The 69222-nt window shown below is 52.2% G+C and overlaps 2 protein-coding genes across 6 annotated transcripts in view; one reads left to right on the top strand and one right to left on the bottom strand.

Moving 5' to 3' along the window:
- Window positions 1-12067: 12067 nt before the first annotated feature.
- PSD2 (pleckstrin and Sec7 domain containing 2) lies at window positions 12068-58256 on the top strand. Of its 3 annotated transcripts, XM_032250565.1 has the most exons (16): window positions 12068-12424; window positions 19942-20077; window positions 25638-26058; window positions 29029-29478; window positions 29881-30075; window positions 32869-32949; window positions 36408-36520; window positions 37239-37299; window positions 47604-47694; window positions 49613-49656; window positions 50660-50850; window positions 51018-51088; window positions 51458-51615; window positions 52462-52606; window positions 53855-53998; window positions 56058-58256. In XM_032250565.1, exons 3-16 carry the CDS (start codon window positions 25688-25690, stop codon window positions 56259-56261), a joined length of 2319 nt encoding a protein of 772 aa, XP_032106456.1. In that variant the 5' UTR covers window positions 12068-12424; window positions 19942-20077; window positions 25638-25687; the 3' UTR covers window positions 56262-58256. The 3 variants fall into 3 exon arrangements, with proteins under 3 accessions (XP_032106456.1, XP_032106458.1, XP_032106457.1); XM_032250567.1 differs by lacking the exon at window positions 19942-20077 and having other exon boundaries at window positions 37239-37297; window positions 47605-47694; XM_032250566.1 differs by lacking the exons at window positions 12068-12424; window positions 19942-20077 and adding an exon at window positions 15443-16798.
- A 2301-nt stretch (window positions 58257-60557) lies between these two features.
- Window positions 60558-69222, bottom strand: part of NRG2 (neuregulin 2) — a 187379-nt gene continuing 178714 nt past the window's right edge. For all 3 annotated transcript variants that reach the window (XM_032250564.1, XM_032250561.1, XM_032250562.1), the window contains 4 exons: window positions 66585-66708; window positions 66115-66242; window positions 65294-65521; window positions 60558-62466 (listed from right to left, as the gene is read on the bottom strand). In XM_032250564.1, coding sequence (XP_032106455.1) covers window positions 61707-62466; window positions 65294-65521; window positions 66115-66242; window positions 66585-66708 — 1240 coding nt within the window. In that variant the 3' untranslated portion in view covers window positions 60558-61706. The remainder of the gene's footprint in view (window positions 62467-65293; window positions 65522-66114; window positions 66243-66584; window positions 66709-69222) is intronic.

The raw sequence follows: 69222 nt of genomic DNA on the forward strand, positions 1-69222 counted from the left end.
TATTGTGGTAGAATATCATAAAATTTACCATTTTAACCATTTTAAAGTGTATACTTCAGTGGCATTAGGTACCCTCAAAATGTCGCATAATCATCATTAGTATCTATGATATTTCCAGAACTTTTTCATCCTCACAAACAAAAACTCTATTAGATGAGAACTCACTTCTGCCTCTCCCCCCAGCTTCTAGTCATGTCTATCCTACTTTCTATCTCTATGATCTGCCTTGTCTAGATATTTCACATAAATGGAATCACATATTGGCCCTTTTGTGCCTGAGTTATTTCACTTAGCTTAACATTTTCAAGATTAATCTGGCTGGGCACAGTGGCTCACACCTGTTATCCCAGCACATTGAGAGGTGGTGACAGGATTGCTTGGGCCAAGGAGTTCAAGGTCATATTGGTCAACATAGTGAGACCCTCGTCTCTACAAAAATTAAAAAAAAAAAAATTAGCTGGGCAGGGTGATGGGTACCTGTAGTCTCAGCCACTGGTGAGGCTGAGGCAGAAGGATCGCTTGAGACCAGGAGTTGAAGGCTGCAATGAGCTATGATTGTACATCTGGACTCCAGCCTGGGCGACAGAACACGACCCTGTCTCAAAACAGATTTGTCCATGTTGTAGCCGGCATCAGGACTTCCTTTCTTTTTAAGGTTGATGTTCCACTATATGGGTGTAGCACGTATTGTTAATCCATTCATCTGTCAGTGGACACCCGGGTTATTTCCATCTCTTGGCTGTGGTGAGTAGTGCTGCTCTGAAGTTTGTTAATTGTAGACAGGGACTTGCTGTGTCGCCCAGGCTGCTTGCTAATTGTTATTTCATAACCCTGCTGTTGTGTTCTCCCCAGTCTTTTTTCACTAAAATGGCTCTTATCAAGGTCCCCAGTGGCCTCCATGCTGCTAAAGCCAAGGGAGACTTTCCGTTCTCGTTTCATGTGATTTCATTGGTAGCAGCTGACTTGGTCAGTCTCCTTTCTCCTCGATATTGTCTCTTCATTTGGCGTATGGGATTTCTTGCTTTTCCTCCGCTGCTCTGGATGGATGCGCCTTCTCAGTCCCTCTTTTTGTTTCTCCCTTTTCCCCTTTCTCCTCCGCGAGCTCTTTTTTTATTTTTTGAGATGAAGTCTCCCTCTGTTGCCCAGGCTGGAGTGCAGTGGCACAATCTCGGCTCACTGCAACCTCCACCTCCTGGGTTCAAGAGATTCTCCTGCCTCAGCCTCCGGAGCAGCTGGGACTACAGGAGCATGCCACCACACCCAGCTATTTTTTAACTATTTTTAGTAGAGACAGGGTTTCACCATGTTGGCCAGGATGGTCTCGATCTCCTGACCTCATGATCCGCCTTCCTCCGCCTCCCGAAGTCCTGGGATTACAGGTTCGAGCCACCGCGTCCTGCAGTTGTTTTTTTTTTTTTTTTTTTTTTTTGAGATGGAGTCTTGCTCCTGCTGCCCAGGCTGGAGTGCAATGGTGTGATCTCGGCTCACTGCAACCTCCGCCTCCTGGGTTCAAGTCATTCTTCTGCCTCAGCCTCCCGAGTAGCTGGGATTACAGGCATGCACCACCACACCTGGCTAATTTTTTTGTATTTTAAGTAGAGATGGGGTTTCACCATGTTGGTCATGCTGGTCTTGAACTCCTGACCTCAGGTGATACGCCTGCCTTGGTCTCCCAAAGTGCTGAGATTACAGGTGTGAGCCACTGCGCCTGGTCTACCTCTTTCTTGTCTTTGCTCAGCTTCATCCTTTCAAAGTGCCCACTGATAACACTCTATTTAAAATTGGAACACCTCTTACCCTGTCCACCCTCCTCATCCCCCCCCGCTTTTTTTTTTTGACAGGCTCTGCTTTATTGCCCAGGCTGGAGTGCAGTGGTACGATCTCGGCTCACTGCAACCTCTGCCTCCCTGGTTTAAGTGATCCTCCCACCTCAACCTCCTCAGTAACTTGGACTATAGGTGTGTGCCACCATGCTTGGCTAATTTTTGTATTTTTAGTAGAGACAGGGTTTCACCATGTTAGCCAGGCTGGTCTCAAACTCCTGACCTCAAGCAATCTGCCTGTCTTGGTCTCCCAAAGTGTTGGGATTATAGGTGTGAGCCACCATGCCCAGCCCTCAACACCTTTCTGAAGGCCTGTTTCTCCTGCGGTGCTTGTCATTGTTTGCAATATTATATACTTCACTCATTCACCATGTTTATTGTTTCTTCTCTCCTCCCACCCTCATTGAAAGCATGATTCAGGAGGGCAAGGATGTTTGTGTTTTTTGTTTACTTATATGGCTCACCTAGAATAGTGCTTAGTACATGTAAGGTTTCAATATATATTTGTTGAATGAATGAAGGAAGGAAGAAAGTATGATAATGTGGGAAGGGGTCTCTAGTCAAAAAATGCGATAGATGCTCGGTGCAGTGGCTTATGCCTATAATCTTAGCACTCTGGAAGGCTGAGGTAGGAAAATCACTTGAGATCAGGAGTTTGAGACTAGCCTGGGCAACACAGGGAGATCCTGTCTCTACAAAAAATTAAAAAATTAGCCAGGAGTGGTCCCAACCAATCGAGAGGCTGAGGCAGGAGGATACCTTGAACCCAGGAGTTTAAGGTTACAGTGAGCTGTGATCGCATCACTGCGCTGTAGCCTGGATGACAGAGTGAGACCCCATCTCAAAATAAATATCCTGGGCACTGTGGCTCAAGCCTGCCATCCCAGCACATTGGGAGGCTGAGGTGGGAGGATCTCTTGAGCCTAGGAGTTTGAGATCAGCGTTAGCAACATGGCGAAACCCTGTCTCTACAAAAAATACAAAAATTAGCCAGGTGTGGTGGTGGGTGCCTGTAGTCCCAGCAACACAGGAGGCTAAGAGGTGGGAGGATCACCTGAGCCCAGGAGGTTGAGACTGCAGTGAACAAAGATCGCTGCCACTGGACTCCAGCCTGGGGGACAGAGCAAAACCCTACCTTGCTTTATTAAAAATAAATGAATAAATAACTAAATTTTTAAAATGACTTAGGGTCAAGACAAGGTGGCTTTCTGGTATGCCCAGGTGTCGTGGACATTAGGGCTGTTTGCCGTACAGCAGCTGTCCCCATTCTCCTGGAACGTTTCTGAATTTTCCTTTGGGACAAATCCCCTCCCACCATCAGCCAGTCCATGTGGATCGCCTGAGGCCAACTCCAGCCTTAACTTCAAAGGGGTGGTGACTCTTGGTGACTCAGTGATTGGTTCAGGGCTGGGAGCATTTCACATTTTACCATGTTGCCCAGGCTGGGCTGATGAGGCTGAGTCCTTTACTGCACTGTTGGGATGGGGATGGCTTTTTCCCTCAAAGCTGGACAGAAGCTCAGACCTGCCTTAGCTGTCTTGATGCCTTTTTGGAAGAGTGTGCCTGGAAATGAAGGCAATGCAGAGGAACACAGGGCTACAGATGTGGAGAAAGACCACATTCCACAGCGTCTTCTGTGTTGCCTGACCTCCTCCTGAAGTTGACTTTCCATTCAGAGAAGCCCGTTTTCACGGGTCAGTTTGAGTTGGGATTTGCCGCTTGCAACCACTTCCCTCCCCAAGCTCCTGAACCGGGAGTGAGGAGGGGCTGGCTGCGGTCTGGGGGTGTGTGGCTGCACTGATCATCCCAAGTGAGAGAGGCTGAGCACATGGAGGGCACTCGCTTAGCAATGCTGGATGGAGGGGGCGTGAACACAGATTGCCTTGGCCTTGTCCTAGAAGCGCTCTGAAGCTGTCAGCGGAGAAGGACACGGGCATGAACAGGGGCAAACAGAGAGCTCCTGCCGCGCCTGAGCTGCAGCCTAAGCTGAGATGCATTCTGCCCAAGCTTGGGGTGGTAGTAGGAACCGGGAGACCACCTCCCTAGAGCTCACTCCTGAGCTCCCTCCGCCCCCACAACAGAAAGCCCAGTTCCAGCACACACCAGGAGGGGGACCTGGGCTCTGCTACTTACTAGGGGTGCTCTGGAGTAAGTCACTGAACTTTCTGAGCTAGTGTCCTCATAGGTAAAATGGGAATCATGTCCACCTCATAGGATTGCTGTGAGGGTGAAATGAAGTCATGCGTGCCAAGAACTCAGTGCCAGTCTGGCACAGAACACACTTAGCGGCGGTCAGCTGCGCGGCTGCAGTTTCCATAAACACCAGCAGGTGGCGCCCCGACCCCAAAAGAGTCCCCGTCGCTGGCCTTCCCAGGGCCAGGAGTGGCTGGGCGCGTCGGCCTCTTGGATCTCTGCCAGTTAGATCCCGACCTTTCCCGCTGCGGGGGGGACCCGTACGTGCACTCCCCTCAATTCTCTGTAGTCTCTGGCTCAAGGAAGAGGGGGATGTGGGTCACCATGGGATAGTCGGGGAGCCTGTTTTCCATCCGTGTTGTGTAAGGGCCCGGGCTGCGGAGACAGCCTGGGCAAAGTTGAGGAACTACCCGGGTTGGAGCGGATCGGAGACTTCCAGAGCGGGCGGGATCTCGACGCGGAGGCTGGTTGTTGAGTGTCTGCGGCTGGACTCGGGGCGCCACTGGGCCTGGTGCTGCGGCAAGGGGATGACCCATATGACCTGTATTCGTTTCCTGTCGGAGTGGGGGCGAGTGGGGCCCTGGGACGCCGGGGCGCTGGAAATTCTGCGTCCGGCCAGCAGAAGGAGGCAGAGAGCCCCCCACCCTCCCATCCCCGGGCCTGGCCCTGCTCTCCCAGCCCGAGCTCTCCCTGCGGGAACCTTCCCAGCTTGGCCGCTCCTTCTTCCCTGGGCAGGACTCGACATGTCCCGTGTCCCTTCATTTTGGAAAAAGGCTTGCCCTCCTGTCTCCCGCCCAGCTTCTTGGAGGAGTCCGTGGGGTAAGGGGAGGGTCAGCTTCAACCCGAACTCAACCCTAACTCCGCTGCACCCCCTGCTCCCTGGGCCTCAGTGCGGGTGATGGGACCATCTGGCCACTCTAATTCTAGCAGCTGCGAATTCCTGGGACAGGGTGGGGAGACCTCCACTAGGGTAGAGATTTGGAGGGGGCACAAGGGGCTCCTCCCCCTAATCCCCATCAACCCTGGCCTGGACGGCCAGCTGGACCTCCGGAAGCGGGGGCTGCCCACCCCATACCACCCCGGCCAGTTCCCGGCACTCTCCTGGACACGCTCCCGGAGGCCCACAAAGGCCCTTAGATGCATTTCTGGGCCAGGCTCTGCCGGTGCCCCGGGCCGGCAGCCGGCTGGTTCTCGGCACTGCAAGTCCCTGGCACTCCTGTGGGGCTTTGTCCACGAGCTCTGGCCCCGTGCTGGCCGGGCCTTGTCCGCTGGGGGAGGGATCGCACAGGCAGATCGCAGAGCTCGGGCAGTCTCCCTTTCTCCAGCCTGTGGCCTTGCCCTCTTCCAGGTGACTGGCCCCTTACCTCAGCCTTGCTGGCCCCCATGGCCAGGGCTGTCCAGTGAGCAAGGAGTGTGAGTCCTCCCCAGCTCCCTCCCAGCTAACATTGGTGTGGTGGGTCATGTTGTCTCCGTTTGAAGACCAGACCTAGGGCTCCAGGCATTCTCCCCAGGCCTTGGTGGCTTTCTGCCCCAGCTCCTGACTGCATGATTTCCCTACTATGGGCCAGTCAGGGTCATGGGCAGGTGTGCGTTTGTCCCTGGCCACTCACTCATTCATTCATTCTTTGGTTCATCACTCTTTGGATACCAACTTCATGCAGGTCCTGGGCTCAGGGAGGAGTGGGGACTGAGAGAGGAGTGTGCAGGGTCCTTGCCCTCATGGAGTGTCCAGTTCAGACAGTCACTACACAGTGTGACATGTGCTGTGATGGAGACAGACCTGCCCGCCTAGGGGAACCTCCTCAGAGAGGCCCTCCCTGAACAGCTGGGTGAAGCAGCCCTACCTGCCAGCCAGCTGTGGTCACACACCAGGTTTTGCTTGTTGGTGTGTTTCAAAGCCCTTCTAATATTTACAGATGACTTCTTCCTTTATTAAGGAAGGATTGCTAGAGCCTGGGAGGTAAAGGCTGTAGTGAGCCGAGATTGTGCCCCTGCCTGGGTATTCCTGTCTCTAAAAGAAAAACAAAAACCAAAACAAAACAAAAACAAAGAAACCCACTCAACAAACTAGGAACAGTGGGTACTCATTATATGAGGGCTTCACTAAATGCCCACTGGGTGCCAGGCACTGTTCTGGCCCCTGGGAATCTACAAGAGGGAGAGGAAAATTCTTCCCCTCACGGAGCCTATGGCCTAGGATTGGCAGCAGGCCATTCCCAGAAAAGACAAGTAAGCATGTGGTATATAAATATGTGTTATGGAGGAAAAGAAGGCCGGGAAATGGGAAATGTGGATGAAGGAGAGGGTAGTATTTTAGTAGAGTGGTCAGAAAAGGTGACATTGTAACTGAGGGGTGGGTGGTGCAGGTACCTGGGTGAGGGGGAAGTGTTTCAGGCAGAGAGCAGAAAGGGCCCTGAGGTGGGAGTGTACCTAGTGTTTTGGAGGAACAGGGAGGGGGCCGGTGTGTCTGCAGGGGAATGAGGTCAGAGGAGTGGTGGGAGCCAGATCTTGTGGGATTTTGTGGCCGGCGTAAAGATTTGGTTTGAGTCTGGGCGAGATGGCTCATGCCTGTAATCCCAGCACTTTGTAAGGCCCTGGCAGGAGAATCGCTTGAGCCCAGGAATCTGAGACCAGCCTAGCCTTGTGGTCGTGACATTTACTGCAGAAAGGAAGAGGAGGTCAGTTTGGGTTGGGTTAAGATGGAACTGCTCTTGGCCAGGTGCAGTGGCTCACACCTGTAATGCCGGCACTTTGGGAGGCTGAGGTGGGTGGATCACCTGAGGTTGGGAGTTCGAGACCAACCTGACCAACATGGAAAAACCCCGTATCTACTAAAAATACAAAATTAGCCGGCTGTGGTGGTGCATGCCTGTAATCCCAGCTACTTGGGAGGCTGAGGCAGGAGAATTGCCTGAACTTGGGAGGCAGAGGTTGTGGTGGGCCGAGATCGTGCCATTGCATTCCGGCCTGGGCAACAAGGCCAAAACTCTGTCTAAAAAAAAAAAAATGGAACTGTTCTTTTAATATCCTGGTGGCAACTCCAGGTCAGGGTCTGACCTCGGGTGGAAAAGTCCAGATTGGAGAATCACACACTGAAAAGCTTCAGGGTTTAGCTGGGCTTTGAAGCTGGGATGGGGTCATCACAGGCAAGAGTGAGATGAAGAAGAGCGAGGACTGAGCCCTGGGAGCTCTGGCACTGGATGTCAGAGAGGGGCAGAGGAACCAGCAGAGGAGGATGAGAAGGCGAAACCGGAGAGGCAGGACAGAAAACATAGCAATGAGGAGTCCTGGAAGTCAAGGGAAGAACGTACGTCAAGGAGGAGGCGGTGATGAAACGCTGTCAGACGCTGTCAGGGAGCTAAGACCAGGCCTGTGAGTGGATTTTTGGATTTGGCATTGTGGCAGTCACTGAGGACAGGCCACGGTCTAGTGCTGTGTACAAACTTTAGAAAATGTTGGCTGTTCCAGGTGGACCTAGCTACACAGGCACACAGAAAGTGGATACCTCGGTGTGAAGAAAAAGGCATCCTGTGCAGTGGCTCACATCTGTAATCCCAACACTTTGGGAGGATGAGGCAGGAGGATTGCTGGAGCCCACGAAGTTGAGACCAGCCTGGGCAACATGGCAAAACTCTATCCTTACAAAAAATAAAAAAAATTAGCTGGGTGTGGCGGTGCATGCCTGCAGCCCCAGCTACTGGGGAGGTGGGAGGATCGCTTGAGGCTGGGAGTTTAAGGCTGCAGTGAGCCGATATCGTGCCACTGCATTCCGGTCTGGGTATTCCTGTTTCTAAAAGAAAAACAAAACAAAAACAAAAACAAACCCATTCGACAAACTAGAAATAGAAGGTAATGACCTCAACATGATAAAGGGCATTTATGAAAAACCCACAGCTAATAGTGTACTCAGGTTGCAGTGAGCCGTGTGATTGTGCCACTGCACTACGCTAACCTGAGACCCTCTCTGTCTCTCTCTCAGAAAAAGAAAGAAAGAAAAAGAAAGAAAGAAAGAAAGAAAGAAAGAAAGAAAGAAAGAAAAAAGAGAGAAAGAAAGAAAGAAAAAGGCCTCTCTTCCCCTGACAGATGCAGCCTTGCCTCAGGGCACACAGCATGGTGAGAGGAAAGAGCAGACTGGATTTCAGCTACCTCTCCATCCTTCGTGTACCCAGCATCCTTGTGCAGTGCCCAACCTGCACATCTGTACTCGGCAACCGTGTTGACTTTGATGAGTGGTGTCAATGGACTATATAGGGAGATAAGAGCTAGACTGGAGTTTCTTTGAGAAAGAGGAATTGGAGACAGCATGGACAAGTTTTTCAAGGAGCTTTGCCATAATAGGTAAAACGAAATGGGATGGTAGCAGCGGAGTGGAGAGGAATTGGCCAAATGAGGGTGGATGGAGGGAAAGGCATCCCAGGCAGAGAGCTTGCCTAAACAAAGGGAGATCACTAGAAGTGGTTGAGGGCGTATGAGTGTGGGAGGGGTCCTAGGACATCAAATTTGAGGTCGGAAGTGTCAGGAGAGGGGATATAGAATAGGTGAATTGGGGCCTTTATCTTGGGGGTGTGGGGATGCTGGGGGCAGGGGCAGGTTGCAGCAGAGCTGAGAACACAGTAGGTGCTCACAGAGCTTTCTGGGATTGGCCTGGGGAATCTCTACCCAGGCGCCCCTCCTGGGCCTCAGGCTCCCAGCTGGAAGATGGGAGAATTGGATGTTGGTGGGTCCATCTGTCCCTGCCCAGGGTGCTGACCATGCCCAATGCAGCTGTCCCTCCCCCCGCCCCGCATACTTTCTGTACTCTCCTAGGGACCAGTCAAGGGCCTTCCTATGCGACCCCCTCAGGTGAGGAGGCAGGGTGGGGGAGGAAAGGGAGGTCACTTGGAGGAACAGGGAGAAGCTGCCCACTTTTCTTTCCCTTGAGGAATGAAAACATAGTCTATTCTGGCTCTTCAGTAGGGGGATGCTGACCCTGCTGTCTTTTCCCTTCCCTCCCTCCCTTCCTTCTTTTCTTTTCCTTCCTTCTTTTCTCTCTTTCTTTTCTTTCTTTCTTCTCTCTTCCTTCCTTTCTTCCTTTTCCCTTTCTTTCTCTCTTTCTTTTCCTTCCTTCCTTTCTCTCTCTCTCTTCTCTCTCTCTCTCTCTCTCTCTCTCTCTCTCTCTCTCGCTCTCTCACCTAGGCTGGAATAGTGGCTGGAATAATCTTGGCTCACTGCAACCTCTGCCTCCCAGGTTCAAGTGATTCTCTTCCCTCAGACTCCCCTGCATCTGAGATTGCAGGAATGCATCACCATGCCTGGCTAATTTTTGTATTTTTAGTAGAGATGGGGTTTCACTATGTTGGCCAGGCTGGTCTCAAACTCTTGACCTCAAGTGACGCAGCCTGCTTTGGCCTCCCAAAGTGCTGGGATTATAAGCCTGAGCCAGCTTGCCCAGATGGACCTTCCTTCTTCTTTTTTTTTGAGACGGAGTCTCACTCTGTCACCAGGCTGAAGTGCAGTGGGGCAATCTCATCTCACTGCAACCTCTGCCTCCCGGTTCAAGCAATTCTCCTGCCTCAGCCTCCCAAGTAGCTGGGACTACAGGTGCGTGCTACCATGCCCAGCTAATTTCTGTATTTTTAGTAGAGACGGAGCTTCACCATATTGGCCAGGGTGGTCTTGATCTCCTGACCTCGTGATCCGCCCACCTTGGCATTTTAAAGTGCTGGGATTACAGTCGTGAGACACTGCACCTGGCTGACCCTGCTTCTTTGAAGAGGTGAAGGTAGCCACAAGGAACAGTAACAATACTCCCCTCTCCAGTGTCCGTGGCACCCAGAGCACTCACACAGAGCCCACCTGTGGCCTCCAGACAGCCCTCTGAGCCCCTGGGATCTAGTTCCATTTGATGGAGGGGAAAGGAAGGTTCAGGAAGGGTATGGCTGCCCATAGCCACACAGCTAGAAAGTGGAGGGGACTGGACTAGAACCTGGATCTTCTTCCCCCTGCCACAGGCTCTTGGAGTTACAAAGGACAGGGGGCAGATCTGGGGGCAGAGACTAGGTTCTGTGTGCCAGCTGGGAGCAGGTTAGCTAGAGAGACAGCTGTGTCTGCCTTTCCCCTTTCCCTGTTATTTCCTTCCATGTAACTTATTAAGCCATACTGAGTGTTAGGTGCTGAGGATATACTGTGAACCCTTCAAGGGGCTCAGAGTCCATCTGGTGGACAGCGATTAAATAATGCATTCCATGAGTAAGTCATCATTACAGTTGGAATAGCCATGGGCTGTTGAGGGCATCTGTGTGCCAGGTCTTGAGCACATCAGCTCTTTTGGTCCCCATCCTAGCCCCACAATAGGGGGACTGCTACCATCCTCATTGGGCAGATGAGGAAGTAGGCGCCCAGAAAGGTGGTCCAGCTATGACTTGAGGCCGTGGGTGCCAAGGGCGGGGAATGTAGAATCTAAGCCCTGCCACGTGCACTTCTCTCCACAGCCCATGCTGGTTGCCACCCTTCTCTGACTTCAGGTAGCAGAGGGCAGGAGGGTAGAGTGCAGGACAGCAGGGAAGCTAAGCTCCTGTGCCCTTTAAGATCCAGGGCACCTGCACAGAGAGTGGCTCCCTTGTTTGTGGACTCTGTGGATGCGGCCTGAGTGCCCTCTTAATTGGCCAGCTGTGCCCACAGGTTTAGGTCTCCTGGGGCCATGAGCAGGTGACTTATGCTCTCAGACCCTCAGCTTTCTCATCTGTAAAATGGGTTGTAGGATTGTTTTGAGAGTTAAATATGACATATGAAGAGCCCTTGGTAGATCCATGGTTGTTAGGGACGTCACCATGGTTGATGAAGTCCCAGCTCCAGCTGGGACTGGATGTTACCCAGCTTGAAGAGGGGGAGGCTCAGACTCCACACTTCCAATTGCTGCCACCTTAAGAGGTCAGCAGATTCTCTTCTTGCTCCCTAAGAAGAGTCCATGTCTGTGTGTTCATGGGTGGAAAGAAGGTCAGAGAAGCCTTCATGGAGGAAGAGGCATTTAAGGAGGAATCTGAGGGTCCAGTAGGAGGTCACTGAGCACAGCAGGATCCAGGCCCCACTGGGCAGAGTGTGGATGGTCTGCAGAGGTCTGGAAGTGGAAGCAGCTGGATGTGGTGACCGTCCCCAGGGGCTGGAGTCAGGGAGAGGGGTAGAAAGTGGCCTCCTGTGGCAGGGCCTGACTTGCCTTCACCCAGGCACTGGGCCTGCTCCCCATCCTCTCCTTAGATCCCTGTGGGTGGGGCCCCTTTACTGCCGCTCAGAGAGGCGGAATCTTACTCTGCAGGTGCTTCATAGCCAGGAAGTTTTTAATGTCCAGCCCAGGTACAGTTGGTCAACCCTCTTCTTCAGGTAGGGTCCTGGGGTGAGGGGGGGGCATCAGGGAGATGCCCTGAGGGAGACACTGTGGGACAGGTGCCTTGGGAGATGGTTTTCTCCATCCTGGGCCCCCTCTGTCTCTCCCTTGGTCTCCTTATATCTGCCTAGGGTGACTTCCCCTTGACTTGGCACTGGGATTGCGTTCTTGGTTGGACTCACCTCTCACCTCCGCCTCCCTCAGGGTCTCTTTTGTCTCTACTCTCTCTTGCCTCCTCCCCTCCCACTCTGTCCTGAGTGCCCCTTCTCACCCCATGGCTCAGGTCCTCAGGTCTCCGTCCCGTCGGTCTCTAGGTCTCAGGGGCTCAGTCTTCCTCTCTCAGATCCTTCACCTTGGCCCCCTGCATTCCCTGCTCCCCCCTTGGCGGGGTCTCCAGGGGACTGGCCGTGTGTTGGGGGACTGTTGGGGCAGGGGTCATTCCCTGAACAGACCGTGGGAGGAGGGCAAGGACCCGGCCCCTCCTTCACCTCGAGGGCCTGGCGGGTCCTGAGGGCTCAGGTTCTGGGCCGCAGGGACCTGCCTGGCGGTCAGAGATGGTTGCATCTGACCAGGGATTCGAGGACGGCCGGGGCCCGGCGGGGCTAGGAAGGGGCGGAATCTCGGGCGCTCCCCTCCCCCACTTTCTTAAAGGGCCCGCGAGGGGCGGGGCGAGACAGGATGGGCCGCGCCCTCCACGGCAGGCTCGGGGTCCCGGGGCGAGCGGTGCGCGTCTGGCGGGCTGGGCTGGGGGCCGCGCTCCCTTCCCGGCTCCGCTCCCGCCGCTCGCGCGCCCGCAGTGCCCCCGCCCTTCCCCGCCCTTCCCGCTCCTCCCTCCTCCTCCTCCTCCTGCTCCTGCTCGCTGCTCCGCTCCCTCCCTCCTGCCGTCCGTCCCCCTCGCTCAGCCTCTCCACACCGCGGCTCCGGCACCTGAAGGGACGCGGGCGGGCGCGGACAGCTCCGACCGGCGGCGGCGGGGCGGGACAGGCAGCCCGGCGGCCTCCGATGGCCCCACCGTGAGAGGCCGGACCCGCGGCGGGGACCAGCAGCGGTGAGTGGGGCCGCCGGGCTCTGGGACCCGCCTCTCCCCGCTGGCCGCCAGGCCGGGGCGGGAGCGGCTGGGGAGGGGGCCACGTGCGGAGTGGGGGGCGCCGCCCTCGCCCTTGGTGCCCTCCCGGGTCCGCTAACAAAGCTACATTTCCAGATCAATTCCGCGGCGTCTGGAGCATCCGAAGGATACGGTTGTCATGGAGATGGGGCCGAGCGAGGAAGCCCGGGCTGGCCGGGACTGGGCCGGGAAGAGGGGGCGCCGCGGGAGAGCCCGAGCCCAGCCTGAGGGAGGAGGGTGGGGGCTGCCGACCCGATTGTCTCCCGGCTTCGCCGCCCGCTCCCCTCTCCCCGCTTTTGTATAATCTGGGGGTACGCGTGTGCGTGGGGTGTGCTAGTGGCAGCCTGGTGGCCGGAGATCGGGGTGTTGGGTGCCGGGGCCTGCAGGCAGCCACCTTCACGAGGCTGCAGCTTTGAGGATTTATTTCTGTTTCCAGTTTCCCAACTTTGACAGCCCGGCTTGGTGGCCAGGCCTTCCCAGCTCCGCCGCTAGAGCAGGGGCTCACACGGGGGCGTGGCAGGCAAGGCCGAGGAGGCACATAATGGCCGAGGCAGCAGCGGGAGGGAGGGTTCCCAGGAGCCGGCTGCTGGGGCTGGGTGGAGAAGGAGTCCAGATTGGGGACCACCCTGCCCAGCGGGCCCCCTCCTCAGAGGAGGTATTCAGACTTCTGCTGTTCCTAGAGGATCCAGGGGCTCCCTGGAATGATCACTGGAGGCATTGTTTTTGCATAGGCCCAGGGGTCCACTGTCTCAAGCCCACCCCTTTGTCTTAGGCCCATCTTGGGGGGCCCAGGAAGAGAACCCGGAGCAGAAGCAGCAGTCACAATGGAAGAGGTCCTTAGACTCCTGGCAGCCTGGGGATAAGCCAGGCTGAGCTTGATGGGGACAGGGAGACGGCTCAGGGTTTGGCCAGGGCAGGTGAGTGGCCTGGGTTTGGACTTTCCTGGGTTTCCCAGTTCCTTTTTCTAGATCCTACAGACAAGAGCTGCTTAATGGGGGTGGCGGTTGGCACTGGGCTGGGACTGCCTCCAAACCCAACCCGTGGACCTGAGCAGATGCAGTTATTCTGTCATTCTTCCACCCTCTCCCCAGGAGGTTAGGAACCTGCCTCCCAGGGAAGCTCCAAGTTCTGTGAACTGGGATCTCCGAATCAGTAAAATGTGTCTGCTGTTCTCCCAGCAGCCCCTTTCCCCAATATATGGTGGGAGGCCATGGCTTTTGAGTGGGGCTACTGCAAAGTTTGGTCCTGGTGGAAACGTAGCAGTCCCTAGGATTTGGCCAGAGCCCCCAGAAGATTCCCACCCAATGGGGTGAGTAGGTGGGTGTGGCCCAGCTAAAGGAGAATGACTAGGTTGTCCTCGGACGGCCTCCCTCACTGGTGCCTCTTGCAAGGTTGAAGTCTCAATGCTTGGGTAAATTGCACCCTGCAGCCCAGGGATCCCCCAAGAGGTCTCCCTCCTGAAGCTTGTCCTGACCTGACAACTCTGGAGTGCGTGCTCCACAAGCGGGCCTGACCAGTAGTGCCTCCCAGGGTCTTCCCTGAAGGGAGGGAGCAAAGCTAGCTGAAAACAATGACTTCCTGCTCTAGACAGCACTGAGAGAGAGAGAGAGTGGCTTGGGGCATTACCTCACCCAGCTTCCATATATGGAGCATATTCGCCAAGTACCCTCATAGCATAACTATCTTTAGAGGGAGACACTACCATTATTCCCATTTTGTGATGGAGTTGTTTGTTCAAAGTCCCCTGGTTAGTAAGTGGCAGAGTGAGGATTTGCACTTGGCCAGAACTGTCTGATACTCAGACCTGTGTCCCCATCCTCATCCTCTTCTGCCTTGGAGATACAACTTAGGAGGGATGTGGGAGGTGGGACAGAGTGCCTCTCCATCTGGGCAAGGGGGTAACCTTGGGAAAAACAAGCACTAAGCTAGAGTTTCCTAGGGAGGTGGGATTAGGCATTCCTATTCCGGACGTTGGCTTGCAGGAGATCAACACTGCCTCTCGCGACAGACGATGCTCTAGACCTCCTTTGCCAGATGGTCTTTTCCAGGAAAATCTGTTTTGAGCGGCATCTTATGTCTGAGGCTCCGTATTTAGACTGGCTCTCTGAACAGGAGGATACACTTAGGCTGTCGCCCCTAGAGTGGTGTTTGGGGGTTGGGTGGGCTTGGGGCCAGACCTGGCTCCTTGCCACAGCTCAGTGGAGGGATAGGGGCCCATGTTCCTGCCCTGGTCTCCCTGGGGCCAGCTTGTTTTCCTTGTCCCTCTAAGCCAGTTTGCCCACAGGTGAGTCTGCTTCCTCGGGGTCTGGCCCCTTTTTTAGGTGGTAAGCCACTCCAGCACTCTGCCTGCCTGGCCTGCGGTGACTCAAGCATCCGGCCCAGGGCCAGCCCACAGCACGGCTTGCCCAGGTTTGTGGGCTGCCCCAGGGAAGGAATATGTCTTCTCCTCTGACTCCTGCCCCCAAATCCCAGCCCCTGAGCTCCCCTCTTTGGAATGTCTTCCTCCACTCCCTTTCTTCTCCCACCTTACTTTTTATCTTGTCAAAGCTGATAATATGGTGAACACCACCAACATACCCTTCACCTGGAGACCTAGATTTGCCAACTATTAATATTTTGCCCCACTTGTTTCTCTCTCTCTTTCTCTCAACCTTTTGAAAGTTAAGTTGCCAACATTATAACACTTCACTTTAAAATATTTCAGCATGAAATGTCCCTGAGACAGGGACATTTTTCTACAAAAAGACTCTATTGTCGTCATACCCAAGAAGTTTAGTAATCATCCAGTTTAACCTAGCATGTAGTCCGTATTTACCCCTCTAGTTGTCTCAGTAATGTCCTTTATAGCTGTTTTTTTTTTTTTTAATTTGATCATGGAACTTACATTGCATTTAGTTATTATGGCTCTTTAGTGTTTCAATCTGAATGAATCCCTGGCTTTTTTGAAATTTTTAAAATGACATTGTTAATTTTGAAGCCTTGTGGTGTGTTTCACATTCTGGATTGGTCTTCTTGCTTGCTCATGATTAGATTCAAGTTCAACATTTTTGGGCAAGAATATCCCATAGATGATGTCCTGTCCTTCTCCGTGCATGATATTGGGACGGGAGGCACCTGTTACTTGCTTGTTCTATAGTAGGCGGCACTAAGTTAGGTCACTTGGCTCAGGGGTCCCTGTATTTCAATTCTGTTCCCCCCCCTTCTCTACCTCCAAAAGCTTAATCTGTGCACCAGGTCAGCAAATCTGACTGAACCCCTATATCAGACCAGATGTTGGAGAATGAAGAAGCAGACAGAGACCTTCAGGGAGCTTGCAACCTCAGGGTTGGGGGTGGAGGAGCTGCTGCTCAGACCTGTGCTGTTGGTAGGGGAGAGGGGAGGCCCAGAGAAAGTAATAAGAGGCACAGCAAGGGGAGAGGGCACGGGGGGCCAGACAGGAAGGCAGGCTCAGGCCACAGCTAGCCTGGAATGTGGGCTAACCAGGCTGGCCTTTTCCCCAAGGGCATTTAAAAACCACTGAAGGGCTTTGAAGAGGGGATGTTGGGGCAGTTTTGAGTGCTGGAAAGGCACTCTGAGGAGTAAAAACTGGGGCTGGCTGGGCCAGTACATGGGAAAGAGATCAACCAGGAGGCTGTGGAAGCACCCAGCACAAGACACAGGGGACTGGATTGGGGCTGCTGTGTGTGGCGCACGGAGGGAGTGGAGTTACGTGGTTTGGTGACTCTGCTGGGTGGCTGTTGCCGGTGGGAGAAGGGAGAAGGGGATGGAGCTGGGAGAGATTTAGGAAGCAGAATGGGCAGGCCCTTGTGTCTGATTAGAGGTGGGGAGAGTGGGAAGGATGAGCTCATGCAGTGGCTTGGGAAGGGAGATGGAGGCTGTGGTTTTGAGTGTGTGAGGTCTGAGGTGCTTTCCAGGCCAGAGTAATGGTATTTGGGAAGTTCATTTGGTGGTGACCACCTGTGGCCCCCTCGCAGAAGCTCATTTTGAGATGGGGGCAGAAAGAAGAGCCACACCTAACCCACAGCAGGGAATGGACAGTGGGCTTCAGGCACCAGCATAGAGGGGACTGAGCAGGGCTAGGCTGGCTCAGACGGCAGCTGCCCCTGTGGAAGTTGGGATAATCCTGCCACTAACTTGCAGACCCCAATTCCCTTACCTCGTTTTGCTTCTTCATACTTGCTTGGCAAAACCCCAACGCTGGTTAAATCCAATGCCTGACCTATCCAATGCCTGCATGTGCCGCTGACTGGGGCTGAGCAAAACCACTGCCCTGACTATTCTCACTTTCAGTCCAGGCCCATGAACACTGAACTTCAAGTGGGTCCTTAGCGCAGTCCAGCAGGCACAGCACAGGTTCTGAGGTTGTCGCCTCTACCCCGTGCTAGATGACTCTTTCACACTTGCTCTTTGTGTGTGTGTGCAGAGATGGGGTCTCACTATGTTGCCAGAGCTGATCTTAAACTCCTGACCTCGAGTGATCTGCTCTCCTCAGCTTCCCAAAGTGGTGGGATTATGGGCATGAGCAATTGCACCCAGCCCCCACTTGCTCTTCTACCCTCACCCCCCAGTCCCTCCCATCCTTCCTTTCAGCGTATCATCTTTGAGAAAATATAAGCAGTTAGAGCGTCCTGAGGCTCCCAGAGCCACACTCACCTGTCTGCCAGCATCTGCACTCACTGCTCTGCTTTCTTCTGTCTCTGTGGGCGAAGTGTCCCTGCTCCTGGTTAAGGCCACCCCTCTACTTGTGCAGAGATCATGGCCCCTTGTGTCTGCTTTAGAACATCACTCCAGCAGGGCCCCTGCCTGTATCATCGGGTCCTCCTCTCTGCTAGAGCATCCTATCAGCAGATATCTTGCTGTTATTTCTTCTGTGTTAAAAATGGTTCTGGCTGGGCATGGTGGCTCATGCCTGTAATCCCATCACTTTGGGAGGCTGAGGCAGGTGGATCACCTGAGGGTCAGAAGTTCAAGACCAGCCTGGCCAACATAGTAAAACTCCATCTTTACTAAAAATACAAAAATTAGCCAGGTGCAGTGGTGGGCACCTGTAATTCCAGCTACTTGGGAGGTTGAGGCAAGACAATTGCTTGGAGGTTGCAGTGAACTGAGATTGCATCACTGTACTCCAGCCTGAATGACAGAGGGAGACTCCATCTCAAAAAAAAAAAAAAAAAAAAAAAAAAAGGTTCTCTTGCCTTCCCCAGCCATCTACTGCTGCATCTGTCTCCTCCCCTTTGCAGAGAAACTCCCCAGAAGGGTTGTCTAGACTCGCTGTCTCCACATCCTCTCCTCCCGCTCCCTCTTGACTCAACCACTCTTATGGGGCTTTCTCCCCCTCCACTCCACTGACCTCTCCTCTCAAGATCATCAGTAATGTTCCTGTTGCTGCAGCCAGTGGCCAATTCTCAGTTTCGTCAGCGGCAGCAGACACATCCCATCTCCCTCTTCCTTGAAATACCTTCCTTGGCTTCCAGGACACCCATTCTTCTGTTTTCCTCTTACCTTGTGGGTTGCTCCTTCTCATCCTTTGCTGGTTCCTCTTCTCTCTCTCCCATCTCTTGATATCAGGGTGCCCCAGCACTCACCCTGCACAGGATCTCTCCTCCGTCTCCACTCCTCCGTACAGATCTCATCCAGTCTTGTGGCTTTAAGTACCACCTATGTGCTGCCAGCCCCCAAATTTAAATTCCAAGTCTCAACCTCTCCTGCAAACTCCAGTAGCCTATGCAGCATCTCAGCTTTCCTGCCTGCTAGACACCCCACCTCGACTTGCCCCATCTTCCTCCCCACACCTGCTCCATCCAGTTTCCTTTCTTGAGAGGCAACTCCATCCTTCTAATTGCTCAGAGCACAAATGTTGGCATCACTCTTGGGTCCCCGCTCTCTCCTGCCCCATGTACATCCCGAGGATAGGTGAGGCTTTAGAGTTCCTGACCTCCCTTCAGCAGGCCATGGGCAAGAGAGAGGAGGTGACACTTAAATGGACCAGCACAGCCCCTTTCACACCTGCTTACTTCATCCCACATGCTTTCATCAAGGAGGCCACAACCTTCAGACCCTGAGCTGAAGTCCTAAAGAGAAGACAAGACTGGACAGGGAAGAGGAGGGAGGGGAAGGGAGGACTTGGCTGGGGAAGAGTAAAGAGAAGATATGTAACACAGAGATTGGGGAGGGGGTGGGGAGGAAGGCCACAGCAGGAGAGGCAGAGAGGGAGAGGAGTTGGGGGTGTGGATGGAGAATGTGAGGACCTAGAGGGTGTGGGGTATGTGAAAACCGGGCCGAGGGAAGGGAGGAGGAAACTTCATGGTTTATGTCTCTTGGCTGTGGAGGCAGCCTGGGGGGAGCTGCTCAGAGGCTGAGCTCCCTCAGTGCTGCCTCTGCCCAGGTGTTTCATGCGAGGCTGGGCTGGTTGGGAGGACTTGCACTTGGTCAGTCCACTGTAGCTCTCGGGATTCAGCTCTCAACCCTCAGGCTCATGCTAGCCTGTGGGCTCCGTGAGCCTGTGGGCTGAAGCAGCGTGAATCCAGTGCCCTCTGAAGTTTGAGGAAGATGGCACTGTGGTCAGTCTGGCTATGGAGTTTCCTGACCAGGACAGCTTAGTCCTTTGTGGTTCCTGCTAACTGAGGGTTCATCCCGTAGGGAAGGAAGTCAGTGGGCGTAGAGTCACCAGCTATAAACATGATTTGAAATTTGACAGCAGACATTGTGGATTTCATTAGTGTTAAGGGCTCTTCAACCAGCATGCAGATGCATGCAAATTATAAGCAAATGAAGGTGCCAATTGGCTGGGGGGTTGGAGGGAGAAGCAAGCTGGGAGATGTCCAGGAATGACCTTTGTGAATCGAGGCCCAAGGGCCCCTGAGAATCCCAGCAAAGCACATGCAGATAAGATGCAAATGTGCACCCAGCCCCACGAACTTCTGCCTGCCTGACTGTGAGAACATGAGCCCAAGGCAAGGGCTGGTTCCCTGGGGGCCACACTGAGAAAAGGAAAGCAGGTGGGGGCTGGTCATCACTCTAAACTGGCACTATCTGAAAGGGATGGGCATCTTTAAGGGAGTCCTAGGTTCCTGGCTCTTGCCATACACTCGTGTGCCCTGAGATGGAAAGGTAGGAGTGAGCCTGGCTTTGGGTGTGAGCATTGGGAGGGCAGGATGGTAGGGACCTCAGCTGCCTTGGGAAAGGGAGGGGGTGCCCTCTCTGGCCACGCTTCTGGCACCACTGGAGTCTTTCATTTGCCTCTACCCTCAGGCTGGGCTTCTGAAGCCCCTGCCTCAGAACTCGCTCTGACAGCTGCCAAGGATAAATATCCACTGGGTGCTGGCTGAGTGGCCTCTGCTGTGTGCTGCTATCCTGGGCATGGCATCCTTGGGGATAGCCAGCTGGGTTCCCTGCAGCCCCTAAAAGGTTCTGAGAGGCAGCAGCCCACCCTTGAGCACTGAACACGTCATCTCCTTTAGTCCTCACAGGTGCCTTGTGAGGACAAAAGCTGTTGGCACCCCCTTTTATGCACGAGGACACTGAGCTCAGAGAGTTGAGCAGTCTGCCTGAAATCACACAGCTTGGATTTGGAGCCTGGTCTTTCTGAGCATACAGGTAGGGGCACTGATCCGCTCTCCTGGACTGTCCCAGTCTGAGGCCCTTGTTGCAGCACAAGGCAGTCCAAATTGGGAAGACCAGGTGGGTTAGGAGGGTTTGGGGTCACTCTGGAGTGTGGAATCCTGAGGCTTCTTGGTGGGCATCCCTTCAAAATTATCCTAGGCATCTCCCTGGCAGTTGGGATGTGGAGGAGGCTGGCCTGGGATTAGGGAAGGGGCCTGGAGCTCTTGGAGATGGGGAGACCCTTAACTCTAGGCCCCTTGGTTGGCAGAGACTACAAGGGAACATGGTGAGGGGGGCCCAACTGAGGGCTCTTCCTAGCAGCACCCTACTGCCTATGCTGCCAGTGTCCTAGCAGGTTCTGTGGAGCCCTGGAGTGCCCAGGCTTGGGCCATCCTAGGCCCCATGATGGTGTGGGGGCCAGCTGGTCAGGGTCTGCTATAAACACTTCCTACATGCCACCTGTTTGCATTGATCATCTCTTTTAAGTGTCTGTGCGTGTCTTGTGTGTTTGTGTATGTTCACGTGTGTTTGTGTGTCTGAAGATCCTAGCTCATGTGCTAAAATCTGGGTGATCTAGGGAATTTTGGGTAGGGATTTTGGGGAAGAGTAGTGAGCCAATGTGGGTGTTCAGGGTGGGTTTCCACGGCGGCAGAGAATAGGTCCAAGAAAGAAAGATTTCTTTGCCAAGTACCCCTCATGGAACTCTCTCCAAGTATTCAGTATCAGGTGGCAGGTCCTTGGAGACTGTCCAGGTTAGGGTATGGAATCAAGGATGGATAGGGGGCTTTGAGCCTTTCCAAATACACTCTAAATGTTGCTCACATTTGTGAGAGTCCGGGGCGGGATTCTCCATCAGACACACCAAGAGGTCCAGGACTTGGAACTGGTTAGGGATCAATGGTGCACGTGGGAACATGAGACCAGAGAGGAGTTTTTTTGCCCAACTTCCCCTAGCCCACTGGAGGCAAAACGTGAGGGTCCTGGCACTCCTATATTTGCTCCCTGGGTCAGCTGTGGTCTCAGCCTTGCCACCATGCTAACATTGGGGAAGAATGTTCTCTGATCCCAGTCTCTTCTGCATACCCAGGACAGTTTTAACCCTGGATGCCCAGTGATGTACACCTAGTTGCCCTTAACCTTGCCCCTAGGCCTGCAGCTGCCTTGTTCCCACCTTACCAGGCAAACCAGGGGGATTACCTCATGAGTGGCTGCCTAGTTCCCTCTGTGTGTGTACGTATGTGCGTGTGTGTGTGCGTGCATGTGTGTGTGTATGTATGTGCGTGTGTGTGTGGGCAAATGTGTACATGTGTGCATGTGCCCACCCATGCCTGCGTTGTATGTCTGCTTTCAGGTGCAGCACCTATGCACTTGCCCCTGTGTCTTATAGAGCATGCTGGCCCCTGGAGCCCTCTCTGGTGGGCCCCTACCTTGGCTCTGTCCTTGAGTTTCCCACAGTTCCCGGCTTGAATCCCAGCATGAAAGGGGCCATAAGATTATTTCTATGACAATCTAGCATTCCATCAGAATCTCAGCCTTGCTGCTTTCCAGCTTTGTGACTCTGAGCAGTTCCCTCAACCTTTATTGGCTTTGCCACAAATAGGCATGATGATAATCCCTATTTTTATCTAACTAATATTTTCTAAGTGCCTACTGTGTGCCAAGTATAGTCCCCACCATCACTGAACTTACATCCTAGTACAGAGACGGGCAGGGAATCAGTAAACACATAGAAAAGAGAGCTTCAGTTCTGCTGAGTTTATGGTGCTCCATGGAGGAGTGTGATGGAGTGCCAGGGGTCAGACTGTGCCTTTCTCAGGAGGCAGTGTTGGAGTTGAGCCCTGAGTGGCAGAAGAGGCTCTTTTAAAGGTCTAGGGAAAGAGCATTCTAGGCCAAGGGTATAGCTAGTGCAAAGGCCCTGAGGTGGGAATGCACTTAGGGAGCAGAAAGAAGGCCATTGGGGCTGATGTGGGAGAGCATGAGGATTGGTAGAGGGCAGCAGAACCAGCTCCTGCAGGACCTTTTCAGACCATGCTGGGGAGACTGGATTCTAATCTAACGGAGATCATTAGAGGACTATGAGGAGGGAGGGAGGTTTGTGTTTTTGCAGCTCCCTCCAGCTGCCACAGGGAGAGTGGGGAGGGGAACAGAGTTACTCAGGAGAGCTGAGACCCAGGAAGTGCTTGTCGGCACTCAGCCCTGGCAGCTGTCAGGGCCAGGGTTCCACTATCATCACGGGACCCATCTCAGCTGGTGCTGAAAAGAGGCTGCCAAGCCCAAGGTCATTCCAAGGGCTGAGGCTAGTAGGAGCCCCTGCCTGGAGAGGGGCTTGGATCAGACCAACAGAGGCTGCAGGGGATCTTGGCCAATGCCAGCCTGTCATTTGAAGGCGTCTCCGTGGGATGGGTGCCCAGTGGCCCAGCTGCACCCGCTCCCCTGCTCTCTCCAGCAGGGCTGGAGGTGGGAAGGGCCACTGCTTTGGGCCAACTCTCTTGGTTGAGGGTTTGGGCCCTTGATCTCCTGGGAGGGTTTGATGGGGGGCCTGGGAAACTGGGGGCTTATTCCACATCTCCAGCCCATCTAGCTGCAGAAGGAGGCTACTCCTGGGTTCTAGAGACAGCCACTCTGTGGACCTCAGGCAAAACCTTTCTGGGTTCTGTGCCTCAGCCTTCCTCATTTGTCAAATATGGTGGTAGAAAGGATGGAGCACAGCTACCTTTCATCCTCAACCTTGTAGTGAGTTTGCCCTTCCTTGGACCTCAGCTCTCTCAGCGTTTGTGATGTTAAGCTTCTCATTGGCCCTGACGGTGAACTGAGGTGATGCCCCCCGCTCTGTAGATGGGTTCACAAAGGCCAGAGGGAGACATGATGAGTCCCAGGGCACATAGTGGTTCAGAGTGAGGGCGTGGGGCATCATTTTACACCTCTGCCCTAAAACCTCCCCTCTGTGCTGCCCTCCCTTGGGCTCAGCAAGACAGGGGGTTCTGGCTCAGCTATTTCTGGGCTCAGCTGGTCCGTGCCCAGGCAGGGATTCTGGGCCCCCCGCCCAGAGTAGAGCTCAATGCTGCCCCTTGTCTGCCCACCCCCAGAAACCAAGGACATGGCCCAGTGCCTGGTGTTGGCAGGACCTCCATCCCACTCCCAGCTAAAGGAGGACATGGCAGGGCAGGTAGGGCTGGAGCCAGCCTGAGGCAGCTGCTGGAAGCTGAGGGTGGGATGGAGGGGTCTCCCAAGAGGTCCTCAATCTGTCCACAGTTCTGGCTTTGGTGCTGTTGTAGGCTGAGCATCAAGCGAAGCTGGTGATACTCTTATATGTTGGGTTTCACAGAGGTTTAGTCAGAGCCCTGACTCAAAGTGGGGGTGCTCAGCCTCTAGGTATGTGTCGGGGAGCTTGAATCATCCTGGTGAAGTCGGGTTGAAAGACTGTGCCCCAGAGCAAATGCTCATCCAGGTCCCTGGGCTAGAAAGCAGATCAGAGGACTAGAACTCACAGCAGGCCAGTAGCTCCTCTTCTTTTTCCTTTCTAAACGATCCCCCTACCCCCCAACCAGAAGTCTCAGTTGAGGAGGTGACTTCTTGTTTTTCCTCCTCTGAGAATATAACCAGAGGGAACAGATTGAAATAGCAACTACAGCAGCAGGGATTTAGGGCAGACCAGAAAGAATTTCTCACTCAGGGCTGGACCTCTAGAGGTCCCTGATGTCCTAGGATCAGGGCCCAGATACTCTACAGCATGGCTCTTCAGATGTTTAAAAGTCTGTGGGCTTTTTTTTTAAGTAAAAATCCCTCTTATGCTGTCATCAAAACTCTAGGAGGTGAGGGCCAGCGTAAATCGGTGGGGGTCCCAGGTCTGTCAGTTCTGTTCTCTTCTATTTCACTCAGTATTTGAAAACTGAAGTTAAATAACCTTAACTGGACTCTGGTGGCCAAGCTCCCCTCAAGGGCCCAGAATTCCTGAGAATTGGATCCACTTTCCTCCCCAGACTCTTGTTCTCTAGGTGGGACTTTTCTCCTGGAGCCTATCCCAGTGTTCCCACACTTCCCTCATTATAAGAATCACAGAGGATGATAACCCTCCCTTGTAGCTTCTGGTTTGGGAGGTCTGCAGTAGAGCCTGGTAATCTGCATTGTACCAAGTTCCTCAGGTGGTGTTTATGACCAGGCAAGTGTAGGAAGCTTGGGCCTCACTTACATCCCTGTTGTTGGCCCTGCAGCTCATTCTGCTGCATCCCAGAAGGCTGGCCAGTCCCTCTCGTGCACCCTCTCCTGAACCCCCAGCACCCCTCTCCAGAGCAGAGTGGTGGCCAAGGCCCAGCAAGGGGAGGAAAGAAGTGGCCCAGCCAGAACTGGGAGAAGCCCCAATTCCCACTTCTTTCCAGGGCATTTGGAGGGGCTGGTCTGGGTCCCCACTAGCAGAGGCCACTTGGGGAGGGAGTTAGCTTAGCTTAGGTAGGGCCAGGGGCAGACAGGGGAGAAGGGGAGAGCCAGAACACAGCCCGTTGCACAGTACATCTGGAATTAGGTTGGGCAGGAAGCCTTTGGGAAATGTGGGCTGGTCCCAATCCATTTGAGACAGCGGAGGTGAAGATGGTGGGAAATGCATCTTCTCATTTTACAGTAGAGAAACAGACCCAGAGGGGAGTGGGGCTGGCCTGGGCAGGCCAGTGAGGAGGCCTGACCTGGACTCACATGAGGTCACACAGAGAGTTGGGCAGAGCAGGGCCTGACTCCGCAGAGTGCCCCTTGGCAGCCTCTTCATGAGTCCCTCCTCGCAGCTGGGCGAGCTCTGAAGGGGGCCCGGGGGTGGAGAGGAACCCAGGTCTCCTCATTCCTCCCAGACAGCTGGGGCTCTGGGCACTGGGTGTGGTGGAGGCAGCCTGGGCTCTCTGTGAGGCTCCCGGGCGGTGCTACCCGCCCAGCACCCTGGACAGCGCCCCACTCTGGTCCATTCCTAGCCGTCTCCAGGCTTCACTTTGCTTTCTGGGGTGGGCCCTGCTCTGATCAGGCTGCATCTGTTGGCTTCCTTGCCTCCTCTCTTAACTCCTCCTTGAAGATAGTCTTCCAGCCCAGTTCCCTCCATTAACCACAAAGGTAAGGTTCACTCATCTCTGGTTCCTGGAGCCAGGGCAAGAATGTGGGAAGTGGCTAGGGGACCGGTGGCTGTCAGCCTGTGGTTTGTCTCCATCACTGACTAATGGGAATGGAAGGGGGCCCTGCTGGAACCTTCTCCACTTCCTTCCCACCTGGATGTTCCTAAGAGGGCGTTGGTGAACTCTGGCAGGCACAGGAGAGACATAAGAGGTAACAGGAAGGGTAGAACCTGGGGCACAATGGGCGGGCCAGGGTCAAAGGTGAGGTGAGGTGGCTGCTTGGGCAGGGCAGTGAGGGGACCGTGGCCCGAATCTATATTCCAGCCCGAAGGCCCCCAAGGGGACTGTCTTGGCCATCTCCCACTCTCGGGCAGGCTGCTCTGCCACTGGTTCTGCTGGACTTTAGGCACCCCCTAGCCCCAGCCCCAGCCCTGTCTGACCAGCCTTTCCTCTCTCCTTGCTGCCAGGTCTAGAGGAGTCCCAGGAGCAGCCAGGACGGGCAGAGGCAGTGGCTGCCATGGAGGAGGACAAGCTTTTATCTGCAGTGCCTGAGGAAGGCGATGCTGCCTGTGACCCCAGCCTGGAGCCTGAGGAGGAGCCAGGGGTCCAGAATGGAATAGCCAGTGAGGGCCTGAACAGCAGCCTTTGCAGCCCAGGGGATGAGCGAAGGGGCACCCCAGCGGACACTGAGGATCCCACGAAGGACCCAGATGTGGCCTTCCATGGCCTCAGCCTTAGCCTCTCCCTCACCAATGGCCTAGCCCTGGAGCCAGACTTGAACATTCTGGAAGATTCAACAGAGTCCAGGCCCTGGAGGGCTGGCAGGCTCACAGAGGGGGATGATGCTTCCAGGAGCCTCTGTCCAGATGCTGAGGACCCTCAGCTGGGGTGAGTAGGTGTCTTGGTATGGGAACTCGCCACCTTTGGCTGCTCTGTTACTGTGTGGCTTGGGTCTAGCCACTTAGTCTCTCTGGTTCTTGTTTTTCTCTCAAATAAAATAGGGATTTCCTATCCCTCTTTTGCCCAGATTCTGGGTGTTTTGAAGGGACAGAGCCGGGAGAGAGAATTCAAAGTCCAGCAGACTGCGGGGCTGAAGGTTGTGCCCCCCCACACCTTCAGCCCCTTGAGCCATCGTGAGCTGCTTCTATGTGGGTTGGTGTTGGGGGGCTGCTGCCTCCCTTCATCCCAGGCTGGGCATTCAAATTCCAAATCCTTTTAAAATGCCCGATGTGAAAATTCGTCTGGTTCATCCCTCTGCTTCCTGGAAATGAGAATCTCCCAAATCCTGCAACTGACTCCAGGAAAGGAGGCTATGGGCTTTAATTCCTCTCAGCTACTCTCACCTGCAGTAATCATCCGGAAGTTCTATCAGGGATCTCACTTCAGTCCTGCAGTTACAGCCCAATTTCTGTTGTCCTCAGCAGGCGGTGGAGAGACCTAGAGTTTTGGGGGTGTGTTGGACAAGCAGGGTGGGGAAGGGACAGAGAAATGTCTAGAAGGCACCAGGGTGGGCTGAGAAAAGAAGGCATTTAGAAGTCTTAGCATGCATAGCCACAGGCTCTGGCCTGAACAGGCAGTATGTGGGAGGCGTGTGAGTGTGCATGGGGGGCATGCATGGGTGCCTGCCCTGAACATTGTGTGTGCACAGGCGTGTGTGAACATGTTGGTATGCATGGGGCTGGTGGCTGTGGGTGGAGGGTGTTGGTGCCCTTGGCCTGGTCATTTGTGGCTGCACATTTGGGGGCATGTTATGTGTTATGTAGGGATACATGTCTCTAGATCCCTGGGCAGGAGTATGAGTATGTGGGTTTGGGTGTCTGTGGCACTGGATGTGGCGTGGCCATCAGAGTGTTTCCATCCAGGCAGGGCCTAGGGCAGCCCCATGGCTGGCAGTGGGGCGGGGGCAGGGGACTGTGGCTTCTTGGAGCCCACTATATTGAGGTGGCATTTTTACTTGGGATGGAGAGGCTGGGGGCAGTTGGATGCTTGGAGATTGGGTTGATGGTCTTCAAGCTCCCATCAGGCCACCCCTCAGGCCTGCTCAGTTGCATGAAGGGGCTGGAGATGGGGGTTCCACCGGTGGCTCTGACACTGAGCTGAGAGCTCCTCACAGGCAGGGCTCTGTCTTGTTTGGATATCTCTAGTGCCCAGAACAGGCCTGGCAGAGGTGTTTTTACTGGGCTGACTTTGGTATTTGCCCTGGTGGCCAGGACAAGGAAATTTCTTCTCTCTTCTCTCCTTCTGGAGGTCTGTAGAGGAAACTTCCATCCCAGCCCCTGCCAGGCATTCTGCGCCTTTTAGATTTTTGCCCCCCTCCCCACTTTGTTCCTTGGCAAGAGAGAGCCTAATGAGGCTTCAGTCTCAGCTCCTGCTGGGGCTGGGTGGGAGTGCCTTCTCCAGGAAGCACACTGGGATGGAATCTTAGGCACCGGGGGGCCAAGGAGATGTTTGAGGGGAAGGGGCACTTCCCAGTCCTCCAAATACAGCTCAGTCTCCGCTAGGCAGCAGGGGCTGGGGGAAAGTAGGGCGTGGCCAGAGCCTCAGGGGAGAATGATGGAGAGGGAGGTGTGTGCTTCCTTGCATGTGATGGGCCTCAATTGATCTGAAATGGGCCGGGCTGGCCTGCTGTGTTCTTTCCTGGTGTGGCTTCCTCTTACTGGCTCTATCTTCCACCGATATCCTTGTCTGTCTAGCTCTGTCTTTATCTCTCTCCCCGGCCCTGTTGTCCTCTTCCTCTGTCTCTTTCTTGCCCCATGTCTTGGTCTTGCTCCTCAGTCTGTCTCTCCTTCCTTCCCTGTGTACCTGTTCATCTCGCTGGTGGATAAGAATCTTCCCAGCCTCCTCAGTTCATCTATGTGCAATGCTCTCTTCCAGGTGCTAGAGATGAAACATACAAAAACCTTTGCTCTCATGAAGCTTACGGTCTAGTGGGGAGACAGACAATAAATATTAAAATAATAAATAATTACATAGTAAGTTGGAAGGAGATAAGTGCTTTGGGGAAAAAATAGGAAAAAAGGGACTGTGGTGTTTGGAGACAGGGCACGGTTTAGGTCAGGAGGTCAGGTCAGGCCTCGCTGAGAAAGGGATGTAGAAGGAGGGTGTTAGCTGGGGAAGAACTTTGGGCAGAGGGAACAGCCAGTACAAAGGCCTCTTTTGGGGGACAGCACAGGGTCCTGCAAGGGCTTGGGAAGTGTGGGTGGGGCCATGGGGCTGACAAGCATATGTTCATTTACCCAGTTTATCATTCAGCCAGATGTTCCGAGCACCTACTGTGTGTGGGGTACTCCCTGGCTTCACAAAGCTTTTGTTCTGGGGCTGGGGAACAGATAGTAAACAGGGGAACAGACAGAATCTTACATGACAGGAAGGTCTGGGGAGTAAATTAAGAGATTCTGGAGCAGGAGGCCAGTGTGCTGTGGGCCTGCCTCCCCTGGTCTCTCTGAGAAGGTAGCACTGAGGCCAGACTTGACAGCTGGGATGTGTTTGGGAAGAGCAAAATTATGACCCTGTGTGACACTGGTTGTGACAGGAAGATATTCACAATGCTCTGGGAGCCTGGAGGAAGCAGCCCCCTAGGCTGGGCTGGGGGACAAGGTCTTACATTCATTCATTCAGACACATATCTGATGCCCACTATGGCCCTGGCCCCAGGCCTGCTTTTTTCCCTACGGAATTCCCAGTACCCAGCCCGGTGTCTGACACCTTGTGCTCAGTCAGTATTGGCTGAAGGGATAAGTGAACAGGATGGGGGATGTTGTGCCCCCAGGGGCCTCCCAGACACAGATCAGTGTAGTCACCAGTACTCGTATGGGGGACATCTTGGCAGGATGGTGACTGGCTTCTTGCATCCCACAGGTTGGATGGTTCCGGGGAGCCAGATGTGCGGGATGGCTTCAGTGCCACGTTTGAGAAGATTCTGGAGTCAGAGCTGCTGCGGGGCACCCAGTACAGCAGCCTTGACTCCCTAGACGGGCTGAGCCTCACGGATGAAAGTGACAGCTGCGTCAGCTTCGAGGCCCCCCTCACGCCCCTCATCCAGCAGCGGGCCCGTGACAGCCCCGAGCCAGGGGCTGGGCTGGGCATTGGGGACATGGGGTTTGAGGGGGACATGGGGGCAGCTGGTGGTGATGGGGAGCTGGGCAGCCCTCTGAGGCGCTCCATCTCCAGCAGCCGCTCAGAGAATGTCCTGAGCCGCCTGTCTCTCATGACCATGCCCAATGGATTCCATGAAGATGGCCCCCAGGGCCCAGTGGGGGACGAGGATGATGATGAGGAGGACACAGACAAGTTGCTGAACTCAGCCAGGTGAGGCAGGGCCCAGGCTGGGAGCTGGGAGAACCACTGAACAGCTGGGGAAACTGAGACCCAGAAGAGGCAAAGCAAGTTAGGGTGACTCAGTGTCCAGAGTCAGTACACCCTCTTCAAGGCCACCTGGCCTACCGTCTGTATCCAGACTTCCCACCCTGTGTCCTGAGGTTTCATTCTGCTCTTCCAGGCCTTCTCAGCCCCGGTAGAAGTTGGGGGGAGTCAGGGAACTGTGCTGTGAGTTCACGTGAGAGGCTCTTCCGAAAGTCTGATTCATTCCCTCCTGCTGCAGTGGACCTTCTTTCCCTTTTCTGGCCTCTGCATGGTTTGCAGAGGCCTGAGGAACCTCCCTGCCTCCCCAGGGCCTTTGACCCTACTCCTCCACCCACCTTCCATCTGCAGTGACCCCAGCCTGAAGGACGGCCTGTCAGACTCAGACTCTGAGCTCAGCAGCTCAGAGGGGTTGGAGCCTGGTAGCGCAGACCCGCTGGCCAACGGGTGCCAGGGGGTTAGTGAAGCTGCTCGCCGGCTGGCACGCCGCCTCTACCACCTCGAGGGCTTTCAGCGCTGCGATGTGGCCCGACAGCTGGGCAAGAAGTGAGTGTGGTCTCCCCCGCCCCCAACCCAGGCAAACCTCGTGTCTTTCTCAGCCTGAAGGAGGTGTAGGTGACCTCCTTCAGGGTACCTGGTGCTGGGGGGGTGCTCCCAACAGTTCCCCAAGGACACCTCCTCCTGCCACTGTCCTCATTCCTGGCCTCGGCCTAAATCTGTTTCCTTTCTGGGCTGCTTGGGTGAGGCTGATGCTCTCAGGGAGGGGTGGTGGCGGCCGGCCCCTCAGGGCTGGGGGTGCGGGATGTGGGATGTGGTTATGGGGTCACAGTGGATGTGAGGACAGAGAAGCCGGCAGGAGCTGGGACTAGCTAATGGGGCCAGAGAGGAGAACCTGGGCCTCAAGGGACACCTGTGGGACTCAGAGCTCAGGAAAGGGCTCTTGGCCCTCATTGAGCCTCACTGTTTATCGGAACCAGCTGAAGGAGCTGAAGACCCCAAAGCACACACTCCGGCCTTCAGACTGGTGCAAAGGGAACTGGCTAGATGAGGGTCCCAAAGGGAACCAGGGGACAGGCAGGACTGCAGGACTGAGGGAGTCCGCCGACACATCCTTGCGCACATCTGACCGCTGGTGTGTCCACCTGCCACCTGCCATGGCCCTTTCACCCGGAGTGCCTCCCAGTGTCCACATTGAGGCTCTCAGCTGTGCAGGAGCAGGTCTGGCCCCACAGTGCTGCTCACGGGGCTGGGAGACAGTCCAGACTCTTGTCCATGAATAGGAGCAGAGCTGACGTGCAGGCTTCAGGCCTCCCGGAGCCCTGATGGCGGCTCAGGTCCTGGATCCCCCTCTTTTCCCTCCTGCCTCCTCCACCCTCTGCAGCCTCCATGCTGCTCCTGCACAGGGTCCCTGACAACTGCTCCAGCCCAGAAATCACAACTCAGATGCCCTCATCTCTCCTGCTGGGCTGGACCTCCAGACCTATTGCCAACCTTTCAGGAGCCTTCTTTATGGCCTGCCTCTGCCCTCCTCCATCTTTTCAGCCACTCCCTGCAGCAGCTAATTGTGCTCAAGTCTCTCCCATCTGAAAAACAAAAATTGTTTCTCAACCCCACTTCCTCCTCCAGCCAAAATTCCTGGGTTTTCTGCCCAGGGTGGCCTCTCTATCCCTTTTCTTTCTCTACACTTAGCCCCTCCACACTGGTTTCCTCCCCCTCATCCCAACTTCAGAAACCTCTTGTGCCAAGGTCACTGGCAGCCTTGTGTCTTTGAATCTGGTGGCTGCTCTCCAGGCCTCATCTTAGCCCCTTCAGCAGCTTCCATGCAACCAGCCATTTCTTTCTTTTTAATTAAACTTTTTATTATGAAAATTTCAAACAGACACGAAAGCAGAAAAAAAAAAATGAAACCTTTTTGTACCCAAGACTGAGTTTCAAAGTTACTATTCATTCTCATTTCCTCTATGACCCATAGCTTTTTTTTTCATGTGCTGGAAGATTGTAACGCATATTTCAGACACTCTATCGTTTGATTTATAAATACTTTAGCATGTATCTCCAACTGATAAGGATCTTTTTTTACATAATCATGATTCTGTTATAATTTCTAACTAAAGGAACAAAAAGTTCTTAATCTCTCCAACATTGTCTGTGTTTAATTTTCTCTGATTGTCTCAAAAATGTTGGTTTATTGAAATCAAGATTCAAACAGGGTCCACACGTCGCACTTGGCTGATTGGTCTGTTAAGTCTCTTTTAATCAACAACAGTTCGGCAGTTGGGCAGTCCTCCTCCCTTCTTAGTGCCACGTATTTGTTGAAGAAACCAAGCCATTTGTCCTAAAGAATGTTCCACAGTTCGGATGTGGTATCCTCATGGTGTTATTTAACATGTTTCTCTATTTCCCATGGGTCCTGCAAATGGATGGGTGAGCTCTGGGCTTAATTAGAATCAGGTGGAAATTTGTTCTAGTTTTGACAAGAATTCCTCATGCCAGTCTTCTTGAAACCCTCTCCTTGTTGGCCTGCAGGACAACACACCCCACCTCTGGCTGCTGTCTCTCAGTCTCCTTCGCTGGCTTGCTCCTGGGTCCTCACCCTGATTCGAGGCTCTGGGCTGGCCAGCCTGTCTGTGCCCTCTCCTCTTGCATGGGTTCAGTCTTATCCTGAGCTGTTACTGACCAGCTGTGGATTGATGACTCTCATACGGATGCCTTGTCTAGAAGCCTGACATCTCCCTCAGGGGACCACCTTCTTGGCCATGCCTCATGCCCATTCCATCTCTGTATCTTGTGGGTTCCACCCCCTAAATCTCTCTTCTCCCCATCCCTTCTGTCTCTCTCTGGACAACTACTGTAGTCCACTGTGGGTCTCCACTCGGCAGTGGCGTGTTCCAAAATACAAACTGATCATCCCTGCTTTACCCCTTCTGAATCAAGTCCTGGTCCTTCCCCTGGCTTCAGGCCCTGGCCCCGGCCTCATCTCTTGGAGCCTTGTTCCTGCTCTTTAGGTTCTGGCCACATGGCGCTGCTTGTAGCTTCTTGGACTCATCGTGCAGTTTCCTCCCTGGGGACACTGCATCATCTTACCCCTATTTCTTTCGTCTGGTTAGCTCTTAATTCCCTGTGTTGACTGAGACAGTGCCTCCTCCAGGAAGCCTTCTTGACACTCTTAGACCAAGGTTGAACATTACAGCCCAACTGGCCAGTAGCTTAGGGGTTGAGCAGGTCGGGGGGGTGGGTCGGTCATGGTACCCTGGGCCTTACCCTTAAAGTAACACCTATGATTCTGTCATCCTTGGGCTGGACCCTGCTTCTAACAGACATCCCATACTCTCCTGGCAGCAACGAGTTTAGCAGGCTGGTGGCCGGGGAGTACCTCAGTTTCTTCGACTTCTCGGGCTTGACTCTGGACCGAGCACTCAGGTCAGTGGTGCTGGGATGGGAAGTGTCCACAAGGGGTACAGGCTGCACATCTGGATTCTCATGTCAGCTCTACCATAAACTTGCTGTGCAGCCTTGGGCTAGTCTTTTGACCCCCTGGTGAGGCTGTGGGGAAGAAGCCACAGGAGCAGCAGCAGTCCAGCAGTTGGGCGAGTGCCCCCTCTGTGGTAGCTGTTAGATGTGAAGAGGGTGGAAGTATAGCCTCAACTCTAGGAGAGGAAGGGAGGCGCAGGACTTGCCTATATTGAGCACCTCCTGCCTGCAGGATGCTCCAGGTCTTTACTCACCTTGCTCACGCATCCTCAGTACCCCTGTAAGGTAGACATTATCATTCCTATTTTTTCAAATGAAGAAACTGTGGGCCAGAGGGGTAGAGACTTCCTCACTGTCATTGAGGGAGGAGATGGTAAAATGGGATTTGATCTCAACTCTGTTGGTATTTGGACCCAGGGAGTAGACCTCAGGAGGGCCAATTGCAGGTTCCACGGAGCAGGAGGGTAGAATGGATGGGTGCAGTCCTGTAGTATCTGGGAGGCTCTGGTGGCAGGGGCTGGCTGGGCAGATACTGGCCAGGCCCTAGGAGAGATGGATTCATCTCGGAGCTCAGGGGTGGGGTGATTCATGCATGTTAGACCTTTTTACTGTGTTCCACGTGTCTCCTACACTTTAAAAAAATGTAATTTCTGGTTGGGCATGGTGGCTTATACCTGTAATCCCAGCACTTTGGGAGGCCGAGGCCAGAAGATTACCTGAGGCCAGGAGTTTCAGAACAGCCTGGACAACACAAGGAGGCCCAGTCTCTACAGAAAGTAGAAAAATTAGCCAGGCATGGTGGTGCATTCCTGTAGTTCCAGCTACTCAGGAAGCTGAGGTGGGAGGATCACCTGAGCCCGGGGAGGTTGAGGCTGCAGTGAGCCATGACTGTGTCACTCACTCCAGCCTGGGTGACAGAGTGAAACCCTATCTCAAACAAACAAACAAACAAACAAAAACACACACACACAAAGTAATTTCCATTCTTTTTCCTCTGCTTCTGTTGGGATATTTTCTGTTGACCTGTTTTTACTTCATTTACTCTTTTTCTGTGTCTAATATGTCATTAACCCATTTATGCCTGAGGTTGCAATTTTCTGAATTGCAAGATCAGACCTTGTTGATAACCTTGAGCGGTAAGTAGGATATAAATAACTCCCACATGCTTAGCATTCCAATAATGGAACACTAGGCATAAATGGGTTTCGAACCCATTTAGTGAGTTTTAAATTTATTATATTTTTCATTTCTAGAATTTCCATTTTATTAAAACGTTTAAAAAATAGATTCTAATTCCCTAGGGGAATTATCCATCCTTTCCATTATTTTCTCCATCTTTCCCTATCTTTTTTTGAACATACTACTTGTAAAGCCCTTGCTGCTGAGTCCAGTATCTATCATCTGAATCATCTGTATCTGTTTCTAGTATCTCTTTTTTCTCTTGTTTTTCTATCATATATCCTGTCTCTTTGCATGCTTAGTAACTTTAAAAAAAAATCAGATGCTGTATACTTTGTATAGAATTGTAGTGGTTCTAGATTATTCTGTGTTCCTCCAGAGAGGGTTTACCTTGTCCTTTGCTAGGCAGTTAGAAAGGGTGTGGGGGATGCAGTCCTAATCTACTCAAGGTTGCACTGAAGTTTGGTATAGCTCAGGGTTTGCTCTGATCATAGGGTAGAGGCCCTCAGAGTTTTCTACTGGGAGCCTGGGGTGTTGAGTACGGCAAACCCCCTTGCGGGCTCTAAAGCCTAATTTTGTCTTCTCAGTGCAGCAACACTGCCCCCCACTTCAACAACAACAAAAATCCCTCTACTTCTCAGAGGGCCTGCTTAGCCTTTTAGCTTCCTGCCTTTTGTATCTTTTATATCTCTGAAATTCAGCAAATATCTCAAAGGGAAAAGTGGCCATGTGTTTACAGCCCTTGAAGTCTCCAGCTTTTGATTCCACCCAATGCACTGCCTCTTGCCTGTGCCCATAATCAGCAATGCCCCCAGGGAAAAAGCAGCCGCAGAGGGGTCAGACTACCTCTGCAATTCTCTCCCCTCCAGAATCTTGGCCCTTTTGGTCTTTGTTGCCTCAGCAATTTTCCCATAGCTTATGAAAACTCATGGTGTTTATTGTTCTCAGTGGAAGTGTTGGTGTGCTGCAAGCTACTGTATCCTGAGCTGAGTTGTAAAGATTGCACCAGAATGAGGAAGATTGGTCAGGGAAGGGGCTCATTGGTTCAGCTCATAATCGGAGATATGGGTGCTGGACTGAGTGCCTTGTATGCCAGCCCAATACTGACACTCAACTGTGCAGGCACTGGGGAGCCACAGACGTACTGGCTGTAAAGCAACATTCTGGGAGCCAGCACCGATGCCAGTATGCTGGTGGCCTTTGATCTAGAGGCGTGCAGGCTTCTAAAGAGGGTCAGGTGGGAGAGAACAAGCATGAGGTTGGGCAGATGGGAAGGGCTGGTGAGAGAGGCTGCACAGAGGGTAGAGTAGAAGGGCTGGTGGTGCCAAGATGTGGGATAGGATGGGCAGTGGTGAGGCTGCCCCTAGGGACAGCCCGAAAGTTTGGTGGTGGCGGTACTGCTCTGAGGCACTGAATAGTGAAATGTCTGTTCTGTCCAGGGTGTGAACGCAGCAGGCAAGTGCCAGGTTGGAGGTACAGGAGGGTAGTCTGGGCAGTGAACATGGCCATGACATGAGGAGCCTGGGTGCTATTCTGAGGGTTCCAAGGAGCCAGTGATGGGTTTTAAGCAGCAGTGAGTCCTGCCTGCGTGTCTATTTAGAAAGACAACTTGGTGTCTGCAGGGTGGAGGTACTGGGTGCAGGGGTGGTCCCGTTGTCCTGGGCACATGATGAGGGTGGTGGCAGTGATGGAGAATTAAGGTTGAGGTTGAAGAAGAAACTGTCAGGACTTGGTGGCAACCCAGACTTGGGGTGGGGAAGGCAGGAGTGGGGGGATAGGATTGGGCGTGGGTCTCAGCCGTGGCACATGAAACAGAGGGAATGACCGAGGAGGAGTGTTCTGAAGGGCAGATGTGGACAGGGCCCAGCTGTAGGGGAGGGAGCAAGGAGTGGGCATCTGCCCTGAAGAAGGGCTGGTGCTGAGGTGCTCTTCTGTCTTTGTTCTTCACCATCTGTCCTCTGCCTACTTCCAGAAGGTAGGTCCCTGGAGGGCGATGAGGACTGAAACTTTAAAGCTTACCAGGTCCCCTGGCCTTAGCACTCCAGAGGCCATCCTGGGGGCCAGGGCTTCCGAGTGTGGAGAACATCCAGACCCAGAGATTGGGGCACTGGAGCCCTGGCCCCCTGGGGCAGGTGTGTGGGGTGTGTGTGTGTGTGTGTGTGTAGGGGGGTGGTCTAACCCTGGGTGAGGATTCAGACTGCCCTCAGCAGCTTTGAATTGCCTTCCAGAACATTCTTGAAGGCCTTCCCGCTGATGGGGGAGACACAAGAGCGTGAGCGGGTCCTCACACACTTCTCCCGCCGGTACTGCCAGTGCAACCCTGATGACAGCACCTCGGAAGGTATGGCCCCCTGCCCACTCTGCCCGACCCTCCCCACCCACTCAGCCAGGCCCTGGCCCCCTCCCACCCCGGTCCACCTGGCACTTCAGTCCCACTGCCAGCCCAGATGGTTTGTCCTCTGCATGCAGTAGGTGCTCAATGAATGCTAATTGAATAAACTATGGCACAGGGTATGCCTGCTGAGCAAGGCAGTCTTGCCTGTTCTCCTCCCCACTGCCTGGAAGTCCTCCAGCCTCGGGATTCAGTCCTGTGGCTCTTCCTTCTCCTGCAGTCCCTGTCGTGGTGCTGACTGTTGGTGTGGTGGCTGTCCCGGTGTGGTGGAGGTCTAGGTCGGAGTCCTCTTAGGGACAGGGCTTGCCCAACAGATGGGCCCAAGTCCCAGACTAGGCCCATTATTGGGAGAGACACAGCCCATGCAGGGGCAAGGCTGGGGGCTTAGAGCCATTCCTCAGTCTGAGGTTCAAGGTAAGTTTGGCTGCAGGAGGCAGGAGTCCAGGGCAGAGTGGGTCCAGGGTGGTCAGGCTCCTGGGGCAGGCATGTGACTTGGGCCCTGCAGTGGGGGCGGACCAGGGGCATCATGCAGTCCCTGGCCTCTGAGGTGAGTTTGGCAGGTGGCTGGCCTCCCTCTGCGTCCAAGGCTTCCTGGCGGGTTCTGTCAGCAGACGGGGTGGGAAGAGGTTGGGTCCTCACACTGAGAGTGCCACTGTCTGTGACTCAGATGGGATCCACACGCTCACCTGTGCCCTGATGCTGCTCAACACGGACCTGCACGGCCACGTGAGTTGGGGAGATGGGGAAGGGGTTGCATGTCCTCTCAGGGACCCATCTTGTATTGATTCCAGCCCCTTCCTGAGACCTCTCAGTGGCCAGGCTTCTTTTCCAAGCCCAGGGGATTTGGGCAGCTTGACTTCTAGATTTGACCTCACCCTAGTTTCATCCCCCAGCGATCCACCTGAGTCCTCACCCCCATGTAGGGCAGCGAGGGCAGCTGGGTCACGGGAGTTTAAGATGAGCCACAGATGTGTGCTCCTTGTCCAAGCTAAGAGATCATGTGCCCTTTTCGCCCCTGTCCCGCAAGCCTGAATGCAGCCCATGGCATTGAAATACCATGCCCAGGGCAGCCCCTCCCAACCCCCCAGCCCCCACCAGGCCAAGCATTGAAGTGACTGGTGTGGGATGCCCAGGCTGTGAGGCTGTGTCTGGTCCAGGCCCGAGGCTGTTTCAGTGCTTCTGTGGCTCAATAACTCCTTCTTCCTTCCTCTGTCTGCTCCGGGACCCCCTCTGGGCTCTCTTGCCCTTGCAGGTGGTAAGTGTAGCTAGTGGTGTGCATGCCCTGTGTGCCAAGGCCCCCCTCATCATGTCGCCTTTCTGTGTCCCCCATCACCATCTGGCTCCACCCAATCACTGCCCCATCATTGCTCACCTAGGGTGGTTGGAGCCCCCTGCTAGGTAGGGAATAGCTCAGTGACTCGGGGACAACAGGCCAGCATGTTAACCAGGAAGTCCAGGGGATATGGTGGTGAAAGAAGGAGCTGGGATAGACCCGACTTCAGATTCCACTCTTGCCTCCACGTGGTAGCTGTGTGACCCTGGGCAAGCACTGGCCCTCTCTGAGCCTCAGGATCTGTATCCGTGTGGTGGGAATAATGATCTCCCCGCAGTGTCATGGGCAGGACTGAAAGGTAATATACACGGCACCAAGGGGCAAGGTCTGGCGCCTAGTAAGGATTTTATTATGAAGAATATTGTTACAGAAAAAGGACAATAGTATTTCTCATTACTGTGAAAATTGAAATGAGGGTAAGCTGGAAGACCCAGCCTGCAGACCCCTGGATGGTGAGATTGTGAAGGCCCAGTCTGCTGGTAGCCTGGGCTCATGAGTGCATGGGGGCACCTGACTTGGGGAGGGCCAGAGCCTCAGTGCCTGTGTCAGGAGGAGCAAATGTGTGACAGCTTTGGCCAAGTCCACTTGGGCAGGCAACCTAAGTGTGGAACAAGAGAGAAGATGCGTTCCTTATGAATGTCATCCAGCGCCAAAGCCCACGAGCCTGTTGATGTTCCCCCAGACTGCGTCCTCTGTTTATTGACAGCGAGCACGTGTTGCTACCCTGCTTTAAAAGGAGCACTCAGCATGCTCCTCACTCCCTGTCCCCACCCCTGGCTGGGCCTGTGAGCAATCTCAGGACTGACTCTGCTGAACCAAGCCCTGGCTGCCCCTCCCTATGGCTAAGAGCTGCTAAGGAGGGCGGCAACCACTGTCCAGTGAACCCTGGGCCAAGAGCACCCCAGAGCTTGATGGGCCTTAGCTGGCGTGGTCCCACATTGATGCCACAGCTGGGGAGAAATGTCAGCACTTCATAGATCAGAAGTGGGCTGGGAGGACTGTTCATGTTTGCAGCCAACAGACACTGAGGATTTCATCTCTTTCTTTACGCGGTACTGCTCAGAGATTGGGAGCGCAGGTTCTGAGGCTGTGTTCTCTGCTGCTCCACACAAAGGCTGTGTGGCCTGAGACAAGTTACTTCATTGCACCTCAGTTTCCCCATGATAAAGTCCCAGTGTATAAAGAAGGGAAGTAAGGCTCACGCCCAAGGTCTGGCGGTTGCAGTTACTGGGAACTCTTGAGAGCACCTGATGCTTTGCACTTTTCCCCTTGCCTCCTTCTCTGCCCCTGTCATTCATCAAGCAGGGACTGAGGCCTGATGGGTTGTGGGGATCTCAGGAACAGGGGCCCTGCTGGTGCCCACAGAAAGAGCTCTGGTCGGACCGGGACGCAGTAAGGGGCTGTCGGGCTGTAGGCATGCTCCTGAGATAAGCACAGTCTGGTTGAGGAACTGGGGAGGCTTTGTGTAGGAGGGGCGCTGGGACCCTCGGGTTGGGGGCTCAACAACAATCCTGTCTTCTGAGTGCCTTCTGTGTTCCATGAACAAGACAGGAAAGGGAGCCCGTCTGTTGCAGGAGGTGGACAGCACAGAAGTGAGCAAGCGATTACAAGCAGTGCTGGTTCCGTGAAGGGCATACACAGGAAGGCGTGGTGGGGTCTGGACTGGGGGGTCAGGGAAGGCCTGCAAGGTTTGGGCAGAGATCTGGATCAGCAGGAGCCAACCATGGAAAGATCTGGGATCACGAATTCCAGGCAATGGGGCCAGCAGCAGCAGGCTGGTTTCTACCTTGTGGCTGTTGGGAATAGCGCGGCTGTGAACATTTGTGTACAAGTTTTCATTTGAACACCTGTTTTCAGTTCTTTGGCATTTCTACCTCGGAGTGGACTTTCTGGGACATATATCTGGTTGTTCTGTGTTTAATTTTTTGAGGAACTGCAGAACTGTTTCCATAGTGGTGTTAGGTTATGGTGCAGGTGGGAGATGATGGTGGCGTGGGTAGACTGAGTGGTGAATGTGGAGAGCAGGGACTGATGAGGGACACCTTTCAGGACTGAGTCTCACAGGACTTGCTGATGGGGTTGATCAGTGAAAGAGAGGAGCAAGGGTGCCTTTGGCATCTGGCTAGCTGGGGGCGCCATTTCCTGAGATGGGGAAGAAACTTCTGTGTAGGGGTGGCAAGTGCGGAGAGGCAGACTTGAGTCCTGCTTTTGACCCGTGTTTGAGGTTTGAGATGCCTCTGGACATCAGTGTGGGGAGCCAAAGAGGCGGCGAGGTGGATGCGTCTGGGCCCAGTTTGAAGATGGAGATGGGGTGGGGTGGAATTCAAAGCTATGGGGCTGGTTGATTGCCATGTCCCTGCAGAGAGAATAAGCTGATGGCTAAGTCCAGGGGCTCAGTGCTACATAGAGGCCAGACAGAGGAGTGGGAGAGACTGCACCGCATCTGGGAGGTCGGAGGACACCCAGGAGTATGTGGCATTTCTGAAGTCCAGACAAGACAGCATTTCGAGGAGAAGGGAGTGAGTGGCCAGCTGTATAAAAGCCTGCCATGAGGTCAAGTAAGGTGACGGCATGAGAGTGCCCTTTGGGGTTGGAGCGGTCATCGGTGGGCTAGTCAAGGTTACTGGAGACCTTTTGAAGAGCACCTTAGGTGAAGTGGAGAGGACAGCCGCCAGGTTGAAGTGGGTGAGGTGAGTTCAGGACGTGAGGGTGTGGTGGCCATAGACACCTCTTGCGGTGTTTGGCTTTGTGTGGGGGCCTGACAGGAGCCGGCGGTGAGTCTGACGTTAAAACAGCCCAACCTTGTGCGTGTGCCACCAGGATCAACTCAGCAGAGAAGACGCTATCACTGCAGGAGAGAGAAGTCACCAGGGAGTACCATGGGACAGCTGGAAAAGCCTAGGTTAACCGAATCAATCTCTGTGGCAGGAGGAATGAGGTGACCCAGGGCCTAGTCCTGAGCTGGAAGGTGGGGTCATTCTTCCCTACCCACACCTCATTGCTAATACATAATAGGAAAGAGGTTTTGGAGAGAAAGAGCCACAGTGTCTATTACAGGGACTTTGAGGCTTAAGGGAAAGGAAAAGGTGTGCCATGGTCATTTTGGAGGTTGAAGAGCAAACACAGGAACTGTGGCAGTGTCAGGAGATCTCCATGCGCATGTGACTGTGGTCATAGACATAAAATGGGACCAGTTAGCACAGCTGTGTGTCCTGCAAGTATATTTGGTTGAACTTGGATACAGATACAGTATAGGAAATCAGTTGGGTTTCAACAGTACTGGGCTTTTTCTAGGCAAATATGACAGAAGCAGAAAGGGGCAAGAGATAGGTTTGCAGAGAAGTGGTTATTGATGGGGCCTGGAAGCTAAACTGGATAAAAAAGAAAGTGAGGTCTTTGGATCTTGTATTAGTCCATTTTCACACTACTATAAAGAACTTCCCTGAGATTGGGAAATTTGCAAGGGAAAGAGGCTTAATTGACTCTCAGTTCCACATAGCTAGGGAGGCCTCAGGAAACTTACAATCATGGCTGAAGGGGAAGCAGGTATCTTCTTCACGAGATGGCAGGAGAGAGAAGAATGTAGGAGGAACTTCCAAACACTTATAAAACCATCAGATCTCCTGAGAACTCACTCACTATCACGAGAACAGCATGGGGGAAACCACCCCCATGATCCAGTCACCCGCCTCCCTTGACACGTGAGGATTATAATTCGAGATGGGATTTGGGTGGGGACACAGGGCCACACTGTATCAGATCTCAACAGGGGATTAAAGGGTTGTTGGAGTGAGGGTTCTAGAGAATGGGGGAGGAGGTGGAAGAGCAGGAGATGGGGGTCAGGAGTTTGTATTTGAAATGGAGATTTTGGAGACGGTGCAGATGCTGGGGATGATGGGTGATGATGGGTGGTGACAGGTCAGCAAATGAGCCTGGGAGGCACCGAGTAGTGGGATGTCAGGGAATGGTGATTTGCAATCTCCTGTCATGAGGAGATGGCAGAGTGGGTTAGAATTGGAGACGGAGGCCAGGGGAGAAATTCCAGAGGTATTTTGGATGCACAGCCTATGGCACTGGTGAGTGGACTGAAGGCTGGGGTAAGGGAGAACCTCCAGGGTTCAGGCAAACAAACAGGGAGGGGTGGGTGGGAGAAGTCATTCCAGGAGAGCTCAAGTTGAAACAAAGATTAGTTGTTTTTCAGGAACAGCTTAATTTCTCTCCAACCTTGGGTTGCCTGAAGAATGGCAACAGCAGGAGTTGCTGGCAAGGCACGTTGGGGATGGCTATGGGGGCTGGAGGGACAGGCCAGGGGTTTGGATGTTATCCTGAGGTCTGCAGGGGTCTGCACATTCTCAGTTGGTGACAGAGCCTCACACAAGAAGCTTAAGGGGATATCAAGTATAATTAAGGGTTAGCCTAGATTTGCAAATAGTGGCAAGGGTTTTTCTGTCCATAGGAGCTTTGATCAGTCCCTCCCTCCTCCTGAAGGATGATGTCTGCTTTCTTTCTGCTTGACCTGCCTCATCCTGCTCCTGGAATGAGCCTTAGACAGGCTAGCATTGTTCTGACCTCAGGGCTGCACATGGAAGTCAGACTTGTGGGAAAAGGCCTGGCTCCTGTGGGGCCAAAGGCAGTGGCACAGTTTTACTACCTGGACAATGGCCTGGGCATCACCCTGTACCCATCCAGCCTCTCTTCTGGGCAAGGAGATAAGTTTGGGGAGATGGTGGCCCTGGCCTGAGAGTGCCAGGGTCAGGCCTTGGGATGGGGCTGTGGTTGGACCCACTGTGACTTTCCTCTGCTGGGAGACAGAAGAAGAAGTCCAAGGGCTTAGGAAAGACTGGAAGGCCCTGTTGATCCGAATGGGGTGGGAGGGAGAGGGGGAAGTGGGAACTCAGAGGCCCCAAATCATGGACCTCCCCTGGGCTTTGGGATGATCTGGGTACATGTCTTTTTGACTAGTTGTTGTTATGAGTATTGTATTTTAAAGAAGATAACTTACCCAGTATAATTTTATTTCTTTGCATGCATCTTGCTTTTTGGTCCTAAGAAAGATAAATTTTAGTGAATGTTTCATGTGGACTTGAAAAGAATCTATTCTGTGGTTGTTGGTTATAATGTTCTGTATGTGCCAATAAGGTGTCTATATGTGTTGTAAAAATCATGTATATCCTTACTGATTTATTTTCTTGTTATGAAACTTAACCATTTTAACTATTTTAAAGATTACAATTTAGTGGCACTACGAACTTTCACAGTGGTGTGCAGTTGTTGCCATTGTCTAGTTTCTGAACATCTTCATCACCCCAAAAGGAAACCTCATACCCCTCATAGGTCATACCCCATTTCCTCCTCCACCTGGCCCCTGGCTAATGCTAATTTGCTTTCTGTCTCTGTGAATTCGTCTATTGTAGATATTTCATGAGTGGTATCGCACAATATGTGGCCTGTTGTGACTGGCTTCTTTCATTTAGCATGTTTTCAATGTTCATTTACTTCATAGCATGTCTTAGTAGTTCATTTTTCATGAGTGACTAATATTCCATTGTATGGATATCCCACATTTTGTTTATCTGTTCATCTGTTGATGGATATTTGGGTTGTTTCCATCTTCTAGTGATCGTGAATAGTGCTGCTATGAACATTCATGTACAAGTTTTTGTCTGAATATTTGTTTTCATTTTTTGGGGGTATATACCTAGGACTTACTGGGTCGTAGGATAATTTTACATGTAACTTTTTGAGGAAGTGCCCAACCGTTGACTGAACGAGTTTACATTTTCCACCACCAATGTGCAGGGTTCTGATTTCTTTCCATCCTCACCAACCCTTTTCTGTTTTTTGAAAAAAAAAAGATAGCCATCCTAGTGGATGCGAAGCATTATCTCACTGTGGTTTGGACTTGTGTTACCCTAATGATTAGTGATGTTGAGCATTTTTTCATGTGCTTTTTGGCCATTTAAAATATATTTTCTCTGGAGAAATGTCTATTCAAGTCCTTTGTTCATTTTAAAATTAGGTTGTTTTTTTTGTTGTATTCTTCGAGTTCTTTATATATATATCCTAGATACTAGGCCCTTAGTAGATATTTGATTTACAAATATTTTTTCTCACTCTGTGGGTTGTTTTTCAACTCTTGATAGTGGTTTCTTTTTTTTTTTTTTTTTTTTTTAAGACATGGTCTCTCTGTTGCCCAAGCTGGAGTGCAGTGGCGTGATCCTGGCTCACTGCAGCCTCAACCTCCTGGGCTCATGTAATCCTTTCACCTCAGCTTCCTGAGTAGCTGGGACCACAGGCATGTGGCACAATGCCCAGCTAATTTTCTTTCTTTTATCTTTCTTTCTTCTTTCTTTCTTTCTTTTTTTTGTAGAGACAAGGTCTCCTATGTTGCCCAGGCTAGTCTCGAACTTCTGGGCTCAAGTGATCCTCCCATCTTGGCTTCCCAAAGTGCTGGGATTACAGGTGTGAGGCACCACACTTGGCTTTTTAAAAATTTTATTTTAATTATTGATTCAATCTCTTTACTTGTTGTAGGTCTATTCAGATTTTCTATTTCTTCTTGAGCCAGTTTTAGTAGCTCGTGTATTTCTAAGAATTTGCCCATTTCATCTAGGTTATCTAATTTTTTGGCATAGTATTCTTGCCAATTTTTTGCCTGCTTGTTACTAAGAGAGCAGTGTTAAAATCTCCAACCAAGACTGTGAATATGTCGTCTTTTGGTTCTGTCAATTTTTGTCTTGTGTATTTTGAAGCTATGCTACTAGATGTATACAGATTTAGGTCAATCTTCTGGCAGATTGACCCTTTTATCACTATGAACATATCCTTTATCTCTAGTAATGCTTCTTGCCCTCAAATCTATTTTGTCAGATGTTAGTGTAGCTATACTGGAGTTCTTTTGTTAGTGTTTATGTGGTATATCCTTTTCTGACTCTTTGTTTCAAAGATTTCTGTTCTTTTATATTTAAGGTAGGTCTCTTGTATCATAAAAATAAAGTCTGATAATAATGTTAATTTGAACATTTAGTGAATCATGATATATTTGCGTTTAAGTATACCACGGACTGTTTTCTCTTTGACTCTTCAGTTCTGTTTCTTTTCTCTCTCTCTCTTTCTCTTTTTTTTTTGCCTACTTTTGGATTAAGTAGTTTTTGGAATTCCATTTCCCCGCTCTGTTAGCTTGTTAGTTGTCCATTCTTTCGGAATTCTTTTTATGGTTTGCAGTTTGCACCCTCAACTTATAAAGTACTCGGTTCACTTCCCAGGCAGTGAAATACCTTGAAACATTTTAGTTCCATTTACTGCTGTCCTAACTTATATACTCCTGTTACCATGCTTTTAACTATTATAGCTCTCTATATTTTATTCCCTGGAAAACTTTACTGTTGCTCTACATAGTTGATTTCCATTTAGAGTTACCAATTCTTTTTGTTATTTCATTCATTTCTGCTTCTCCATATTTCCATCTGGGATAATTTTTATTCTTTTAGTTTTTTTTGCTTAATTTCAACTTTTTTTGTTGAAGTGTGACAGGTGTCTCCCAAGTCCTTGGGTGTTTTTCCTTGTCCTTGGTGGGTGCTGAACTCCAGTCTCGGTTCTCCAGTCCTAAGAGGCCACCCAGCTGCTCAGCCCCTGGCTGCTTCTGGGAAGCAGCAAATGCTTCAGGGAGAAATGCTGCTCTTTCTGGGGTCACCTCTCCACACTCGCCTACAGAGTCTTCACCCTGGAAGCCTCCACTGCTTTTGTAATGCCTCCAATGCCTTCACACAGATGTGCTATGAATATTTTGACCAAGAATTGTTTCTTCTGGGAAGGTTCCCCCACAACAAGATAGTCTGACATTGCTTAGATTAGAAATCTTGCCTGGTTACTTTTTGATTTTGCACTCCTGACTAATGGCTGAGGAAGGTTCAGTTTGTGTGGAACTCAAAGAGAGTCTTTTTTTTTTTTTTTTTTTTTTTTTTTTTAGACGGAGTCTTGCTTTGTTACCAGGCTGGAGTGCAGTGGTGCAATCTCTGTTCACTGCAATCTCCACCTCCTGGATTCAAGCAATTCCCCTGCCTCAGCCTCCCGAGTAGCTGGACTACAAGTGTTCACTACCATGTCCAGATAATTTTTTGTATTTTATTAGAGATGGGGTTTTGCCACGATGGTCTCGATCTCCTGACTTCATGATCCACCCGCCTTGGTCTCCCAAAATGCTGGGATTACAGGTGTGAGCCACCGCGCCTGGCCTCAAAAATAGTCTTATGAGCATTGCCCTCATAATCCTCTATTGTAAATGTGCACACATGGCTATGTACTTATATATAGACACACGTATATATGTAAAACTATACAAGGAAACATACCAAACACACTTGTATCAAGGCAAACACAGGATCTTTTCTCCTGAACCGTTTTGGAAAGGCATAGAAAGTTCTTACTTGTCAGCTAGTTACAAAGTCTTACATCACTGTTTTCTGAATGATTTCTGTGGTGTGTGAATGTCCCACATGACACTAATAGAGTGTCTTTGCTAAAATAGTGCCAAGGTTAGTAAACTTGGGAAATGATGTGGAATCCTCTCTTTGGAGACACCGGCACACATCAGCATGGTAAAGAGTCTGAAACATGTAAATAAACTTGTTCTATTATGAAATCTTTTTTTGAGTGAATACCTATTTGTGTAGGTGAACCTTGGAAAACACTGCTTTATAGCAAACCCCAATCCACAAAATCCTACAGTGATAAGTATCCAGTATTCAAGAGTTTTTATTTTCACAAAGATGAAGTGCTGTTCAGTGTTTTCTCAAACGTGGGACTCCACGGAGAGTCTGGAATTATGAATATTAGGCGTTGGGTTTGCAGGGCTTGAGCCCCTCAACTACTCATTGGTTAAAACAAGAAGGTAGAACTTGGGGATTTAGTCATTTCCAGCTCTTTGCCTGTTTCTGCCTCTGAGCATGAAACCATCTGCTTGGGTTCTCTTTGTCTCAGTTCAGCTCAGCTCAGCATGGGGCACCCGTGTGTGTCCATGGCAATTGATTTTTGAGTCCCGTAAGAACAACCCTTCCCTCACTTCACCTACGTCTTGGAAGCCTTGCTGCCCCTCTGTGCAGGTGAGAGGGTGAGACAGTTGTGGCGGAATACGCAGAGCTTCTGCTCAGAAGCCAAGAGGCCTGGGTTCAAGTCCTGGTGCTGAGTGACCTTGGGAGAGTTAACCATGGAGTAGCGGTGAGAGCATGGCCTTTGGTGTCGGACACACTTGGCCCTTTCACTTCCTTGCTGTGTGATCATGGGCATGTCACTTCACCTTCCTGTACCTCAGTTTTCTTACCTGTCAAATGGGGATAATAAAAATGGGCACTTCACCTTCTCCTTGGGGTGAGAAAGAAATAAGATAATGCATGTCAAGCACAAGACCTGGAACACAGTAGAGACTTGGCAAATGTCAACTCTTACAACACTTCATTCAGCCCGATTCCTTCATCTGGGCTGCAGGAGAAGCCCAACCTCTCATGAGAGGTTGAGAATCAAGCACAGTTCTGACTGTGATAAGAGTTCTGTAAACTCTTGGAGACAAAAGAAAATTCACGCAATTTAATTTTCATTATTGCCCTTGATGCTGCCTCATCCCTCTGGCTGGGCAGGGCAGGGTGTATGGGGAACACACCAGCCTCCTTCCCTACTCTTAGGCAGGACCATTTCTCCATTACAGAACATTGGTAAGAAGATGTCTTGTCAGCAATTCATTGCCAACTTGGACCAGCTGAATGATGGCCAAGACTTTGCCAAAGACCTGCTGAAGGTATTGTCTGCCGAGAGCCCCCATCCCGCTAGCTATGCCCTGCATGGATAGAGAGGAGAGAGGTCTCTGCCCCAAGAAATGCTGGCATTCAAAGCTCTTAACAGAGGGTGCAGGGCCATGATGACAAAGTTAGAAACCTCTGAGCTCAACATTTGGCTGTTCTGTGTTCCCTGAGTTAGGCGGGGGGAAGGCTTTGTGAGATTTGTTTTTAGTAGTCCATTATCACCATTACTGTCATAGTAATAATCAGTACTGCTACCAACTGTCACAGCTGCCACCCACCACAACCACCACCACCACCTTCACCACAAACATCGTCATGATCACTTCAAGGAAAAGCCCACTCATTCCTTCATCATCACCAGGAATTAAGACAATCTAGTTTTCTTTTGAGGCTGAAGCCAAGGGTGGAACTCTGGCCTTTATATTCTGGTCATTTCTCCACTTTGGAGGAAAAGGGGAAGGTTTTGGGGGGCTGGTGATGGGCTTATTTTTATTATTTGTATATTTTTGAGACAAGGTCTCATTCTGCCACCCATGCTGGAGTGCAGTGGTGCGATCATGGCTCACTGCAGCCTTGAACTTTTGGCCTCAAGGGATCCTCCTGCCTCAGCCTCCCAAGTAGCTGGGACTATAGGTGCCTGCCACCACTGTGCCTGGTGGTTTTTATTTTTATTTTTTGTAGAGCTGGGGGGTCTCATTATGTTGCCCACGCTGGTCTCAAACTCCTGGGCTCAATCAGTCCTTGCACCACAGCCTCCCAAAGTGCTGAAATTACAGGTGTAAGCCACCTCACCCAGCCAGCTTCATTTTTAGATAGTGGGTTTGAAGAATCTGATGATACTACAGGGGCAGTTGAATAATAAGTTTTGAGGTCTCCATCCAAACTCCAGTGTTGCATAGAACACTGTCTTCATCACTCTTCCCACTATGTATTCCTCACCATTGAGAAGCATTTGTGAGGCACGTATTTGTGAGAGCAAACAATTGCAGTCTCACCATCCACTTATCCATTTCTCCCCATCTGCTCATTCACCCATCTGCCCACTTCTGCACCCATCCACTCCTCCTCCCATGCATCCACCCAGCCACTCAGTCATTCACCTACCCATATACCCACCCATTCCCCCACACCCATATATATCCCCAAACCCTCCCTTCCCACCTCTCCATAGCAAACACTCACCCATTTGCCCGTCACCCACACAGATACCTTATGCTCTTCAAACACTTCCTCATCTACTTACCTCAACAAACATCACCACATCTACTCACCCATCCCCCTATCCAACTATTCCCTACCCATTCTTTACCCACTAACCCACCCACATTCATCCTCAAACCTATCCACTCAATCATTTACTCAATCATCCACCCAACACCCTGCCATTCATTTGCTCACCCATATCCTCATGCATACACCCCTAAATCTTCCTTATATACCCTCTATCCACCCACTGATCTTTTATTAATTCACCCATTCACCTGCCTATTTCTCCACCCATCCTTCCATCTTCCACTGGTCCACGTCCCCATCCATCCATTCCATTCACCCATCCTCCCATTCATCCATTCATCCTCCCATCCATCAGTCTACCCCATTGAGCACTTGCTGTATGTTGAGCTCTGGATTTTGCACTGGAGATTCAGTAGTGAACAAATGGACAGCCTCTGACCTTGTGAAGCTTACAGTCTCCTGTGAGATTGACATTAAGTGATCACATAATTAAATACTACCCATCTGTACATCCACCCACCTGCTCACTTATCCATCTAACAAACAAGTATGAATCAAATGCCCACTTTACTCCATTGGCTGAAACGATGCTCCCTCACTGTACCCATGTTATTGTTGATAGATGGGTGTTTCTTTTGACTCTTCACCTGAATTCCTCTCTCTCTTTTTTCTGTCTCCCAGACCCTTTACAACTCCATCAAAAATGAAAAGCTGGAATGGGCCATGTGAGTAGTGCCTATGGGCACAGGTATGGGGAGCCTGCATTCCTGGGAGGGGGAGAGTGGGGGTGCAGGTTTGTCTTTCTGACCACTCTCCATGGTGCTGATCCCTCCCAATCCAGTGCCTGACACATGTGTCTAGCTGGCCCACACCTGGTGTTGAATTCCCCTTTGGTCCATTTTCTGTATTGAGAAAAAGAGTGCAATGTTTACATTACTATGGAATAGATTGAACTGTGATAGTGTTTTCTATATGGGGATAGTGTTCCAATTCCCATTGATGACAGCTCCTTTCCCTTTGGGAAGTAGGCAGGCAGGAGGCACGAGGGCCCTATAACAATATGACTGTGTAGATGGTGACTGCTATTGACAATGGGAAGGGGAGAGTGCCCTCTAACTTCTTCCCTTGCAAAAGCAGTGAGACCTGTAGGTCTCATCAGGAAAGAGGGGTGGTGACCTTGTTGTTTGGGGAGACTGTGAAAGGCTCTGCTGTGCTCCCCAGGGCAGCCGAGGTCCATGTAGAGGTCCCAGGAAGGGATTGGCGGGAACTCCCATACCACAGGGAAGAGCTGGCACTCTTCTGCTGGGGCTCCTGTGGGGGCCCAGACTTCAGGTCCTTACCTGCTGGCCTCCCTCTGCCAGCGTGTCGGTAGGGTTTGTGCAGCATCTTCAGTCTGGCCATGGTTAGTGCTCTCTGTGATGGAGAGAGGTGAAGGAAGACTGGGAAGGAGACCTGGAGACAGTAAAGTCTCCATGTTTGTGACCAAGGATGCCAATTGGGACTTGGACAAAAATCAAAGATCAGAGGTCAGAGTCAGAAGTGGAGATGAGAGTAGGGGTCAGAGATCTGGATCTACAGTCTGGAATTGGAATCTCCTCATCTCTACCTCCTGGGGCTGCTCTTCCTCAATGACCCTGGCTCCCGGATGGGTGGCTGGTGGGAAAAGGCCATGACGATGCAGGCCTGAGGCCTCCCTGGAGGTGGTGCTCAGGCCTAGTACTTCCCTAGTGATGAGGATGAGCTGAGGAAATCCCTGTCTGAGCTGGTGGATGACAAGTTCGGGACAGGCACGAAGAAGGTGACGCGAATCCTGGACGGTGGCAACCCCTTCCTGGATGTCCCACAGGCTCTCAGTGCCACCACCTACAAGCACGGTGTGCTGACCCGGAAGACTCATGCTGACATGGATGGCAAGAGGAGTGGGTGTCAGGCTTGGAGAGGGGCATGGGAGGGTTGCTGGCACGGAGGGGGGCGCCCCCAGGTCACTCCTTGGGGGTGCACATACAGGTGGACACATAGTGGGAGGTGGGATTGGAGAGACTGCAGAAGGTGGCTGCAGCCACACTACCAGTGCCCTTCTCCCCAGCGCCCCGTGGGAGGCGTGGCTGGAAGAAATTTTACGCAGTGCTCAAAGGGACCATACTGTACCTGCAGAAGGTGAGACTGCCCCAGAAAATGTACTCAGAAAGGGCCAGCTCAGTCCCATCCCGCCCTGGCCTTGTGGCACCCTGAGGGCCCCAGGCAGGACCTGGGGCTCAGGCACATGCCTGGTCCTTCCCCAGACTTGGGCCCACTCAGGGCTTTGGAGGTTTTTATATGAGGACTTGGTGCCCAGTGGCTCAGTGTGAGGCCTGTCCAGGCCTCTGAGACTGGGGTAAGGGGAAGAGTACCTGAATTCTCGTTGGGGTGGGTGAGACAGCAGGAATGGAAAATGAAGGGAGTTATAGGGACAGAGAGGGGAGTGAGGGCAGCGGGGAGTGAAGGTGTGGGTTAGTGACCCTAGCGCACCCATCCCTCCCCATCCAGGATGAGTACAGGCCTGACAAAGCTCTATCAGAGGGTGACCTGAAGAACGCCATTCGTGTGCATCATGCTCTGGCCACCAGGGCCTCTGACTACAGCAAGAAGTCCAACGTGCTCAAGCTTAAGACAGCCGACTGGAGGGTATTCCTCTTCCAGGCACCGTGAGTAGGAGCTGGAGCTCCTCGCTCCCGCCCAGGGCCCAAGGCCTGCCGCGGTGACCCGGCACACAACCCCTCTCCTTCTCGTGAGTCAGCCACAGAGTACGTGTAGCCACATGACACAGACCGACAGCTGGGTTACCCAAAAGCAGCAGTTCTCAAAGTGTGGTTACCCTCGGCACCACTTGCAGTCCCTCTGGCTCCACCTTAGACCTGCTGAGCCCAGAAACTCTGGGATGGCTCCAGCAGCTGTGTTTAACAAGCCCTGCAGGGGCAGCTGAGTGCGCTGGAGTCTGCAATGCGGGGCAGGTGGCATCTTTATGAATCATCCTTCACTTTAAATGTGGGAAAGATGCACCCTCCAGGTGACCTGTAGGGCTATCCTTCTACCACCTCCCATCCTCCTGTGACTTGAGACTGGGGTGTATGTGTCACATGAGCTTGCAAGGAGGCAGGCTGGTGGACAAGGCTTCAGGATCACAGCACCCATGCTGGGCAGGCAGCGGGGCAGGGCAGGAGGGCTGTGGGGATGTGCCCAGTTGCCAATGCCTCTGATGTTTCCCAGTTCATGGTCACTCCCGCCCATTCACTCCAGGGCCACTAACTGTGGACCTATTATTTTCACATGAAAATCTGGTGTGCCTGGGAGCTGGGACAGAAAGGGAGCTCCCCGCATAGCTTTGGCCACGCCCATCCAGCCCCTATGCATCCTCCCTCTCTCCTTTACCCGCTCATCTAGAGGTACTGGTGCCTTCTCAGTGCCAAGCCCAGTGCTGGGTATGGGGTGCTGGGTGAAGGACAGGGAGTCCTGTGTGAGAGGCCGGGACCCTCTCCCCTTCCTGTCCCCAGGAGCAAGGAGGAAATGCAGTCCTGGATCCTCAGGATCAACTTGGTGGCAGCCATCTTCTCTGCCCCGGCTTTTCCAGCCGCTGTCAACTCCATGAAGAAGTTCTGTCGGCCCCTGCTGCCCTCCTGCACTACCCGCCTCTGCCAGGTACATGCTCCTGGGTCAAGATGCCAGCTCCTCAGGCTACCATCTGTTCAGGAGCCCACCCCAGTTTCGTCTCTAGGCCGGGTGATCCTGGGCTGAAGGACACCAGAGAAGGGCAGCTCTTCCCTCTATCCCACGCACCCCACCCCCATGTCCAGACGGGAGACTGAGGCATGGCACACAGGGGCCACGGCTGTGGCAGGTGGCGTGGAGCTGCCTCTGCCAGTGCATCCCTGTGGATGTGACCGAGAGTTGGTGGCCTTGTGTGCATCTGGGCACAAATGGAAGAGGCTGTGTGTCACAGGGAGCTCGCACAGTGACACCTGGCTGACTCTTCATCCAGTGCTCCTCTGCTGCCCTCACCTATCCTTAAATATTTTATTTGTAATCCTAGAAAACCCAACTCACCCATGCTGCAGGCTCTCAGGGCTTCTTTGGAGAGGACAGGAGAAATGGTGGCCCAGAGCCTGAGAGGTAGAGGGCAGTGGAAGCCCCATACTTCCTCTTTGCCAGCAACTGGCCCCTTTCCCACTAGACCTTGCCCCGGGTCTCCCCACTGAGCTCCTGGGCTCCTGCTTCTGCCCAGAGCCCCTGTGCATGCACATGTAACACACGTACACCACATATGCACACACACCACACACATTCACGTGTGCAAACACACTGGCAGTGACTCACACACACGCATGCACATGTGCACAGCACCAGGGGGCCTGGCTGTCCTGCAGTGGGGGGATGTGCATGTGTTTGCTCATCAGTGACAGTGTCTCAGCCTGTCTTTGGGTGTGATCTTGGGTCTGTGACCACTGCGTGTGACTGGGCATGAATGTAAGAAAATGCGTGTATCACATGGAGGAGGGGAGAGCAGGGCCAGGCTGGCCTTGGTCTAGGGTGTTTGTGGGTGCACGTGGGAGTGCATATGAGCTGGGTTGTATGTGGGGGTCGATGTGTGTCTGTATTGGGGATTGTCTATGTGCACATATAAGTGTCAGCGTCTCTCCTCTCCTGAGCCGGCGGGGAGGTGGGGGTGGGGGAAGGGGCATTGAGGAAAGCGCTTGCAGGGGGAGGAGGGAGGGAGGTGGGAGGAGGCGCATGCCCTTGGGTCCAGAGCCTGGCTCTATCCCCATGTTTTGGTGACCCTGGTTAGGCCTTCATTTCCCTTTGGTGGAGCAGCTCCTGGTGGAACAGGATTTGATCCACCCTGTGACAGCCTGAGAGTAAGGCCTCACAATCCAGGACTTGTCTTCGCAGGAGGAGCAACTGCGATCTCATGAGAATAAACTGAGGCAGCTAACTGTGGAGCTGGCCGAACACAGGTGTCACCCAGTTGAGAGGGGCATCAAGTCCAAGGAGGCCGAGGAGTACCGGTTGAAGGAGCACTATCTCACCTTTGAGGTGAGCGTCTGGGGGTTGGATTGCAAAGCCCAGTGCCCTGCTCTTTCTCCTTCCTGCGTGACCTGATGTGGGACTGGGGAGGTGAAGCTTCATGATAAAGGGGCTTGCTCATGTGGCAGCTGGCAGGGAACAGGGTCCCCTGACCTTTAGTCCCAAGCCCTTCCAGGGTGCCAGCCTTCCCTGACAAGGGTGAGGGGCTGAAGCTGAGACAAAGGCTCTCAGACGCTGCCAAGTCTTCCTCTTAAATGCTTACGCTGGTTTCTAACCCCTTTAATGGTTTGTGAATGTACTTATTTCTCTATGTCCTCATCAACACTGGGCATTGCAAAATGTTTTGATCTTCACTAATCTGATAGGTTTAACAATTAGTATTTCATTACTACTTTTATTTTGAGATAGAATCTCACTCTATCGCCCAGGCTGGAGTGTAGTGGCGAGATCTTGGCTCACTGCAACCTCCACCTCCTGGGTTTAAGCGATTCTCGTACCTCAGCCTCCCGAACAGCTGGGATTACAGGCGAGTGCCACCACACCCGGCTAATTTTTTTGTATTTTTAGTAGAGATGGGGTTTCACCATGTTGGCCAGGCCGGTTGTGAACTCCTGACTTCAGGTGATCCACCTGCCTCAGGCTCCCAAAGTGCTGGGATTACAGGTGCGAGCCACTGCCCTCAGCCTCATTACTAGTTTAATTGCAGTAAGACTTGTAATATAAAATTTACCATCTTCCCCATTTTTAAGTGTATAGTTCAGTAGTGTTAAGTCTATTCACATTGTTGTATAACCAATCCCTAGAATTATTTCCTCTTCCCAAGCTGAAACTCCGTTCTCATTAAATAATAACTCCCCATTCTCCCCTCCTTCCAGCCCCTGGCAATCACCGTTCTACTCTCTGCCTCTATGATTTTGACAACTGCAAGTGGAATCATACAGAATTTGTCTTTTGTGATTGAATTATTTCACTTAGCATAATGTCCTCAAGGTTCATTCATATTGTAGCATGTATCAGAATTTCCTTTCTTTTTAACTCATTTATGGTGGAGGTTGCAACATTTTTTTTTTTTTTTTGGTGAAAAATCAGACCTTGGAGGTGACCTTGAGCAGTAGATGTAAATAACTCCCATAAGCTTGCCATTCCAATAATGAAACACTAGGCGTGAATAGGTTAAGGCTGAATAATATTCCATTGTATGTATACACCACATTTTGTTTATCCATTTGTCCATCAGTGAACACTTGGCTTGCTTCCATCTTTTGGCTGTTGTGAAAAATGCTGCTATGAAAATGGGTATACAAATATCCCTTCAAGACCCTTCTTTCAATTCATTTGGATTTATAGTTAGAAATGGTCCTGCTGGATCATGCGGTAATTTTATTTTTAACTTTTTGATAAACTACCAGCTTTCCATAACAGCTGCTCCATTTACATTCCCACCAGCAGGTCACAAGAGTTCTGTCTATTTCTCCATATCCTCATCAACATGTATTTTCTGCTCTTTTGATAGTAGTAAGCGTGGCTTTGACTTGCATTTCCCTAGTGACTAATGATGTTGAGCATCTTTTCATGTCCTTGTTGGCCATTTGTATGTTTTCTTTGGAGAAATGTGAATTCAAGTCCTTGCCCATTTAAAAATTTTGGGTTGTCTTCTGTTGTTCCATTCTGAGAGCTCTTTATATATTCTGGATACTAGACCCTTATCAGATATATGACTTGCAGATATTTTTCTGTAGATTGCCTTTTCATTCTGTTGATTGTATCCTTTGATGTACAGACGTTTTAAATTTTGATTTTAAATTTAGTCCCATTTGTGTATTTTTACTTTTGTTGCCTGGGTTTTTGGTGTCATATCCAAGAAATGATTGCCAATTATTTGGATTTTTAAAATTATGAAGTTTATGTGCATGTCCCTTGCTTATTTTTTAATTGCACTGTTCATCTTCTTTATAACGATTTTTGAAAGCTCTCTGCATATTAAGGAAATTAGTCTTTTATCATATAAGGTGCACATACTTTTTTCCTGTTTTGTTGTCTTTTGACCTTGTGTTTGGCCTTTCCCCAGAAAAGCCGTTATGAGACCTATATCCACCTCCTGTCTGTGAAGATCAAAGTGGGCTCAGATGATCTGGAGCGGATTGAGGCCCGGCTGGCCACTCTGGAAGGGGATGACCCTTCTCTCCGGAAGACACACTCAAGCCCTGCCCTCAGCCAGGGCCACGTGACTGGCAGCAAAACCACAAAGGATGCCACTGGGCCTGATACTTAGCTGACGTGGATGTGCAGGCCCCAGAGGTGGGCAGAGTCTCCATTGGGGCCGGTGAGCACAATTCCAGCCAGGAGCCACACGGACCAAGCTCCAGGCAGTTGATGGGCAGCCAGAGGGTGAAGAGAGCCTGTAGGCCCAGGAGATGGAGATGCCATTTGTGGCATTGACCTCCTTGCATCTGGGGGCATCTCTGGGCATCAGACCCTCTCCCCAGCCCTTGTTTCCCTCTCCACCATGGAGCCTCATTTTGTAGGCCAATTGTGTGCATGCTCTAGACATCACCTTGCTGGAGAAGCTGGAAGGGCTGTTGTCTTCCCAAGTCTTCCTCTTCTCATCAAGCTCCTCTCCTCATCTTTCTTGTCTGTGAGGGCAGGTCTTAACTCCAGGTCTCAGCTGGAACCCCACCTTTTCTCCTCCTCCTTCCTCTGAGTTGACCAGCAGCAGGTCTGCAGACCACCAGCACCATCCCCTCCTTCCTCCCAGCAGCCTCCAGAACCACACCCAGGTCTCCTGCCTCACATCACAATAATCTGGGACCCAGGCTTGTGCCCCTTCAGTGTCAAGCTGACTCTACTCACATGTGCGTCCACCTCTTTTCATCCATTGAGATCACTACTGCCTCCTTTTTATACAGACACAAATGTATATCTATAAGAATAATACATGCATAAGGAACCCCGAAAGGTGGTTTTGGAACAGAAATCAGTTAGAGGATGCAATCAGATGAAGGAAAAGCCTATTTTGGAGCTTCCCCTGTTAGGAAGGATGGCTGCACTTGGCCCCCTCGCATTTATGACGCTCTGGGAGGGAAGGGGTGGCAGTGCTGGAGTGCTGGCCTCCCTCTCCCTGTTTTCCCTCTTCCAGCTGACCTGTGACTTACACTGCCATTACAGTTGATGCTTTTGGAAAAAATAGAGCCTGTATGCACTGCCCCATTTGTCCCATGGATATCCTGGGGTGTGAGTGGGATGGGACCACGGCCCTGTTTATATTTGGGTCTTTATGTTGGTGTTGCCAGGTCTCTGAGCTGCAAAGGTGGCCTCTTGGACAGATCTACAGCTATAGGAATAAAAGACACTCTGCCTCGAAAATGGCCACTTGTCAACAAGCCCAAAGATGCTTGTCAGAGGAAGGTTATGGAAGCCATTAATTCTTGGTATTGGGAAAAGGTGGAATGACAAGTTACTGATTGTTTTTCTGTTGTTATTTCTTTCATTTTTCTAGTGAATCAGAAAGGCTTAGCTAAGGATGTATCTGGGAAGAGTGGAGAAATTTGCCACTTGATGATCACGGATTAGCTAGCACCTTTAAGCCCTGCATTCCTCCAACTGACAAGTTGGTGGGGGTGATGGCACGTGCAGTACGGCCATGAAGAGCTAATCCTCTCTATTTAAATAGATGACTGTAGTTTGGCTAGCAATTTGACATCAGTGGTAACGTACCTAGTTAATAAAATAAGCCAGGCTTGCAACTAAGTATCTAACTTTACAGGCCCACTCACATTTGAGGCAAGGGGCTGTTGAGTATGTGGAGAGATGTAGTGATTTAAATTCAGATTGTTTAAGTTGGATCAGCTGAAGTGTGTTTTAGAACCAAACCATCTGGCCCCTTCGTTTCGCTCAGAGGAAGTAAATGTTCACTTAAATGAAATTGAAAACGCAATGTGGCACCACAAAAGCTCTAGGTACTTTCTCCATGCTGCCTCAAAAGTCCTTTGATTTTTGGGGTCAGTCTCACCCTTCACTTCCTGAGGGTGGGTGAGTGGAGAGCAGAACAGGGAGCTCCGGCAGCTGTGGACAGATGTGCTTCCTGAGCACGGGTTGTGCCTCCCATCGTAAAAAAAATGTTTAGTTCACTTCCTTAATTGTATAATTATTTATTTGTAAATTATATACATGTACTACTGTACTAAAATATTATGTACATTATAAAACATACACAAAAATAGAAATTTAAAAAAGACAAGATGAAAATAAATCTAAATCAAAGTTCTAATATTTTTTCCTGCATTCAACTGGATCCTCATGTTTCCCCACAACTGCTGTCTCCAACATGCCCATTTTTTAGGACTGTTCAAATCCGGGACTGGTGACATGCAATAAGTGGTTTGCGCCACCTGGTGGTGCTGGGAGGTGTCCTCGGGCTCAGGGGCTTCTGAGGTCTGCCCTTGATAACAGTGTCTCTTGCGCCTTCATCCTCTCATTCAACGAGGGCCAACTGTGTGCTGCACACTGGGCATGGTGATGGGGATACGGTGGTGGGAGGAAGTTTGCTCCCTGTCTTCGTGCGGCTCACACTTTGGTGGGGACAACAGGCAGTTACCGTTACCACTTGGACCTCTGGGAAGGTCTGCAAAGAGAAGCCAAAAAATGACCTGGAAGAGAAAAGAAGGAACTGGGAAAGTGGGGACAAAACCTCTGAGTTGGGAAGCTGCCTGAACGTCATCCTACATGTTCCAGTGACAGGGTGGGGGTAGGGAAGTAGTTTGACAGGACTGCGACTCTTCCTGAAAGGCCATGGGAAGGCTCCCCAAGGCAGAGATTTGAGAGGCAGAATGGGTCCTCTCTACCCACATGTGTTCCCCAGTTCTAACCATACCTGTGAAATGAATGGGTGGATGACAGGTGAAGAAAAAACTCTGTTAGGTTCTGGCCTTGCATTCTCGGCATGCGTGGCAGGTAATGTAGGATACAGAGCATATAATGAAGGTACTTGATGCTCATGCAAAGGTCGGTGAGTTCACCAAGAGGTTATTCAGAATCAACCAAGGGCCACATAGAGATTGGCGAGTTCATTGGGTCACATCTGACTGTAAAATTTAGAAGGTGACCGCAACCTAGAGCCCTGGTAAAGGTAAAAGTCACATGAGGACACTAAGCTGGATCACACAAAGGTCAATGGGTGAACTCCCAATGAGTTCATATGGAGTTCACTTGGGATCCAACAGAAGCCACCAGTCCCATGGAAGAATAACTGGCTCTCAGAGGATTTTAAAGCCAACCACACATCCAGAGACAGCAGAGGAGGCTGGGTGAAATCAACAGAAGGGGGCTGGGAGGGGCCAATGAATTGCAGGTTTACGCGGCATTATTTTCCTTTTTAAAAATTTTTTGTTAGCAGATACTTTTCCCCAGCACCCCCACAATGAACACAAAAACTTTAGTTTGTTCTTTCCATCATCTCCCTCTAATCTAGTTTTTGTCACTCTGGCTGTGTGATACAAGGATGCAAGGCAAGGGATATTGTCATCACTACCATCAAATTAGCCATGTACTAGGAGTCTATCACATGCCAGTATCAGCACTGGGTATTTTATAATCTCCACAGAAACCTTTTGGGGTAGTTATTTGCATCACCATTTCCCAGCAAGGAAACTGTGGCCTACAGCTATCACACAGCTGGGAGGCGCAGAGCTGGAATTTGAACTCATGCCCTGTTGATGCCAAAGCCCTCTCAACCTGCAGCCTCTCTGTCCCTCCCACCTGTGGGTCTGTAAATACATTCTAGGGACATTCACACCTACCCACACCCTCACAAACACACACACATGAGCAGGCGATAGTGGATGCCAACCACCTCAGCTCTTTGGGTGGAAGATGTCATGGTGTCTGGCTGGAACCGAATAGTTCCCGGTGCTGGGCACTGGTTTACTAAATTAGTTGATGAGGGAAAAGTCTTTTGAACCCTGGGCCTCCATCTGCCTTCTCCATATTGAAATCATGTACTCTCCCTCAGGGCTGCGGGTTTAGACAGGCCCTGGCTCTGAGGGGGTATAAACTGGGGAAAGAGCAACACCCTGTAGGCTTACGAGCTGCAGCAGCTGTGGTCCTCCTGGCAGCTGGGGGTACCTGTTATACCACTTTGCATGTCCAGACTTTGCCTGTGACGTGCTTCAGGGTCCAAGGGTCATCCTGCCTCAGCTGTGCCAGTGCCAACCCCACAACCCACCCCTCCTCACCCACTTAGGCTGGCAACTGTTGCCTCAGTCCAGCCCATAGATCCAGGGCAGGAACTGGGCCAGAGTTCCAAGGCTGAGTTTGAAGCAGAGCAATTTGCGTCAGTCCCTTGGCCAGATTCCCCAGCAGCCAGGGGGACACCTTGTAAATATTCTTGGAAGCAAGAGGAGGGCTGGAGTCTGTCCTGGGAGCTGGGGCCATTGAGACTGGAGAGAGAGTCACTTCCTCTCAGGGACTGTCCTGGCTCCCTCCAACCTCCAGGCCAGATCATCCACCTCCACCATGGGACTTGGTGCTCGGACTTCCCTCCACATCTGGGGCTAGGCACACACAGTCAAACAGGAGTTATTTCTGATTTTATTTATAATATAAAAATGTTCAAGTGTCAACAGTCAGGTGTTCAGACATTTCAGGGCAGGATTCCCATTTGTTTCTGTTTGGGATTTTTTTTTTTTTTTTTTTTTTCTTATTTTTTTACAATTACCTTTTTGACAAATTAGCAGTGGACCCAGGTTTTGGGGGTGGGAGGGCAGGACTGGAGACGGAGTGTAAGTCATAGGTGGGTTGGGGGCTAGGAAGTAGCCTGTGAGAAGGAAATGGTGTTACTTTATTGCTAAAAAGGGAATACACTGTCGAGTGGCTCTTCTCGGTCCCAGCGTGACCATGCATCCAATCTAAAGAATCTGAAATGCAAAGGACATGCAGGTGTAAAATAGAAAAGACGACCTGTAAACGAAGGCGCTGCAGAGGACGGAGGGGCGCCCTGGAGGCTGTGGGGGACAGGAGCCGCCAACATTGGGACCCTGGCAGAGCTGCCCCTCCCTGGGCCCAGGCTTTCTGGGAGACCTTTCTCTGCCCGGCTCCCTTAACCGCTGTGAGTAGCCAGGGATCCCCCATTCGGGTAGCTGTGTTTTTATCTTCCACTGGAAGTTACCCCAGCACCAGCTCCAAGTCTAGAGTCCTGGCCCTCACGCCCCAGGGGTTCGGAACTCCAGCTCTTGCCTGGGGGCAAAGCTACTTCTGTCCTCAGTTCTTCCTCAGGGCCAAGCCCCCACCACCCCCCACCCTCGCCCCCACCAGAACCCCACAGCCTCTTCTCTCCCTGTCACTCCCAGCACTCCGCAACCCAGAGACCTCTCCCGGAGCCCCAGATGAGCGTACAGCAAAAGGCACCACAAAATAGGTTTCTATTAAAGAGTCAAAAAATTGGCCCATCTCTCTTTTTTTTTTGTTGTTTCTTTTTTTTTCGGAAGCTGTAAATCAGGATGTCACATATAAATAGTTTCCCTATAAAAACGTCTTTGCCGTTAGCTAGTATTATAAGACAATTTTTGCTAAAATGAAAATAAAACATTTTGTTATACTTTTTTCCTTTTATAGAAAATAAAAATATTTTTATTTCTTTTTTCCTCCTTTCTCTCCAGTTGGCGGTCTCTCGTCTCCTTAAAGACAGTGGCGCGGGCGAGGCGGAGGGGCGCGCGGCGGGGCCCTAGAGCGGCGCCGAGTCCTGCTTGGCCCGCGGGGGCGGCCCGCGGCTGTGTCTGCTGCTGGCCCGCGTGCTGTGGCTGTCCAGGGAGTAGTAAGTCCTGCTGTCCGCCGCCGGATACAGCGGCGGCGAGTCCGAGCGCAGCGAGTCGTGCGCCGCGCGCAGGCCCAGGAAGGGCGTGCTCTCGGCCGCCAGCGCCCCGTCCGCGTCGTCGTCCGACGCCGAGGCCGAGCCGCCGCCCGAGCCGCTGCTCAGCGACAGCGAGTCCCGCGCCTCCCGTGCGCGCTGCGCCGCCAGCCCGTTGAGGCGCGAGCGGCGCCAGCGCCGGGGCCCCGCCGACGTCCTGCGGGACGCGCCGCGCACGCGCGGCCGCGGGGGCGGCGGGGGCGCGCACTCCTGCGTGGTCTCGTACTCGTCGTCCTCCGGGATGCGAAAGGGGCTGGCGGGCAGGCTGCCCAGGCTGCCGCCGAGCGCGCAGGTCCCGCGCCGCGGCCCGGGCCCCGCCGCGGGGTAGTAGTAGCTGTCGTAGCTGCGCTGCATGTCCGCGCCGGGTCCGGGTCCCGGCCCGGGGCCGGGGGGCGCCGGGTGCCGCAATAGCGGCTGCTGCTCCGCCAGGCGGTAGCTGATGGGCGCGGCCGGCGGCAGCGACACGGCGTGCGCCGAGTTGGGGGACGTGATCTCGAAAGTCGGCACCTGCGTGGCCAGCGAGTAGTGGAAGTCCACGGGCGAGAGGCGCGCGGGCGTGGTCAGGGCCGACACGTACCTGCGGGGAGAGGCAGAGGCATGGGCCTGGGCCAGTCCCGGGCCGGGGATTGGGGGTGGGGTGGGGTAGGCTGGGAGGGGCGGACCCAGACCTGCAGTAACCTTGCCCCAGAACCCGCCTGCAAGAATGATGGCGGTAACCCTCAGTGGCCTTATGCGATTTCCTAAACTTCTCCGAGCCTCGGTTTCTTATTTGTTAAGCGGGCATAACCATGGTGCTCATTCCATAGCAATGTTGGGATGATTCCACAATTTATCAGTGGGATGTGGTAGCCCTGTGCCTGACCTGGTAAGTCTCCATGAATGGCTCACCGTTACATCACGGGGTCAGGCCCACACTGGGGTATAGTACAGGTTCCACCTGGTTTAATACGGCAGCTCTGTAAGACCCTTCCACAAGTCCCATTCTACACACAGGAAACTAACACTCAGAACGTTTAAATGACTTATTCAGGATTTACACAGCCAGGAAGTGGCAGAGCTGGGATGTGACTTGAGGCTAGGCAGGAACCAGGACTCATACTGCCCAATTCCAGAACCCACTAGTCCCCATTCAGATACACCCCTGTGACCTGTACTCACTGCCCCACAGGGACAATTCATCCCATGCCCCAATGGCTTCAGTGAGGGAAGCAGTCCTTCTTATATTGAAGTCAAAACCTGCTTCAGGGAAGTACCAAGATCCCACTGAGGTGTCTCTGCAGACCCATCCCCACACCACCAGCTCCTTCAGAATTTTGCCCTGGCTAATATCTCCCAGGCTGGATCCCGGGTACCTGTCCCTTTCTGTGCTCCACATCCCCTTACAAGGTAAGCCCATCAGTCTTCTGCCCCACTGTCACCACCTCAGGACAGGGGCCACCCACCTCTGCATTTCCCTTCCATACTGCACAGCTGGGCACCTCACTGCTCTCTGGAACCAGCCTGGAGTCCCCATTATGTTTTTTTCAATCGCCTGACTACTCCTCCTTCCCTCTCGCACCGACATCTAATCAGCCACCAAGTCCTACCCATTCCCTTCTCGGGAAGCACACTCTCCATCCCACCCTGGGCCCAGTTGTTCACTGTGGTCATGCCTCCACCCCAGGGTCTCTCCTCCTTCACTCTATGCAGTTCCCAGAGCAATCTTGAAAAGTCACAGCTCTGCTGAAGGAGGTCTTCCTGTTTACCCACCCAGGGTCAGTCTGTCTGGCCAGCTTGCCTGTTCAGGCCCAACTCCTCTGCTCCCTACAGCCCACCCTGTTCCAGGTACCTCACTCATCAGCCCTGTTCTTAAATGCCTCTGTTGGAACAGCTCAAGTTGTTTCCCGTGCTTGGAATGCTTTCCTTCCCACTCTCCTGCCTCTCCCCTTCCTACCACCCATTAAGGAGTCCCATTGCTGTGGTTACAATTGATAAATAGCTACACCTAGTGAGCATCAGCTCCATGCCAGGGATGAGGCAAAGAGCTCTGTGCACATGATCGCAGGTGGCCTTCACCTGAACCATGCATAGTAGCGATTGTTCTCCCTGTTCTATAGCTGAGGGAACAAGGTACAGAGGTGATCAGCCTGCCCCAAATCACACAGGTGGTGGAGCTGGGCTTGGCAAACCTGGCTGCTTCCCAGAGCCTGCAGTCAGACTGAGTCTCTCTGCCCTGGTGTGGTGTCCTGTGTTTAGCACTTTCCATAGGCTGCTGTAAGCTTCCTTGGTTTGTTTCCATGGCCAGGAGCTCCTCAGCAGCAGGAATCTGGTGGGCCATCTCTGGATTCCCAGGCAGGCCTGCCCAGCACAGGGTCTGGCATGGAGTAGGCTGAGTTGAGAGCAGGAGAATATCTGGTCCTCTCCCCACACCCTGGTTTGGAATATTTAGTACCACTCACCTTTCCCTGCTCACCTCCTACAGACCCCACTTGGCTGAGGGCCACTCAGGGCTGAGCAAGGTGGTGGGGGTGGGGGGAGCTGGCTCTTGAGACTCCTGGCTTGGAGTCAGGGAAGAAGGGGCATTTTCTGATTCTTACTGCATCCACCGCTTAGGAACCCAACCAGGCCTTGAACCATGGGGCCTTGTTGCTGACACTGCCAAGGGCTGCCATCCTTCGTGGCTCATGTCCATCTTGTGCTGGTGTGACCTCAAAGACAACCTCTCCTCTCACCTCGCAGTCTACTCCATCTTAGTGTCTTTCTGTTCCTGCTGGACATGGGGCCTCTAGCATATATCCTAGTTTGTCCAGAACAGCTCCTGTTTTGTTTTGTTTTTTTTTTTTTAGATGGAGTCTTGCTCTGTTGCTGAGGTTGGAATGCAGTGGCGCAATCTCAGCTCATTGCAACCTCCGCCTCCCAGGTACAAGGGATTCTCCTGCCTCAGCCTACCAAGTAGCTGTGATTACAGGTATGTGACACCACGCCCAGCTAATTTTTGTATTTTTAGTAGAGATGGGGTTTCGCCATGTTGGCCAGACTAGTCTTGAACTTCTGACCTCAGGTGATCCACCTCGGGCTCCCAAAGTGCTGGGATTACACATGTGAGCCACCATGCCTGGCTCCCTGTTTGTTCTTGATGTTCCAGTGTAACTATTAATAATGTCCTCTTCTCGTCTGAAAAGTGTCCTAAATTAGATGGTCACTGCCCACCAGGGTCCGCTGGCCCAGCTCTAGCCCCAATCTGTCATTAACATGCTATGGCCCTGAGCAAGCCATTTCACCTTTTCTAGGACCTTGTTTTCCCATCTCAAAAATGGAGATGAGACTCTTTGGAGTGTTTCTGAGGGGCCCTAAGGGTCAGCCTTGGGCCAGTGGTGCCAGCCCTCTGGCTAAGGTGGGGCACAAGCCAGGGGGTAGGAACTGACCTCTCGCTGTGTGGGGAGTCACGCAGGGAGTCCACGGAGTCATGGTAGGCTGGTGCAGTGGCCCTGCGCCGCTCCTCCAGGTTGTAGGCTGCTGCCCGCCTTGCCCGAGCCTCCACACACGCTGGGCTGTTGCATTTGCTGGTACCCACCGATGACAGCATGATGCCCGACTGTGAGTCAGAGGTCAGGCTCTCAGAACGTTCCAGGCTCCACGTGTGGCTCTCGTGTCTGGGAAAGCCAGATGGGGTAAGGTGAGGGGTAAAGAAGGGGCAGGGCACCCAGCAGGTGTGGTTCCACGGACCTCCCTGGCTCTTCTTCCACCTCCAGCTCCCTTAGCTCAATGCCCTTCTCCACTATGGGGTGATGTAGAGTGTTGCAAATGCCCAACCCCAATATTGGAAGAAGGAGGGCTAGGGTCCCATGGATGAGTGAGTTGTAATGTGCAGAAACCCATTTCTTTCCTCCCTGCAACCAGCCTCCCCTAGCCTTACCTTAAACCCCCTGTGTGGGACCCTTCCACCACTGTGGTCCTTAGCTACCTATCTCAGAAGCCCAGCCCCAGGGGGCAGTATGTGAGGACCCTATTTCCTGGTGCTCCCAGGGAAGAAGGGAGCCCGCCATGTTATTTTTGATCTGTCTGGGCCTTTGTGCTGTGTGGATCAGCCTTCACAGTTCTGGAGAGGAGGTTAAGGTGTGCTGTGATTCCTGTGGCAAGCTCAGGAGAGGGTATCGAGTAGCTCTGGATGTTGGAGTAAGTGGGCACTTTGTGCCAGATGAAGTATGTGAGTCTCCAGGTTTCCATGGGCTTTGGTGGTGCCTACCTGTGGCTGGAGGTGGGCGTGGCTGTGGAGCAGTGGTGAGAAGGTGAACAGGAGTGGCTCCCTGAGAAGGTGGTCTCAGTTTCTCTCCTGATGACGTGGTCTGTGGCTGGCGCATTCTTGGAGATATACTGGAACGGACAGAGTTGGGTGAGAGTTAGTGACCATGGCCTAAATCAACTTTTCTTGTTGGGGACAGGGATGTGATGAGCACTGACTGAGCTCCTGGTTGGGGAGACCCACTGGGTAAGAGTGACTTGATGCTGGGGCAGTGACAGCTCCAGCAAATCAACCCCTACCCCTTCCTGATGAAAGTGAGCAAAGCAAGGCCAGCCATCCTGGTGAGGCAGTGCCTAGCAGGAAAGGCTGGCCATGGGATAGGCTGGCTGCTGCCCTGGCCCATCCTTGCAGGGGGCATGGGAAGGCTGGCTGTCCACTGGGGTCTCAGAAGGGGGCCCAGGAAAGCCACTCACATCTGCCATCTGGATCTCCTCTGGGTCCAGCCGTGGGTGGCTGGGCCCATTGGCCAAGCTCCGGTTTTGGTGGGCCGGGCACATGTTCTGCCGGAGGTGGTTGTGCATCTGCTTCCTCTGTTTTCTGCACAAGGGAAGGGAAGGTGAGCCTGGCATTCCCCCAACTCGCCAATGATGAACTTCCCTAGCTGCCACTCTAGGGAAACAGCTTTTCCCCCTGTCCAGGGCTGCTGCTCTTCCCTGTGCTCAAGCTGCCCCTACACCATCACCACCACCCTGAATCCAGCAGGGAGCGTCGTGGCAGTGAGCTTTGGCTCGCTCAGAGAGTAGAACTTCATGGCTTTCTAGTTATGCAACCCTGGGCAAGTTACTTAAGCTCTCCACGTTTCACTTTCTTCATCTATAAAACAGGGTGATCACTTATCCATTCCAAAGACTATTGATGACTAAAAGTATATGAAATATTCAAGGCTGGGTGCAGTGGCTCACGCCTATAATCCCAGCACTTTTAGGGGCCTAGAAAGGCAGATCATCTGAGGTCAGGAGTTTGAGACCAGCCTGACCAACATGTAGAAACCCTGTCTCTACTTAAAATGCAAAATTAGCCCGTCGTGGTGGTACATGCCTGTAATCCCAGCTACTCAGGAGGCTGAGGCAGGAGAATTGCTTGAACCTGGGAGGCAGGGGTTGCGGCGAGCCGAGATTGCGCCATTGCACTCCAGCCTGGATGACAGAACAAGAGTCTCTGTGTGTGTGTGTGTGTGTGTGTGTGTGTGTGTATGTGTGTGTGCTGACTCCCTCTCTCCCTTATTTATTCATTTGGTATTTATTGAGGTGTCACCATGTGCCAGACACTGTTTTGGAGCAGAGAAGATAGATAGGTAGATAGGGTATCTGCCCTCCTGAAGCCTGTAGGCCAGTAGAGGAAGCAGATGGTAAATACGTAAACAAAGAAATGAACTAGATACTTTGAGTAAAGTGTCATGAAGAAAATACACAGGGTGCTGTGGTTAGCTGTGGGACTACTTTAGATTGGCACATATTAAATGCTCAGTTTATTTGATAATAAATCTAATCATGTCACTCCCCTGTTTAGGACCCTTCATTGTGAAGCCATGGAGATGGAGAGTGGAAGGATAGTTAGCAGAGGCTGGGAAGGGAAGTGGGCGGTTGGGAGGGAGGTGGGGATGGTTCATGGGTTCAAAAAGTGGTTACAAAGAATAAAAGAGACCTCGTATTCGATAGCATAATGGGGTGACTATAGTCAATAATAATTTAGTTGTACATTTAAAAGAGTGTAATTGGGTTGCTTGTAACACAAAGGTCCATGAGGACCCATCAGTTTGCTCAAGGTCACAAAGGATAAATACTTGGGGGGGTGACTAGCCCACTTTACATGATATGATTATTTTGCCTTGCATGCCTGTATCAAAATATCTCATGTAGCTCATAAATATATACACCAACTATGTACCTGCAAAAATGAAAATGAAGCCCCTTTTTTGGGCCGTAGTGTCCTGTTTCTCTCCCAGCCCTTTGTCTCGCTGCCCACCCGGCACCCCAGCTAGCTCCTCCGTGGTGAGTTTGTTTCTGATCCTCCACCGTGCCCTGCCCTCTCTGGCCCCCTGGCCTTGCGCAGCTAGGCCATTCACCTGGAATACTTTCTCTCCTCTTCACCTGCTAACTCTTGTTCACCTCTCAGGCCCTGGCCTAAATGCTGCTTCCTCAGGGAAACTCTTTCTGCTCCCCAGCCAAGGTTAGGTGCCTCTAAAAGGTGTCCTGTGACACCGGACCACTTGCTTAGAGCACTGGCCATATGTCTGAGGCAGGGCCTGGTGTCCAGCAGGCACCAAATGAGTGTCTGTTGAAGAAATGAGTAAATGTAGTGGGGGCAGGACAGGCGTCTTGCTTTTTCTGTGATTCTTGGACTCAATTTTCCCTCTTGGGCCTAGTCTCCTCTGGGCTCACTGGGCCCCAACTCCCTCCTCACCCTCCTCCAGACTTTCTGGTCCTGGATTCATTCAAGACAAGGCCAGCAGGACCTCAGATGCCACAGATGGGGCAGCATGAGTCCATACCAGGGGCTCAGTCCCTGGAATGGTGGCTCCGTCCAGTCTAGATTCTTGCTCTACAAATATGAACAGTTGTTACAAACCTGTCATCTTTCTGCCCATCAGAAGGTCATAGGGCCTTGGATGCCGAGCTAGGGAGTCTGGCTTTTTCCAACAAAGACTATAGATGTGCCTTGTTGGCTAAACCTAGACTCCCTAGCTCGGCATCCAAGGTCTTATGGTGCCATCTGGGTCCCAGCTATCTTTTTAGACTCATGCTCCCTTTTTCCTGTCCCTGGCCCTTTGCTCCAGCTAGTCTGGGCTGCTCATGCTCCCGGAATACAGCTGACCCTCATCTGTGCTATCATTTAGCTTGGACTGCCCGGCTCCCTCTCTGTCCACTTATTCTGCTTGTCCCAAGGTTTTGCCCCTACCTCTCTTCCGCCCAGAGGAGCCTGGCCCCGCCTTTTCTATCCTCTTGTCTCACTGCTCCCAAGGTAGGATCAGGCAGTGCTCTGAGGCATCTGTCTTTCCCTGGGAATACAGCTGCCCTCTTTGCGCTCCTCCCCAACATGGCCCAGTGACTG

Source organism: Sapajus apella, unplaced genomic scaffold, assembly GCF_009761245.1.
Source record: "Sapajus apella isolate SASKATOON/1434 unplaced genomic scaffold, GSC_monkey_1.0 scaffold71, whole genome shotgun sequence".
Taxonomy (NCBI): Eukaryota; Metazoa; Chordata; class Mammalia; order Primates; family Cebidae; genus Sapajus; species Sapajus apella.

Excerpts from the sequence above, each read along its gene's own strand:
- PSD2 (XM_032250565.1), top strand. The coding sequence starts at position 25,688 with ATGGAGGAGGACAAGCTTTTATCTGCAGTGCCTGAGGAAGGCGATGCT. Across the intron at positions 29,479-29,880 it reads AAGTTGCTGAACTCAGCCAG|TGACCCCAGCCTGAAGGACG; the intron begins GTGAGGCAGGGC and ends TTCCATCTGCAG. Across the intron at positions 36,521-37,238 it reads TGATGACAGCACCTCGGAAG|ATGGGATCCACACGCTCACC; the intron begins GTATGGCCCCCT and ends TCTGTGACTCAG.